Source organism: Xenopus laevis, chromosome 3L, assembly GCF_017654675.1.
Source record: "Xenopus laevis strain J_2021 chromosome 3L, Xenopus_laevis_v10.1, whole genome shotgun sequence".
Classification (NCBI taxonomy): Eukaryota; Metazoa; Chordata; class Amphibia; order Anura; family Pipidae; genus Xenopus; species Xenopus laevis.
This window is the reverse complement of record NC_054375.1, coordinates 161026622-161098710: the sequence shown is the minus strand read 5'-3', so window position 1 is coordinate 161098710 and position 72089 is coordinate 161026622. Positions and strand designations below refer to the sequence as shown.

General features: G+C 43.8%; 3 protein-coding genes across 3 annotated transcripts; all 3 read left to right on the top strand.

Moving 5' to 3' along the window:
- Nucleotides 1-16163: 16163 nt before the first annotated feature.
- On the top strand, nt 16164-20979 carry cldn7.L (claudin 7 L homeolog). The gene is given in 4 exon segments (NM_001086240.1): nt 16164-16525; nt 19572-19736; nt 19969-20053; nt 20249-20979. Coding segments are annotated over 4 exon segments (642 nt in total). The 5' UTR covers nt 16164-16302; the 3' UTR covers nt 20418-20979.
- Nucleotides 20980-23082: 2103 nt separating this feature from the next.
- LOC121401683 lies at nt 23083-24742 on the top strand. Its single transcript, XM_041587421.1, has 2 exons — nt 23083-23390; nt 23466-24742. Exons 1-2 carry the CDS (start codon nt 23344-23346, stop codon nt 24253-24255), a joined length of 837 nt encoding a protein of 278 aa, XP_041443355.1. The 5' UTR covers nt 23083-23343; the 3' UTR covers nt 24256-24742.
- Nucleotides 24743-34164: 9422 nt separating this feature from the next.
- Nucleotides 34165-43278, top strand: ctdnep1.L (CTD nuclear envelope phosphatase 1 L homeolog). The gene is made up of 8 exons (NM_001090723.1): nt 34165-34266; nt 39594-39660; nt 39860-39978; nt 40166-40237; nt 40511-40627; nt 40707-40818; nt 42857-42941; nt 43218-43278. The coding sequence occupies exons 1-8, from the start codon at nt 34165-34167 to the stop codon at nt 43276-43278; spliced, it is 735 nt and encodes a 244-aa protein (NP_001084192.1).
- The last annotated feature ends 28811 nt before the right edge of the window (nt 43279-72089 follow it).

The following is a 72089-nucleotide window of genomic DNA, read 5'->3' as shown; positions in this document are numbered from 1 at the left end:
AACTTTTACATGGGAGGACTTATACCTGGGAGCACTTATACCTGGGAGCACTTATACCTGAGAACACTTATACCTGGGAGCACATATATCTGGGAGCACTTATACATGGGAGGACTTATACCTGAGAGCACTTATACCTGAGAGTAAATATACCTGGGAGGACTTGTACCGGGGAGAAATTATACCTGGGAGGACTTATACCTGTGAGTACATATATCTGGGAGGACTTATAGCTGGGAGCACTTATACCTGAGAGTACATATACCTGGGAGGACTTGTACCTGGGAGCATATATACCTGTGAGTACATATACCTGGGAGGACTTATACCTGGGAGAACTTATACCTGGCAGCACTTATACCTGGGAGGACTTATACCTGGAAGGACTTATACCTGGGAGGATTTATACCTGGGAGCACTTATACATGGAAGGACTTATAATGGGGAGCACTTCTACCTGAGAGCACTTATACCTGGAAGGATTTCTACCTGGGAGCACTTATACCTGAGAACACTTATACCTGAGAACACTTATACCTGGGAGCACTTTTACCTGGAAGGACATATACCTGGGAGCACTTATACCTGGGAGGACTTATACCTGAGAGTACATATACCTGGGAGGACTTATACCTGGAAGGACTTGTACCTGGGAGGATTTATACCTGGGAGCACTTATACCTGTGAGTACATATACCTGGGAGCACTTATACCTGGAAGAACTTATACCTGGGAGCACTTATACCTGAGAACACTTATACCTGAAAGCATTTATATATGGAAGGACTTATAAAAGGGAGCACTTATATCTGGAAGGACTTATACATGGGAGGTATTATACCTGGGAGCACTTATACCTGGGAGCACTTATACCTGAGAACACTTATACCTGGGAGCACATATACCTGGGAGCACTTACACCGGGGAGGACTTATACCTGGAAGGACTTATACCTGGGAGCACTTATACCTGGAAGGACTTATACCTGGGAGCACTTATACCTGGGAGCACTTATACCTGGGAGCTCTTATACCTGGGAGCTCTTATACCTGGGAGCTCTTATACTTGGGAGCACTTATACCTGGGAGCCCTTATACCGGGGAGGACTTATACCTGGAAGGACTTATACCTGGGAGCACTTATACCTGGAAGGACTTATACCTGGGAGCACTTATACCTGAGAACACTTATACCTGAAAGCATTTATATATGGAAGGACTTATAAAAGGGAGCACTTATATCTGGAAGAACTTTTACATGGGAGGACTTATACCTGGGAGCACTTATACCTGGGAGCACTTATACCTGAGAACACTTATACCTGGGAGCACATATATCTGGGAGCACTTATACATGGGAGGACTTATACCTGAGAGCACTTATACCTGAGAGTAAATATACCTGGGAGGACTTGTACCGGGGAGAAATTATACCTGGGAGGACTTATACCTGTGAGTACATATATCTGGGAGGACTTATAGCTGGGAGCACTTATACCTGAGAGTACATATACCTGGGAGGACTTATACCTGGGAGAACTTATACCTGGCAGCACTTATACCTGGGAGGACTTATACCTGGAAGGACTTATACCTGGGAGGATTTATACCTGGGAGCACTTATACATGGAAGGACTTATAATGGGGAGCACTTCTACCTGAGAGCACTTATACCTGGAAGGATTTCTACCTGGGAGCACTTATACCTGAGAACACTTATACCTGAGAACACTTATACCTGGGAGCACTTTTACCTGGAAGAACATATACCTGGGAGCACTTATACCTGGGAGGACTTATACCTGAGAGTACATATACCTGGGAGGACTTATACCTGGAAGGACTTGTACCTGGGAGGATTTATACCTGGGAGCACTTATACCTGTGAGTACATATACCTGGGAGCACTTATACCTGGAAGAACTTATACCTGGGAGCACTTATACCTGAGAACACTTATACCTGAAAGCATTTATATATGGAAGGACTTATAAAAGGGAGCACTTATATCTGGAAGGACTTATACATGGGAGGTATTATACCTGGGAGCACTTATACCTGGGAGCACTTATACCTGAGAACACTTATACCTGGGAGCACATATATCTGGGAGCACTTATACCTGGGAGGACTTATACCTGAGAGCACTTATACCTGAGAGTACATATACCTGGGAGGACTTGTACCGGGGAGAACTTATACCTGGGAGAACTTATACCTGGGAGGACTTATACCTGGGAGGACTTGTACCTGGGATGACTTAAACCTGGCACTTATACATGAAAGGACTTATAACAGGGAGCACTAATACCAGGAAGGGCTTTTACATGGGAGGACTTATACCTGGAAGGACTTATACATGGGAGCACTTATACCTGAGAAAACTTGTACCTGGGAGGACTTATACCTGGGAGGACTTGTACCGGGGAAAACTTATACCTGGGAGGACTTATACCTGGGAGCACTTATACCTGGGAGGATGTATACCTGGAAGGACTTATACCTGGGAGGACTTATATCTGGAAGGACTTATACCTGGGAGGACGTATACCTGGGTGCACTTATACAAGGGAGCACTTATACCTGGGTGGATGTTTTTTGTATACCTGGGAGGACTTATACCTGGGAGGATGTATACCTGGAAGGACTTATACCTGGAAGGACTTATACCTGGGAGCACTTTTACCTGGGAGGACTTATACCTGTGAGGATGTATACCTGGGTGCACTTATACCTGGGAGGATGTATACCTGGGTGCACTTATACCTGGGAGGATTTATACATGGAAGGACTTATACCTGGAAGGACTTATACCTGCGAGCACTTATACCTGGGAGGACTTATACCTGGGAGGATGTATAACTGGGTGCACTTATACCTGGGAGGATGTATACCTGGAAGGACTTATACCTGGGAGGACTTATACTTGGGAGGACTTATACCTGGGAGCACTTATACCTGGGAGGACTTATACCTGGGAGCACTTATACCTGGAAGGACTTATACCTGGGAGGAATTATACCTGGGAGCACTTATACCTGGGAGCACTTATACCTGGAAGGACTTATACCTGGGTGCACTTATACCTGGGAGCACTTATACCTGGGTGGACTTATACCTGGTAGGACTTATACCTGGGTGCACTTATACCTGGGAGCACTTATACCTGGGAGGACTTATACCTGGGAGGATGTATACCTGGGTGCACTTATACCTGGGAGGACTTATACCTGGGAGCACTTATACCTGGGAGGACTTATACCTTGGAGGACTTATACCTGGGAGCACTTATACCTGGAAGGACTTATACCTGGGAGGAATTATACCTGGGAACACTTATACCTGGGAGCGCTTATACCTGGGAGCACTTATACCTGGGAGGACTTATACCTGGAAGGACTTATACCTGGGAGCACTTATACCTGGAAGGACTTATACCTGGGAGGAATTATACCTGGGAACACTTATACCTGGGAGCGCTTATACCTGGGAGCACTTATACCTGGGAGGACTTATACCTGGAAGGACTTATACCTGGGAGCACTTATACCTGGGAGCACTTATACCTGGGAGGATTTATACCTGGGAGGACTTATACCTGGGAGCACTTATACCTGGGTGCACTTATACCTGGGAGCACTTATACCTGGGAGGACTTATACCTGGGAGGATGTATACCTGGGTGCACTTATACCTGGGAGGACGTATACCTGGAAGCACTTATACCTGGGAGGACTTATACCTGGGAGGACTTATACCTGGGAGCACTTATACCTGGGAGGACTTATACCTGGGAGGAATTATACCTGGGAGCACTTATAGCTGGGAGCACTTATACCTGGAAGGACTTATACCTGGGAGGAATTATACCTGGGAGTACTTATATCTGGGAGCACTTATACCTGGGAGGATTTATACCTGGGAGGACTTATACCTGGAAGGACTTATACCTGGGAGCACTTATACCTGGGAGCGCTTATACCTGGGAGCACTTATACCTGGGAGCACTTATACCTGGAAGGACTTATACCTGGGAGCACTTATACCTGGGAGCACTTATACCTGGGAGCACTTATACCTGGGAGCTCTTATACCTGGGAGCTCTTATACTTGGGAGCACTTATACCTGGGAGCACTTATACCTGGGAGGACTTATACCTGGGAGGACTTATACCTGGATGTATACCTATGAATTTGCTGAGAATTCTGGGAAAACATGCTGCATTGTGGGTAAAACATGGTAACTGGGAGCAAGTTACTTGGTGCTGAGCCCAGGAGGATGATGGGAGATTATTATCACGTATATATAGCACCAACATATTCTGCAGCAATGTACAATAAATGGATATGTTACACAAATAAAAACAGCAAATAACCAATAGGAGAAGTAAAGAGGGCCCTGCCCAGAAGAGCTTACAATCTAACAGGAGATGGAAAAGGACAACTGTGGGGTCTCAAGGTGAGTGGGTAAAGGTCAGTTCATGTGTTGGTGTCAGAGAAAACCATTATTATAAGCAGAAACCCAATGCCCTAGCCCAGCAATTCCTATAATAAATTCCCTGACACATAGGGGTGACAGCTGGATCTCACAGGGTGGGAGCAAAGGTCTAAAAGGGGCATGTAAGGGGGGAGGGGTAAGTCATTGTGAGTTGGAAAGGTTATTTGCCTTTAATCTGTATTTGGATATCATCTTGTTCCTCAGTCTTACTGTACTCGCTGCTCTGCCTGCACAGGGGGTGGGGCTTATTATTATTTTATGTACTGACAGTTAGTCGCACTGGCACATGCTGATAATGACATGATTGTAGTTCAGCTATGCAACAGCCTCTACTCCCAGCAGCCTGGGACCTGCCTCTACTCCCAGCAGCCTGGGACCTGCCTCTACTCCCAGCAGCCTGGGTTGTACTTCTACTCCCAGCAGCCTGGGTTGTGCCTCTACTCCCAGCAGCCTGGGTTGTGCCTCTACTCCCAGCAGCCAGGGTTGTACTTCTACTCCCAGCAGCCTGGGTTGTACTTCTACTCCCAGCAGCCTGGGTTGTACTTCTACTCCTAGCAGCCTGGGATGTTCTGATCAATTCAACAGCTTTGGGCTCCTTTCGTACCTTTCAGTGACTTCGGTGGCTTTTGGCAATTTTGGTGAAGGGGGCGTGGCTAATGCAGGAAGTGCAGCAGGGCTGGGCCCCCCTTAAACTATGGGGCCTGGTACAGTTGTGTCCCCCTGATGGTGGCCATTATGTCTAATGATCAGGCACAAGTAGAGGTATGTGAGTGCCCCCTAGTGGCCACGGAAGGTAGAACTGAATAAGGCCCAGACATGAGCAGATTGAAGTTGCCGATAGATGAAGTTGGCAGATTATTGGGCAGTGTATGGGGCCCTCAGACGGGCTTCTCTGATCAATATCTGCCCAGCTGTCATATTTAATAATCCCATTGGAAGAAGCACTGCATCGATTTGTTTATATGGTCCTTGACCTCCCGAATTCTCCTCATTGTGATCCCTACATTGGGGCCCACGGTCACATCACCCCCATATCACCCACCTCAGTGTGACGTATTGGGAAGAGATCTGTTTGTTTGGCTCCCATACGAGGGGGTGGCCATATTTGTGCAGCAGGAGTCCATTAGAATTAGAAACTAACTGGTTAAATTGAGAAGGGACAGTCAGGTTGGCAAAACTGTCAGCTTTAGGATCTTCAAGTGACACTTACAAAAGCAGAACGATCAGTGAAAAATTATCAACATGACCTATAGGAAACTTAATGTAGATTAATATTTTGAAAATACATTTTCAAAAAGTGTCGGTATCACTTTAACATAGTAAATAAGGGTTAAAAAGACACACGTCCATCAAGTTCAACCTTAAGTCTATATATAACCTGCCTAACTGCCAGTTGATCCAGAGGAAGGTGAAAAATCCATCAGAAGTCTCTCCAATTTGCCTCAGAGGGGGAAAAATTCCTTCCTGACTCCAAAATGGGACCAGTCCCTGGATCAACTTGTACTATGAGCTCTCTCCCATATCCCTGTATTCCCTCACTTGCTAAACACCATCCAACCCCTTCTTATACCTATCTAATGTATCAGCCTGTACCACTGATTCACTTCCCAGCTCTCCCTGTAACACCCCTTTCCCTCCTCTAATCTCATTGGCTCCCTCCTGTCTGCTGGGAGGAGCTACTGGTGAATAAAGCATCCGACCCTTCCTTGTACCTATCTAATGTATCAGCCTGTACCCCTGATTCACTTCCCAGCTCTCCCTGTAACACCCCTTTCCCTCCTCTAATCTCATTGGCTCCCTCCTGTCTGCTGGGAGGAGCTACTGGTGAATAAAGCATCCGACCCTTCCTTGTACCTATCTAACGTATCAGCCTGTACCCCTGATTCACTTCCCAGCTCTCCCTGTAACACCCCTTTCCCTCCTCTAATCTCATTGGCTCCCTCCTGTCTGCTGGGAGGAGCTACTGGTGAATAAAGCATCCGACCCTCCTTGTACCTATCTAATGTATCAGCCTGTACCACTGATTCACTTCCCAGCTCTCCCTGTAACACCCCTTTCCCTCCTCTAATCTCATTGGCTCCCTCCTGTCTGCTGGGAGGAGCTACTGGTGAATAAAGCATCCGACCCTCCTTGTACCTATCTAATGTATCAGTCTGTACCCCTGATTCACTTCCCAGCTCTCCCTGTAACACCCCTTTCCCTCCTCTAATTTCATTGGCTCCCGCCTGTCTGCTGGGAGGAGCTACTGGTGAATAAAGCATCCAACCCTTCCTTGTACCTATCTAATGTATCAGCCTGTACCCCTGATTCACTTCCCAGCTCTCCCTGTAACACCCCTTTCCCTCCTCTAATCTCATTGGCTCCCTCCTGTCTGCTGGGAGGAGCTACTGGTGAATAAAGCATCCGACCCTTCCTTGTACCTATCTAATGTATCAGCCTGTACCCCTGATTCACTTCCCAGCTCTCCCTGTAACACCCCTTTCCCTCCTCTAATCTCATTGGCTCCCTCCTGTCTGCTGGGAGGAGCTACTGGTGAATAAAGCATCCCGACCCTTCCTTGTACCTATCTAATGTATCAGCCTGTACCCCTGATTCACTTCCCAGCTCTCCCTGTAACACCCCTTTCCCTCCTCTAATCTCATTGGCTCCCTCCTGTCTGCTGGGAGGAGCTACTGAAGAATAAAGCATCCGACCCTTCCTTGTACCTATCTAATGTATCAGCCTGTACAACTGATTCACTTCCCAGCTCTCCCTGTAACACCCCTTTCCCTCCTCTAATCTCATTGGCTCCCTCCTGTCTGCTGGGAGGAGCTACTGGTGAATAAAGCATCCGACCCTTCCTTATACCTATCTAATGTATCAGCCTGTACCCCTGATTCACTTCCCAGCTCTCCCTGTAACACCCCTTTCCCTCCTCTAATCTCATTGGCTCCCTCCTGTCTGCTGGGAGGAGCTACTGGTGAATAAAGCATCCGACCCTTCCTTGTACCTATCTAATGTATCAGCCTGTACCCCTGATTCACTTCCCAGCTCTCCCTGTAACACCCCTTTCCCTCCTCTAATCTCATTGGCTCCCTCCTGTCTGCTGGGAGGAGCTACTGGTGAATAAAGCATCCGACCCTTCCTTGTACCTATCTAATGTATCAGCCTGTACCCCTGATTCACTTCCCAGCTCTCCCTGTAACAACCCTTTCCCTCCTCTAATCTCATTGGCTCCCTCCTGACTGCTGGGAGGAGCTACTGGTGAATAAAGCATCCGACCCTTCCTTGTACCTATCTAATGTATCAGCCTGTACCCCTGATTCACTTCCCAGCTCTCCCTGTAACACCCCTTTCCCTCCTCTAATCTCATTGGCTCCCTCCTGTCTGCTGGGAGGAGCTACTGGTGAATAAAGCATCCGACCCTTCCTTGTACCTATCTAATGTATCAGCCTGTACCCCTGATTCACTTCCCAGCTCTCCCTGTAACACCCCTTTCCTTCCTCTAATCTCATTGGCTCCCTCCTGTCTGCTGGGAGGAGCTACTGGTGAATAAAGCATCCGACCCTTCCTTGTACCTATCTAATGTATCAGCCTGTACCACTGATTCACTTCCCAGCTCTCCCTGTAACACCCCTTTCCTTCCTCTAATCTCATTGGCTCCCTCCTGTCTGCTGGGAGGAGCTACTGGTGAATAAAGCATCCGACCCTTCCTTATACCTATCTAATGTATCAGCCTGTACCCCTGATTCACTTCCCAGCTCTCCCTGTAACACCCCTTTCCCTCCTCTAATTTCATTGGCTCCCGCCTGTCTGCTGGGAGGAGCTACTGGTGAATAAAGCATCCGACCCTTCCTTGTACCTATCTAATGTATCAGCCTGTACCACTGATTCACTTCCCAGCTCTCCCTGTAACACCCCTTTCCCTCCTCTAATCTCATTGGCTCCCTCCTGTCTGCTGGGAGGAGCTACTGGTGAATAAAGCATCCGACCCTTCCTTGTACCTATCTAATGTATCAGCCTGTACCCCTGATTCACTTACCAGCTCTCCCTGTAACACCCCTTTCCCTCCTCTAATCTCATTGGCTCCCTCCTGTCTGCTGGGAGGAGCTACTGGTGAATAAAGCATCCGACCCTTCCTTGTACCTATCTAATGTATCAGCCTGTACCCCTGATTCACTTCCCAGCTCTCCCTGTAACACCCCTTTCCCTCCTCTAATCTCATTGGCTCCCTCCTGTCTGCTGGGAGGAGCTACTGGTGAATAAAGCATCCGACCCTTCCTTGTACCTATCTAATGTATCAGCCTGTACCCCTGATTCACTACCCATCTCTCCCTGTAACACCCCTTTCCCTCCTCTAATCTCATTGGCTCCCTCCTGTCTGCTGGGAGGAGCTACTGGTGAATAAAGCATCCGACCCTTCCTTGTACCTATCTAATGTATCAGCCTGTACCACTGATTCACTTCCCAGCTCTCCCTGTAACACCCCTTTCCTTCCTCTAATCTCATTGGCTCCCTCCTGTCTGCTGGGAGGAGCTACTGGTGAATAAAGCATCCGACCCTTCCTTATACCTATCTAATGTATCAGCCTGTACCCCTGATTCACTTCCCAGCTCTCCCTGTAACACCCCTTTCCCTCCTCTAATTTCATTGGCTCCCGCCTGTCTGCTGGGAGGAGCTACTGGTGAATAAAGCATCCAACCCTTCCTTGTACCTATCTAATGTATCAGCCTGTACCCCTGATTCACTTCCCAGCTCTCCCTGTAACACCCCTTTCCCTCCTCTAATCTCATTGGCTCCCTCCTGTCTGCTGGGAGGAGCTACTGGTGAATAAAGCATCCGACCCTTCCTTGTACCTATCTAATGTATCAGCCTGTACCCCTGATTCACTTCCCAGCTCTCCCTGTAACACCCCTTTCCCTCCTCTAATCTCATTGGCTCCCTCCTGTCTGCTGGGAGGAGCTACTGGTGAATAAAGCATCCGACCCTTCCTTGTACCTATCTAATGTATCAGCCTGTACAACTGATTCACTTCCCAGCTCTCCCTGTAACACTCCTTTCCCTCCTCTAATCTCATTGGCTCCCTCCTGTCTGCTGGGATGAGCTACTGGTGAATAAAGGCATCCGACCCTTCCTTATACCTATCTAATGTATCAGGCCTGTACCCCTGATTCACTTCCCAGCTCTCCCTGTAACACCCCTTTCCCTCCTCTAATCTCATTGGCTCCCTCCTGTCTGCTGGGAGGAGCTACTGGTGAATAAAGCATCCGACCCTTCCTTATACCTATCTAATGTATTAGCCTGTACCCCTGATTCACTTCCCAGCTCTCCCTGTAACACCCCTTTCCCTCCTCTAATCTCATTGGCTCCCTCCTGACTGCTGGGAGGAGCTACTGGTGAATAAAGCATCCGACCCTTCCTTGTACCTATCTAATGTATCAGCCTGTACCCCTGATTCACTTCCCAGCTCTCCCTGTAACACCCCTTTCCCTCCTCTAATCTCATTGGCTCCCTCCTGTCTGCTGGGAGGAGCTACTGGTGAATAAAGCATCCGACCCTTCCTTATACCTATCTAATGTATCAGCCTGTACCCTGATTCACTTCCCAGCTCTCCCTGTAACACCCCTTTCCCTCCTCTAATCTCATTGGCTCCCTCCTGTCTGCTGGGAGGAGCTACTGGTGAATAAAGCATCCGACCCTTCCTTGTACCTATCTAATGTATCAGCCTGTACCCTGATTCACTTCCCAGCTCTCCCTGTAACACCCCTTTCCCTCCTCTAATCTCATTGGCTCCCTCCTGTCTGCTGGAGGAGCTACTGGTGAATAAAGCATCCGACCCTTCGTATACCTATCTAATGTATCAGCCTGTACCCCTGATTCACTTCCCAGCTCTCCCTGTAACACCCCTTTCCCTCCTCTAATCTCATTGGCTCCCTCCTGTCTGCTGGGAGGAGCTACTGGTGAATAAAGCATCCGACCCTTCCTTGTACCTATCTAATGTATCAGCCTGTACCACTGATTCACTTCCCAGCTCTCCCTGTAACACCCCTTTCCCTCCTCTAATCTCATTTGGCTCCCTCCTGTCTGCTGGGAGGAGCTACTGGTGAATAAAGCATCCGACCCTTCCTTTACCTATCTAATGTATCAGCCTGTACCCTGATCACTTCCCAGCTCTCTCCTGTAACACCCCTTTCCCTCCTCTAATCTCATTGCTCCCTCCGTCTGCTGGGAGAGCTACTGGTGAATAAAGCATCCGACCTCCTTTACCTATCATAATGTATCAGCCTACCCCGATTCACTTCCCACTCTCCCTGTAACACCCCTTTCCCTCTCTAATCTCCCCCAAACACAAGGAACACACAGACTCCATACAGATAGTGTCCTGGCAGAATGAACCCCCAAACACAAGGAACACACAGACTCCATACAGATAGTGTCCTGGCAGAAAACCCCCAAACACAAGGAACATACAGACTCCATACAGATAGTTCCTGGGCAGAAGAACCCCCAAAACACAAGGAACACACAACTCCATACAGAAGTTATGTCAGAAAACCCCCAAACACAAGGGAACACACAGACTCCATACAGATAGTGTCCTGGGCAGAATGAACCCCAAACACAAGGGAACACACAACTCCATACAGATAGTGTCCTGGGCAGAATGAACCCCCAAACACAAGGGAAACACAGACTCCATACAGATAGTGTCCTGGCAGAATGAACCCCAAACACAAGGAAACAACAGACTCCATACAGAATACCTGCAGAATGAACCCCAAACACAAGAACACAGACTCCATACAGATAGTCCTGGGAAAATAACCCCAAACACAAGGAACACACAGACCCCAACAGATAGTGTCTGGCAAGAACCCCAACACAAGGGAACAACAGACTCCAACAATAGGCCGGAGAAGAACCCCAATAGCAGGAACACAACCCACAATATTCCTGGGAAAGAACCCCAACACAAGGACCACAGACTCCAACAGATAGTCGCAGAATGAACCCCAAACACAAGGGGAACACACAGACTCCATACAGATAGTGTCCTGGCAGAATGAACCCCAAACACAAGGGAACACACAGACTCCATACAGATTAGTCCTGGGCAGAATGAACCCCAAACACAAGGGAACACACAGACTCCATACAGATAGTGTCCTGGCAGAATGAACCCCCAAACACAAGGGAACACACAGACTCCATACAGATAGTGTCCTGGGCAGAATGAACCCCAAACACAAGGGAACACACAGACTCCATACAGATAGTGTCCTGGCAGAATGAACCCCAAACACAAGGGAACACACAGACTCCATACAGATAGTGTCCTGGGCAGAATGAACCCCCAAACACAAGGGAACACACAGACTCCATACAGATAGTGTCCTGGGCAGAATGAACCCCAAACACAAGGGAACACACAGACTCCATACAGATAGTGTCCTGGCAGAATGAACCCCCAAACAAAGGGAACAACACAGACTCCATACAGATAAGTGTCCTGGGCAGAATGAACCCCCAAACACAAGGGAACACACAGACTCCATACAGATAGTGTCCTGGGCAGAATGAACCCCCAAACACAAGGGAACACACAGACTCCATACAGATAGTGTCCTGGCAGAATGAACCCCCAAACACAAGGAACACACAGACTCCATACAGATAGTGTCCTGGCAGAATGAACCCCAAACCAAGGGAACACACAGACTCCATACAGATAGTGTCCTGGCAGAATGAACCCCCAAACACAAGGGAACACACAGACTCCATACAATAGTGTCCTGGCAGAATGAACCCCCAAACACAAGGAACACACAGACTCATACAGATAGTGTCCTGGCAGAATGAACCCCCAAACACAAGGGAACACACAGACTCCATACAGATAGTGTCCTGGGCAGAATGAACCCCAAACACAAGGGAACACACAGACTCCATACAGATAGTGTCCTGGCAGAATGAACCCCAAACACAAGGAACACACAGACTCCATACAGAAGTGTCCTGGGCAGAATGAACCCCCAAACACAAGGAACACACAGACTCCATACAGATAGTGTCCTGGCAGAATGAACCCCCAAACACAAGGAAACACAGACTCCATACAGATAGTGTCCTGGCAGAATGAACCCCAAACACAAGGAACACACAACTCCATACAGATAGTGTCCTGGGCAGAATGAACCCCAAACACAAGGAACACACAGACTCCATACAGATAGTGTCCTGAGAATGAACCCCAAACACAAGGGAACACACAGACTCCATACAGATAGTGTCCTGGCAGAATGAACCCCAAACACAAGGGAACACACAGACTCCATACAGATAGTGTCCTGGGCAGAATGAACCCCCAAACACAAGGGAACACACAGACTCCATACAGATAGTTCCTGGGCAGAATGAACCCCCAAACACAAGGAACACACAACTCCATACAGATAGTGTCCTGGGCAGAATGAACCCCCAAACACAAGGGAACACACAGACTCCATACAGATAGTGTCCTGGGCAGAATGAACCCCACCAAACAAAAAATGGTGAACCCAAACGGCAACAGACTCCATACAGATAGTGTCCTGGGCAGAATGAACCCCCAAACACAAGGGAACACACAGACTCCATACAGATAGTGTCCTGGGCAGAATGAACCCCCAAACACAAGGGAACACACAGACTCCATACAGATAGTGTCCTGGGCAGAATGAACCCCCAAACACAAGGGAACACACAGACTCCATACAGATAGTGTCCTGGGCAGAATGAACCCCCAAACACAAGGGAACACACAGACTCCATACAGATAGTGTCCTGGGCAGAATGAACCCCCAAACACAAGGGAACACACAGACTCCATACAGATAGTGTCCTGGGCAGAATGAACCCCCAAACACAAGGGAACACACAGACTCCATACAGATAGTGTCCTGGGCAGAATAACCCCCAAACACAAGGAACATACAGACTCCATACAGATAGTGTCCTGGCAGAATGAACCCCAAACACAAGGGAACACACAGACTCCATACAGATAGTGTCCTGGGCAGAATGAACCCCCAAACACAAGGGAACACACAGACTCCATACAGATAGTGTCCTGGGCAGAATGAACCCCCAAACACAAGGGAACATACAGACTCCATACAGATAGTGTCCTGGGCAGAATGAACCCCCCAAACACAAGGGAACACACAGACTCCATACAGATAGTGTCCTGGGCAGAATGAACCCCCAAACACAAGGAACACACAGACTCCATACAGATAGTGTCCTGGCAGAATGAACCCCCAAACACAAGGGAACACACAGACTCCATACAGATAGTGTCCTGGCAGAATGAACCCCAAACACAAGGGAACACACAGACTCCATACAGATAGTGTCCTGGGCAGAATGAACCCCCAAACACAAGGGAACACACAGACTCCATACAGATAGTGTCCTGGGCAGAATGAACCCCCAAACACAAGGGAACATACAGACTCCATACAGATAGTGTCCTGGCAGAATGAACCCCCAAACACAAGGGAACACACAGACTCCATACAGATAGTGTCCTGGGCAGAATGAACCCCCAAACACAAGGGAACACACAGACTCCATACAGAAGTGTCCTGGGCAGAATGAACCCCCAAACCAAGGAACACACAGACTCCATACAGATAGTGTCCTGGGCAGAATGAACCCCCAAACACAAGGGAACACACAGACTCCATACAGATAGTGTCCTGGGCAGAATGAACCCCCAAACACAAGGGAACACACAGACTCCATACAGATAGTGTCCTGGCAGAATGAACCCCAAACACAAGGGAACACACAGACTCCATACAGATAGTGTCCTGGGCAGAATACCCCAAACACAAGGAACACACAGACTCCATACAGATAGTGTCCTGGGCAGAATGAACCCCCAAACACAAGGGAACATACAGACTCCATACAGATAGTGTCCTGGGCAGAATGAACCCCCAAACACAAGGGAACACACAGACTCCATACAGATAGTGTCCTGGGCAGAATGAACCCCCAAACACAAGGGAACACACAGACTCCATACAGATAGTGTCCTGGGCAGAATGAACCCCCAAACACAAGGGAACACACAGACTCCATACAGATAGTGTCCTGGGCAGAATGAACCCCCAAACACAAGGGAACACACAGACTCCATACAGATAATGTCCTGGGCAGAATGAACCCCCAAACACAAGGGAACACACAAACATTAGTAACAGCCCTGCTGCCCATCTCTCCTGTGCTTCTGCCCATTTCCAAGATGGCTCCTTCAGCCTCACCAGCACCTCAGTATAATTCCCAGCCCCCCTGCTGTAAATGTCATCATTTATTCCAGAGAGAGAGGGCGAGTGTCTCACACAGGGGCCCCAATAATGACAAGAATGAGCCCCATTGTGTAGTGTGTGTGTATATTGTGTGTGTGGCACTACAGGAGTTGTGAGACTGTGACCAATAGAATCCTCTCTACACTTACTCCTCCCCACAACTCATCAGCCAATCAGCACACAGTCTGGGGATAGTGAGACTCTGACACTGCTGGGAATTTACTATAATACACATACAGCCTGCAGGGGGCAGCATTAGTAAGTTCTCTATCACATTCCCATCAGTCCCTGTCCCAGTGAGCTTACAATCTAAGGTCCCTATCACATTCCCATCAGTCCCTGCCCCAGTGAGCTTACAATCTAAGGTCCCTATCACATTCCCATCAGTCCCTGTCCCAGTGAGCTTACAATCTAAGGTTCCTATCACATTCCCATCAATCCCTGTCCCAGTGAGCTTACAATCTAAGGTCCCTATCACATTCCCATCAGTCCCTGCCCCAGTGAGCTTACAATCTAAGGTCCCTATCACATTCCCATCAGTCCCTGCCCCAGTGAGCTTACAATCTAAGGTTCCTATCACATTCCCATCAGTCCCTGTCCCAGTGAGCTTACAATCTAAGGTTCCTATCACATTCCCATCAGTCCCTGTCCCAGTGATCTTACAATCTAAGGTCCCTATCACATTCCCATCAGTCCCTGTCCCAGTGAGCTTACAATCTAAGGTCCCTATCACATTCCCATCAGTCCCTGTCCCAGTGAGCTTACAATCTAAGGTCCCTATCACCTTCCCATCAGTCCCTGTCCCAGTGAGCTTACAATCTAAGGTCCCTATCACATTCCCATCAGCCCCTGCCCCAGTGAGCTTACAATCTAAGGTCCCTATCACATTCCCATCAGTTTGTGTCCCAGTGAGCTTACAATCTAAGGTCCCTATCACATAAAGTCATGGACATAAGCACAGTGATATGATGTTGATGCAGTTACACAGTGAGTAGAATATATGTTCCTATAAAGTTACACAGTGAGTAGAATATATGTTCCTATAAAGTTACACAGTGAGTAGATAGAAGGTCAGGGAAGGCTAATGAGATAAAGTTACACTAGGGGTAGATGTATTATATATAAGAGGGGTATATAATTATTATTATGACATAGAGAGAGAGAGGGGGGCTGTGACGTCAGCGGTTTCAGTTGAGTCACTGTTTCACTGTTTCACTCTCGGTGTCTCAGGTGCCGGAGGCGGTGACGTCACGGCGGGTGGGAGGGGCAGGGGGCGTGTCGGTGCTGATATAGGAGCTGCAGGAGTCGCACCTGGCTCAGGTATCGGTGAGAGAGCGAGAGGAGCGGATCGGGCTGTTTTTTGGTGTCGCTGGTAGAAAGTGGTGGATCGCTGAGCAGTTGGGCCCCTGTGTGTCGCTAGAGATCCCCGAGCTTCTTGTCCAGGGGCCACACACTCGTTCTTGCCCCAGTCATGGCCAACTCCGGGCTGCAGCTCCTCGGCTTCGTGCTGGCGATGTTGGGTTGGATCGCACTGATCGCAGCGACTATTATGCCCCAGTGGAAGATGTCCTCGTACGCCGGGGACCAGATCATCACCGCCGTGGCCATTTATCAGGGACTGTGGATGAGTTGCGCCACTCAGAGCACCGGGCAAATCCAGTGCAAAGTCTATGACTCCATATTACAGCTGGACGGTAAGTGCCCCACCCTGAGCCCCAAACCGGTCCGACTGCTTCTCCCTGGACTCTCCCCCTCTGGGGTAATTACACTTCCCTACCTGCCCCACCCTCTCTCTTTACATATCGGCTCTTTTATTGCCCCAGGCAGGGACGTATCTCCCCCTCATGTCTCCCCTCCCACTAGCGCCCGTTATTATTCTCATTATCTGCACTGGTGTCTCTTATCTGCTGCTGATTATACTGGCCTGATACTGGCCTGATACTGGGGTCACTGGGTTATCTGACTGCACCGCTTTATACATATAAACTACATCCTACTCCTTACATGATCTTGTTATTATATACTTGATTATATTCTATACATTGTATTATATTATTATTATTAAATACTTGATTATATTCTATACATTGTATTATATTATTATTATATACTTGATTATATTCTATACATTGTATTATATTATTATTATATACTTGATTATATTCTATACATTGTATTATATTATTATTATATACTTGATTATATTCTATACATTGTATTAGGGTTATATTATACACTTGACCTTAGAGTGTATACATGTTATATTGTATAGGTAGATTATATACTGTAGGAGACCTGTTCATGGGGTGTAGGGGTGCTGGTCCCCCTCATTACCTTTTGAGGGAGTCATAAACAAATTCAGGGTACAATGGGGTTACATTTCATATACTGCTGGGGGTTATTTATTGTGAATATTTGATGGTTGGGAGAGTTGGTCTCAGTCCCTGTGGAAGGGGTGTTGGCTGGGCGGGGGGGGGTAACTAGGAAATCTGCAGAGCCCCTCCCCCTGTTTACCTTTCTCAATCCCTGCCCCCTCCCCTGGTTTCTGTGAAACTCACCTGTCCTGCCTGTTGCCATCGAATTGTTTCCCCTCCCCCTTCTCTCCCCACTCACCTTTCCCTTCCTTCCCGACAGCCTCATCTCCCCCTCGTTTAATACATGGCAGCTAGTGGTTTCCAAACTGTCAGGCCGAGGGTCTGGAGCTGTCGGGACTCACTGGCAGTTGGAGTGAGATTGAAGGTCAATGAGTGGGGGTTGTCCTTGGAATTCTGGGGGCTGATTAAGTGATGGGGGGGGCTTAAACAGTGACCCCATGTCTTGGCTCCCAAACCCTCGTCTCTGACTCCATATTGACCCTCATTAGCCCCATGAGTACAAGCCCAGGAGCCACAAACGAGTGTAGAAGTTGCCCAATATTCACCTCTATGATCTAGGGATTCTGCTCCCACCAGGGAACCACCGGGACAGTTGGGGCTAAATCTGTATTTCTGGTCCAAGTCCGACCCCCCCCCCCAGAGCCCATTCCTTTCTCTCCATTCCTAGAACAAGATTGGGCCCCCCGCAGGGCTGAGAATCTAATGGCACCAGCCTAGGGCCACTTCATGTGTCTTTTCTCCATCTTTGCTCCAGGATTGGGGGGGGGGTGCTATAAAGTCAGTTGTCCCAGGTGTGTGCCCAGGACTGGGGGGGGGGGGGTTATCATTTATTTATATAGCGCTGTCAAGATACGCAGTGCTTTACTGCAGTTATAGCAAACAGGGAATAAATGGTGGATAACAAACAAGGATTACAGATACAATAGGGTTAGAAGGACCTAGAGATTAGAGTTTACAAACTAAAAGGTTAGGGTACAATTGAGATATTAGGATTATATAAACATTTTGTCATTTTTGATACAGCAATGATTAAGGTACATCGAATTATGTTTGAGTTAGTAAATGAAATAGACACAAGAGCTTACAGTCTAAATGAGGTCGGGGCACCTGCCTGGCACTGCCTAATTCTTCAGCTGATTCTCTGGCTCATGTACAGACACCTGCTGCCTCTCTCCCAACGGCTCCTTCTTTCAACTACTTACAGCCCTCCACTCACAGTCATTCATGGCTTGGCAGCTGTTCAATCCAGTGCAGCCTGCGGCAACTAACTAGCTGAGGAGTCAGGTTGCAGCTACTGAATGTTTCACTAGAAGGATGTAGTCGTGTCACTGACTTGACTTTCCCATGGATCTGGGCTGATGGGTGGGGCTAGGCCTGATGGGAATGTGATGGGGACCTTAGAGTGTAAGCTCATTGGAACAGGGACTGATGGGAATGTGATAGACCTTCAATTATAAGCTCACTGGGGCAGGGACTGATGGGAATGTGATAGGGACCTTAGATTGTAAGCTCACTGGGGCAGGGACTGATGGGAATGTGATAGAGACCCTTGATTGTAAGCTCACTGGGACAGGGACTGATGGGAATGTGATAGAGCTTCAATTATAAGCTCACTGGGACAGGGACTGATGGGAATGTGATAGGGACCTTAGATTGTAAGCTCACTGGGGCAGGGACTGATGGGAATGTGATAGACCTTCAATTATAAGCTCACTGGGGCAGGGACTGATGGGAATGTGGTAGAGACCCTTGATTGTAAGCTCACTGGGACAGGGACTGATGGGAATGTGATAGACCTTTGATTGTAAGCTCACTGGGGCAGGGACTGAGCAGCACTGCAGGATATGTTGGTGGCATATAACAGATCAGCTGTGTGTGAGGCGCTGTATCTACTATTTTGGGATTTGTGAAAGATTCTGCTAAATACTGATCCCAGTCGGCATATGCAAATTAGGGACGGGCAGGAGAGCTAAATGTAAAAAAAAACCAGGTACCAGGTGTGACGAAACGTTGCGTGATTTTAATAATTCTGATCGGCGAGACGTGTGTGCTACTGTTTGTAGAACGGTGTGATTGGCAGCTGTGGGTGTCAGCTCTGTGGACAAGATCATGCAGGTCCCGGGGCGGAGGCTGTAGAGTCCCGTGTAAGAATGTGCTCCGGGTACTTTCTGCACTTACCGAGGCCTGATTGTGACACCGTAGGTTCTGACCTATGAACGGGGGAATTGTCCCTAGTTCTGCTGCTTTGGGGTTCCAGGGAGTGTTGGGTTATGACAATAGTAACGGGGCTCCTATACGGGGGATAGAGCTGTTGAATTCCTTGGTGAAGAACTTCTGCCTCACACTCCTTTCTCTCTCCCTCCAGCATCTCTGCAGGCCACCCGGGCCCTCATGGTGGTCTCCATCATCCTGGGCATATTTGGAATTGCCGTATCTACCATGGGCATGAAATGCACAACCTGTGGGGGAGATGATAAGGTGAAAAAGTCTCGCATTGCAATGACTGGTGGATTTGTCTTTCTCCTTGGGGGTAAGTACAGACCCACCCTTGTCTCTTCTTTATTGGCCCTTGGTAGGCTGGATGTTAAGAAATCCTGGCATGGAATATAGTCTCTAGAGCAGTGGTCCCCAACCAGTACATGTTGCTCATCAATCCCTTGGATGTTGGGGTTGGGGACCCCTGGTCTAGAGATTAACAGAACCTCTTTAGGATGTGGAGCCTGACCCCCATCATTGATGGACTCTTCTTCCTTCTTTTCTAGGTCTTGCAGCTCTCATTGCCTGCTCCTGGTATGGCAATCAGATTATTCGGGATTTCTACAACCCTCTTCTGCCAATCAATACCAAGTAGGTGCCCCGGCTTATGCCCATTGTCTTGATATGCACCATTGCCTACTTCTATATGTCCCCTCTAGTAATAATTGTCCCCACTTTTACCCAGTGCTAGTACCCTTGCCTAACTCCACCCCAGGTGAGTGGAGCACCCCCAGTCCATCAGCCAGATTCCTTTGTATTTCTAACAAGGTTTCTCTTCTCCATCAGGTATGAGTTTGGTGCTGGTGTGTTCCTTGGCTGGGCCGGTTCCTTCCTGGTTCTTATAGGAGGAGGCCTGTTGTCGTGCTCATGTTCCCGCAAGAATAACTACCAGAAGGGGTACCCCAAGTCTGGAGCGAAGTCTAAAGTTCCATCTTCTGGAAGGGACTATGTCTGATCATGCAAACCTTGTTACACACCTTATTCAAGCAGCACACATCCAGGTCACAGCCCTCCACTTGCATCCCAGCATTCAGCACTTAATGGAGAAGAAGAACTCCGATTGGACAGAGCTTGCTATGTTGTACCCCACCCCGAGGTGGCCATGTTTGGACCCTTCCTGTATAATGTGCCTGGCGGGGTGAAGTGGAGGGACACTGGGGTGCTGCGTCCAACTCCATTTGTGTGACTGAAGAATGAACTGACATTTTTTGTGCTTGTTAAACCTCTTTATTATAATAATGCAGCTGATTGGCTGTGCTGGGCAAATATGTGATATGGGGGGGGGGCTTTTATCGTTAATGAAGTTTGTAAAGGGCATTATTGCGGAATTTTAACTCAAATGCCCAATTCCCCAGATTAACAAAAAGCAAGTGTGCCTGACTCTGAGTCGGCTTGCTCATCGGGTTGTAGGGTGCCCTAGAACCCCACTATGTATCTTGTCTAGATTTATACGCTTTGTAACTTGTAGCAGATTTGTTTCGTTTTTGTAAATAAAACACAATTTTTTTTCAATGGAAGATTCCGTTCCTTGTCCTTCTGTAGTGACTCTCATGGGCCCCTCTTGACTCTCCTTCCCATACAAGTTCTTAGTGGTTCCTACAGGCTCGGATACATTTCCACCAAGCAGCGAGAGATTACTGCTCACTGGTCTGGAACAGCCAATGAGTTCACGAAATGTACCTAGTTCCCTGGACTCTGTCCTACAGTCGTGGGGTCTGCCTCTTCTCCACTTCTGACTTGCTGGATCGGGATAGCTCATGTAGATGTGGGGGTGGTGGTTCTTTGGAAGTGGGGGGTCTGTGTATATTCAGTAGGCAACAGATGGTGATGGGAAGAAATTAATGGAAAGAACTGAAGGCTTGAGTCCATCCTGGGCAGAATTTGTGGTTCTCCTCTGAGGCCCAAGCATTGTTGGGTGTTACCTAAAAGGAAAAAAAAAATCTAAGTCCGGAAATGCCTTCCTTTATTCTCTGAATGAAACGTAGGAAAATGGGTAGCACTCGATAGTGTAAATCTTATTTATTCCATAAAGTGGTTTTGCACATCCAAGGGTCCTTGCAAGTGTCTGCACTCTGAGGGTCTGAGATGTCCACCTGACTTGTTTCACTTGCCCATCATACTTTCCATTGAAGCTTGGATGCCGATGGTATTTGCAGGTAACTACCCAGTGAGGGGTAGCAGGGGCCCCAAGGTCTGGGAAAGTCTCTGTTGGTGAAGTGTAGTGATTCAAGATAGACTGGTAGAAAGAACACTACTTTTCCTTCAACCTTAGGGAAGTCCCAATGAGAATCAGCCCATCCAGGCTTTGAGAGTGGGGACAAGGTTACAACTTATTTTACAAGGTTTCTCACTCCAAGGGTTTTACTCAAGATGGAACCTTGGCTTCCATATTTCTGGCAGTACCTCCAAGGTCTTGGCTAATCTTGGTCCAAGGTACAGTAGGTGTACTTTCACGTGCAAGTTTGTGAGCCAGACAGAAAATATTAGCGATGTAGGTAACGAGCATGTACAGTTCACTTGCCTACCCTTTGGCCTTTCCACGTCTATTTGAAGGTTCTTGAGACAAGTCTAGCTATTCTGACAGATTATATCTGACTACTGTCTGGACAATATTCTGTTAGTTTCACCAAAACTAAGACAAAGCCGTTGGCAGGCTACAGCAGTTTGTTGTTCATCCCCAATGCGAAAGCCTGGTGTTTTTGGGGCACAATTTGACACAAGGGAAGGATTAGTTATTCTTACCCCATGAAAACACTTGTGTAGTCCTACACTGATATCAACTTATTTGTCTGTTGGAAAAGATGAAATTAAGTCTGACCTGTGGGTAAACATAGAAAGTGGTTTTGGAAAACGGTAACACAGATAATAAAAGGGAAAACAGACATTTTCCTTTGGAGCCCAGGGTTCTACTACTCAACCAGGTGGAAGATATATCCCCGATCCGTGCCCAACGCACATTAATAACTGTACTTTGTATGTACGCAAAGAAAGTAATTGCCATACATTGGAAATCCAGGTTGGGACCAACTGTAAAAAGTTGGGAACAGTTCATTAAGAAATATATATACCCTTGTATATATGAGAAGAGGCTGCCCAGAAAAGTTTCCCTAAGTCACCCATGGTCAGCATTCACCAACGGGTTAACTTCCCCCTGCAGGCCAGCGGACAGGACCTCCCACTATCAATTTAAAAGTTCCACCTCTTCCCTTACCCCCTAGTCTTTTTTGTCCTGTCCGGGCCAGGGAGAGGATAGCCTGTTGGATGAAGAAACAGGACTACTACAAGATTCAGTAAGGGCCTAATATTAGCTCCCCAGAGAAGGGGTCAGCAGGGGCTTACTTACATGCCCGTGTCTCTCCTCCCGTCTGCGGGTCAGGGGGATGCGGAGGAAGCATGGCCGTGTTGGGCGATGTTTGGGGCTGATCCTCCGGCTGGGCTGGTCAGGTGAAGTCTGAAGACGGAGTGCGCCATTAACTGCACGCCGCTTACTATAGAATGAGGAGATCGCCGTGGACCGGAAGTGACGCGGCGCGGCGGAAGTGACGCGGCGGCCATTTTGGATGAGGGCAAGAGCGCAAAAAATTTCAAAATGGGAAAAAGAAGGTATGGAGGCGGTTTTTTGGCGCTAAAACTCCAGCGTCCTAGCCTGGAGAAGGCTGATTTCATTGGTGGGGCAGTCAGTGAAAGGAAAACATTGATTTATGCAGGAGTCTGACCTGCCCTATTTAAAGCAATACACACTTCCTGTGGGTGCCATTTTGCCATCAGTTAAGCTGAGCATTTATGCACACAGGTACGTGGGGGGTATCAGCTGAGTTTTCTTGTATTCTAAGACCAGTGGCTGATTACTTTTTTATCTATTCTCTTAACCAGTTTTTCCAATGGAACCTGGTATGACGGGGAAAGCCTCTCACCCTAAAGGGAAAAGGTGATGTATGAGGTCAGAGAGAATATGGCAGAGATGAAGGGCTCAGTTTCTAACATTGTTGTTATTTTCATGCAGCCTTCCTGCCACAGATGTAAGAAAAGACAAGTCTCCAGAGAAAACGATTTCTGCAGAGAAACAACAGGAACCTGGGTCCTCTGTTTCACAAGAAAATCAATGGGAATCCTTAGCCTCGGTGATAAAACAGGCAGTTATTCAGGGATTCCAGGAGGTGTCAGGCACTAAGAAAAGACCAAGACACCAGCATGGAAGACAGGGGGAGTCTTTTTCAGATGTATCTGAGGGAGATCTGTCATTTGACTCGGACGTCCTCTCTCAGGCAGGATCAGAGGAGGGCGAGATTGATTCGGAAGAGGAATCAACATTTGATTTAGCGGTGATTGACCCGTTAATAAGAGCAGTCAGACAGACTCTAACTTTTCCAACAGAAATGACAAAGTTGTCATCAGCGGATAAACTCTTTCCATCATCAAAAAAGAAATCCGCATGCTTTCCTGTACATTCGTCTATCAAGGAGATAATTGCGTCAGAATGGAAGAAGACTGAGAAAAGGGCTCAGACAACAGGGAAATTCAACAAGAAGTATCCTTTTGACGAACAGGATTCAAAAACCTGGGATTCACCACCTAAAGTGGATGCGGCTGTGGTGAGGCTGGCTAAGAAGACAACACTTCCAGTAGATGATGCGGCAGTCTTCAGGGAGCCAATGGAGAAGAAGATAGAGTTCAATCTAAGGAAAGCTTTTGGGTCCGCAGGGGCAGCCTGTAAACCAGCTGTTGCTCTGACTTCAGTGTCTAGAGCTTTGGAAGGTGTGGTTGTCAGAACTTGGAGAAGCGATATCTTCTAATGTAAAGAGACCAAAGCTTTTAGAGATGTTGACAGATTGTAAAATGGCAACAGAATTCATATCCGAAGCTTCGATAGACCTAGTGCATTTCTCGGCAAGATCTATGGCACTGTCGGTGGCAGCCAGAAGGGCTTTATGGCTGAAGACGTGGGCAGCGGATACAGTTTCTAAAACTAATCTGTGTCAATTGCCTTTTGAAGGTGAGATGTTATTTGGAGAGAAGCTCGACGCAATTATTAAAAAGGTCTCAGGTGGAAAAAGCGTGTTCTGCCACAAGAGAGTCAGGCAAAAAGACCACGCTTTGAGACGAACTACAACAAACCGAAGGATAAGTCATTCAGGACGTCTAAACAGTACAAGCCTGGTAGAGAGTATTCCAGGCAATCTTCTTGGAGATCAGGACGTCCAAGTTCCAGAGGGGCAGCGAAAAAAACCGGGATTTTTTTTCCTCAGCCCCATCTACTTCCGGTCGACAATGAAGGTGGCAGGGCCCAGAACATGGTGGGTGGCAGGTTAGCCGATTTCTCTCATGTTCTGGGCACAACCATTTCGAGACACATGGGTACGAAACGTGGTGGGAATCAGGGTTTTTTCTAGAATTCAAGACCGGTACCCAGAAGAGATTTTTTCATAAGGTCTGTGGTCAAGGAGACAGAGTCAAGCAAAGAGATAGCCCAGGGAGTACTTGAAGCACGTTGTTCGAGTCAAGGGCAATAGAGTTGGTCTCTCCTCAAGAAAGACACACAGGTTTTTATTCGAAAACTTTTTTTAGTAAAAAAGGCATCAGGCGCATTAAGACCGGTGCTGGATATGAGAAAACTGAACAGATTCCTGCAAGTGAGAAAATTCAGGATGGAATCCTTAATGTCAATCATGCAAGTCATTTTCAAGAGGAGATTGGCTGACGAGCATAGATTTAAAAGATGCGTATTTTTTCATGTTCCAGATCGCACAGATGCACAGAAAGTATCTAAGATTCGCAATAGACGATGTGCATGTTCAATTCAAGTGTCTTCCGTTTGGTCTAGCCCAATCCCCGAGGGTTTACAAAGATATTGGTTACTCTCATAGCGGAATTAAGAAAGGAGGCTTGCGGTGTATCACTACCTAGACGACATTCCTGGTGGTAGCAAGATCAAAGGCAGAAGCAGAGATTCAGACTGCCAGAGTAAAGGAATTTTTGCTAGATCACGGTTGGATAGTAAACCATGGGAACAAGAGCAGTTTAATTCCCGCTCAGACCCTACAATATTTAGGGGCTTTGTTTCAAACAGACAGAAATTTAGTCAGTCTTCCCTTGGAGCGTCAAGTAAAGGTGGTCGACTTGATAAAGGATTTCAGGAAAAGAAAGACAGTGTCCGTGCATCATTGTCTGAAAGTGCTGGGATCCATGTCGGCAACTATACAGATAGTGAGATGGGCAAGATGGCACTTAAGACCCTTACAGATGTTTCTTCTAAGAAATGTAAGGCAGCCTCATCTACATTTACAGAGGAGGCTGTTCGTACCACAGGAGGTAAAGAAGACCCTGTTATGGTGGTGCAGACGGAAGAATCTGGCAAGAGGAATGCCGTTGGAAGAACCAGAGTGGGTGATATTAACCACAGATGCGTCAAGCATGGGATGGGGAGCCCACATAGGCGAAGAAGTGGTTCAGGGCACTTGGAAAGGAGAAAATGTGCCGTCAAATCTACTGGAGTTGAGAGCGATAAGAGAAGCCCTCACATATTTTTCACACCTACTGAAAGGAAGACAAGTAAAGGTTATGTCGGACAATACCACAGCAGTAGCTTATTTAGCAAAGCAGGGGGCACCAGAAGCGTGTCCTTGCTAAAGGAAGTAGAACCACTATTTCAGTGGGCAGAAGGTTGGCTAGAAGGGTTGACCGCGGTCCACCTTCCAGGGAAGGAAAATTGGAAGGCCGACTTCCTCAGTCGGACAATGTTGGACCCAGGGGAATGGAGCCTGCACGATTGGATTTTCGAAGACATAGTGAGAAAGTGGGGGCGTCCAGAGATAGATGTGATGGCATCCCCACAAAACCGGAAGTGTCACCGGTTCTTTTCAAGGTTTCCCTGCAAAGAGGCAGAGGCGGTGGACGGCCTGAGTCAAAGTTGGTCACAAGGCAAAATTTATGTGTTTCACCATGCCCGTTAATTTGGAGAGTCTTGAAAAAAATAAGGAAAGACAGAGCAGAAGCCATTGCGGTAATCCCTTTCTGGCCCAGAAGGCCATGGTTTCCTCTTCTTCAAAAGCTGGCCATAGAGAAGCCCATGCAGATTCAGAGCTTTCCAGGTTGGCTGACGCAGAGATCAATCCAGATCCAAAGGCACAATCATCTAGCCTTGATGGCTTGGCGGTTGAGAGGGGAAAGTTAACACAGTTGTTTCAGAAGGAAGAAGTCATAGACTTTCTGTTGAAGTCAAGGAAACCAAGCACTTCCCAGCAATACTATAGAGTATGGGAGAAGTTTGTGGAATTTGCTACAGAGAGAAAAGAAGACCCTTTGTCTCCATCAGCTCCAATGCTGGTAGAATTTTTGTTTTCGGGGTATAAGAAGAGGTTGCATTGTAGCACACTGAGGGGTCAGGTGTCTGCAATTTCGGCATTAACAGGGAAGAATTGGGCAGAGAGACCGCTGGTGAAAAGATTCTTTAATGCCCTAGTAAGGGTAAGACCAACGAAAAGAAGTTGTCTGCCCCATGGGATCTTCCCTTCGTCCTGAAGACCTTGTCTGAGTCTCCATTTGAACCATTGGAGAAGGCCTCCGTTTGGAATATGACGCTAAAAGTGATTCTTTTAGTGGCTGTTACATCAGCCTGTAGAGTGGGAGAGTTGGCAGCTCTGTCAGTTTCGGAGCCACATACAGTGATATTTGAAGATCGAGTTGTGTTGAAACCAGCATTCGGGTTCCTTCCAAAGGTCATGTCCAAGTTCCATATGGACTTAGAGGTTATTCTGCCTGCTTTCTTTCCAGACCCAAGATCTGCAGAGGAAAAGATGTGGCACACCCTGGATTTAGTAAGGGCTGTGAAGATTTATATGGAAAGAACAAAAGCATGGAGGAGATCAGAGCATTTGTTCATAATACTAACGGGTATAGGAAAGGTCAAGCCCCAACGAAGAGAACTATTAGTTCCTGGATCGTGGCGGCCATAGCAAAGGCATACAACGTGGCAGGAAGAGGAGTACCTAAAGGGTTGAAGGCTCATTCTACCAGGGCATTGGCAAGTTCCTGGGCGGCGCAAGCCAGGGAGTCGCCAGAGAGTATCTGCAAGTCGGCAAGATGGTCGTCTTTAAATACATTTGTTAAACATTACAAATTGGATGTATTGTCTTCCCAGGAAGCTAAATTTGGGAGGAAAGTTTTACAGTCTGTAATGTCTTCCACAAATTAAAAGTTCTGTTTAAATGCATTTTTGTCCCGCCCTCTGTTTTTAGCTTGGGTATGTCCCGTTGGTGAATGCTGACCATGGGTGACTTAGGAAAACAGGAAATTGTTTCATACATACCGTAATTTCTGTTTCCTGGTCACTTCCATGGCAGCATTCACCGGGAGTTTCCCACCCTTCATAGGGGACAGCTTTAATACTGAGACTAGGGGTAAGGGAAGAGGTGGAACTTTTAAATTGATAGTGGGAGGTCCTGTCCGCTGGCCTGCAGGGGGAAGTTAACCCGTTGGTGAATGCTGCCATGGAAGTGACCAGGAAACAGAAATTACGGTATGTATGAAACAATTTCCTGTTTTAATGAGATCTGGGACTTCTGGATTGAAGTGGACCCTGATGTGAGCTCTCCTAACTGTATAAAACCATACATAACATAATACGACATGGATCAAAGGGAGCCCGCTCTCAGCCCCCCCATTAAAAAATAAAACAAGGTAGTGAGGGGAAAACACATCTGGACAGAACTATGTCACCTTAGAGGTACACAACACCCAGTGCTTTGGAGGAGGGTGGGAAGAGGTAAAGGGGTACTCAGAGTCATGTTTTCACTCTCTCCATTTAGATTCTATTTCCTTTATGTTTTTACTCCGCATCTAGAAACAAAGATTGTTAGCAAGACAAATGGTTACTATTTCAAGTTTATTGAATATGCAGAAATCTCCCAAATAAGACATTTTCTTACTACTTGTATGCAATGCAATTTGTACAATTGAGATGCTAAATAAAAATTGTTAAAACCCAAACCCTAGAAAGTCTCCCAGGTTCTACCTCTTGCCGAGCCTCCTTGGATTGTAATCACAACAGACACTTCGAGATCCCTGTGTAACTCATTAAAGGGCTGCTATGTTCTAGAATGGCCTATTTCTCACCTCTTTACAACTACTCTTTAGTCAGTGTTCCAGAAGATTCCTCAGCAGCTCTGGCATGTTGCTTCTGTGTGGGCCAAACTTGCACAACCAGTAGCATCACCCGTGTGGAATGTAGGGCACCAGCACTTGTGCCAACACCTTGTGCAGTCTCATGTCACTTCTCAATCCCAGCAGGAAGCTCACCTGGGTGCCAGCACCTCTTCAACATTCCCAGTATATCTCATTAAATAGCGGCTCTATTATACAATGTCCTACTTCCCACCACTTTGCAATTGATCCTCATCATTCTATATGGGTTTTGGTTTCTGTGCCTACCCTTTACCTACTAACTGCTTCATAGCAACCAATCAGATCTGTTTGTGATGAGGGATCATTTCTTTAATCATTCATCTATTTCTGACCCCCCCTCCTCGCTAGCAGAAGGCTAATTTGCATATGGAGGAAGGTGCAGCTCTTTCATTAGGTTTAATTGTGCCCTGAAGCTACACATGATAAGGACAAAGGCTCATCAGGGTACATAACTCTATCATGGGGGGAAGTGAGGGGACATTATTATAGGGACTGTACCTCGGGGGAGGGAAGTGAGGGGACATTATTATAGGGAGTGTAGCTGGGGGGAGGGAAGTGAGGGGACATTATTATAGGGACTGTACTTCGGAGGGAGGGCAGTGGGGGGGCATTATTATAGGGACTGTACCTGGGGGGAGGGAAGTGAGGGGACATTATTATAGGGACTGTACCTCGGGGGAGGGAAGTGAGGGGACATTGTTATAGGGACTGTACCTCGGAGGGAGGGCAGTGGGGGGGCATTATTATAGGGACTGTACCTGGGGGGAGGGAAGTGAGGGGACATTATTATAGGGACTGTACCTCGGGGGAGGGAAGTGAGGGGACATTATTATAGGGACTGTACCTCGGGGGAGGGAAGTGGGGGGACATTATTATAGGGACTGTACCTCGGTGGAGGGAAGTGAGGGGACATTATTATAGGGAGTGTAGCTGGGGGGAGGGAAGTGAGGGGACATTATTATAGGGACTGTACCTCGGAGGGAGGGCAGTGGGGGGGCATTATTATAAGGACTGTACCTGGGGGGAGGGAAGTGAGGGGACATTATTATAGGGACTGTAGCTGGGGGGGAGGGAAGTGAGGGGACATTATTATAGGGACTGTACCTCGGGGGAGGGACGTGAGGGGACATTATTGTAGGGACTGTACCTCGGGGGAGGGAAGTGGGGGAACATTATTATAGGGACTGTACCTGGGGGGAGGGAAGTGGGGGGACATTATTATAGGGACTGTACCTCGGGAAGGGAAGTGGGGGAAATTATTATAGGGACTGTACCTCGGGGGGAGGGAAGTGAGGGGACATTATTATAGGGGCTGTACCTCGGGGGAGGGAAGTGGGGGGACATTATTATAGGGACTGTACCTCGGGGGAGGGAAGTGAGGGGACATTATTATAGGGACTGTACCTCGGGGAGGGAAGTGAGGGAACATTATTATAGGGACTGTACCTCGGGGGAGGGAAGTCAGGGACATTATTATAGGGACTGTACCTCGGGGGAGGGAAGTGAGGGGACATTATTATAGGGACTGTACCTCGGGGAGGGAAGTGAGGGGACATTATTATAGGGACTGTACCTGGGGGAGGGAAGTGAGGGGACATTATTATAGGGACTGTAGCTGGGGGAGGGAAGTGAGGGACATTATTATAGGGACTGTACCTCGGGGGAGGGCAGTGGGGGACATTATTATAGGGACTGTACCTGGGGGGAGGGAAGTGAGGGGACATTATTATAGGGACTGTACCTCAGGGGAGGGAAGTGAGGGGACATTATTATAGGGAGTGTACCTCGGGGAGGGAAGTGAGGGAACATTATTATAGGGATGTACCTCGGGGAGGGAAGTGAGGGAATTATTATAGGGACTGTACTCGGGGGAGGGAAGTGAGGGGACATTATTATAGGGCTGTACCTCGGGGGAGGGAAGTGAGGGGACATTATTATAGGGCTGTACCTCGGGGGAGGGAAGTGGGGGACATTATATAGGGAGGATGGGGGAGAATAGGGGACTTATTAGGGAGAGTGGGGGAGGGAATAGGGACATTATAAGGGATGACTGGGGAGGGAGTGGGGGGATATTATGGGACTTATGGGGAGGGATGGGGGATATATGGGACTTACTGGGAGGGAAGTGAGGGGACATTATTATAGGGATTACTGGGAGGGAAGTGGGGAATATTATGGGACTTACTGGGGGAGGGGGAGGGATATATGGGACTTACTGGGGGAGGGAAGTGAGGGGACATTATTATAGGGCTGTACCTCGGGGAGGGAAGTGAGGGGACATTATTATAGGACTGTACCTGGGGGAGGGAAGTGGGGGACATTATTATAGGGCTGTACCTCGGGGAGGGAAGTGAGGGGACATTATTATAGGGTGTACCTGGGGGGGGAAGTGAGGGGACATTATTATAGGGGCTGTACCTGGGGAGGGAAGTGAGGGACATTATTATAGGGAGTGTACCTGGGGAGGGAAGTGAGGGGACATTATTATAGGGGCTGTACTGGGGGAGGGAAGTGAGGGGACTTGAAGGGACTTACTGGGGGAGGGAAGTGAGGGGACATTATTATAGGGTGTACTGGGGGAGGGAAGTGGGGGACATTATTATAGGGTGTACCTCGGGGAGGGAAGTGGGGGGAATTATTATGGGGCGTATGGGGGGGAATAGGGGACTTATATGGGATGGTACCTGGGGGGAGGAAGTGAGGGGACATTATTATAGGGATGTACCTGGGGGAGGAAGTGGGGGAATATTATAGGGGTGTACTCGGGGAGGGAGTGGGGGACATTATTATAGGGGTGTACCTGGGGGAGGAAGTGAGGGACATTATTATAGGACTGTACCTCGGGGAGGGAAGTGGGGGACATTATTATAGGGCTGTACCTCGGGGGAGGGAAGTGAAGGGGACTATATAGGGATGTACCTGGGGGGGGGAAGTGAGGGGACATTATTATAGGGCTGTACTCGGGGAGGGAAGTGAGGGACTATTATAGGGCTGTACTGGGGGAGGAAGTGGGGGACATTATTATAGGGATGAGTGGGGAGGAATGGGGAATATAAGGGCTGTATCGGGAGAAGTGGGGGAGGGAAGTGAGGGGACATTATTATAGGGACTGTACCTGGGGGAGGGAAGTGAGGGGACATTATTATAGGGAGCTGTAGCTGGGGGAGGGAAGTGGGGGGGACATTATTATAGGGAGTGTACCTCGGGGGAGGGAAGTGGGGGGACATTATTATAGGGGCTGTACCTCGGGGGAGGGAAGTGAGGGGACATTATTATAGGGACTGTACCTCGGGGGAGGGAAGTGAGGGGACATTATTATAGGGACTGTACCTCGGGGGAGGGAAGTGGGGGGACATTATTATAGGGGCTGTACCTCGGGGGAGGGAAGTGAGGGGACATTATTATAGGGACTGTACCTGGGGGGAGGGAAGTGAGGGGACATTATTATAGGGGCTGTACCTCGGGGGAGGGAAGTGAGGGGACATTGTTATAGGGACTGTACCTGGGGGGAGGGAAGTGAGGGGACATTATTATAGGGAGTGTACCTCGGGGGAGGGAAGTGAGGGGACATTATTATAGGGACTGTACCTCGGGGGAGGGAAGTGAAGGGACATTATTATAGGGACTGTACCTGGGGGAGGGAAGTGGGGGGGACATTATTATAGGGACTGTACCTCGGGGAGGGAAGTGAGGGGACATTATTATAGGGACTGTACCTCGGGGAGGGAAGTGAGGGGACATTATTATACGGACTGTACCTTGGGGGAGGGAAGTGAGGGGACATTATTATAGGGACTGTACCTCGGGGGAGGGAAGTGAGGGGACATTATTATACGGACTGTACCTCGGGGGAGGGAAGTGAGGGGACATTATTATAGGGAGTGTACCTCAGGGGAGGGAAGTGAGGGGACATTATTATAGGGAGTGTACCTCGGGGGAGGGAAGTGAGGGGACATTATTATAGGGACTGTACCTCGGGGGAGGGAAGTGAGGGGACATTATTATAGGGACTGTACCTCGGGGGAGGGAAGTGAGGGGACATTATTATAGGGACTGTACCTCGGGGGATGCAAGTGTGGGGGGGGACATTATTATAGGGAGTGTAGCTGGAGGGAAGGGTTATTATAAGTAAAGACGGTGTGGGGGATGGGGAGAGTCCCTGGTGAGTTGTTATGAGGAAAGAGTCTGTGTGGAATGTGGGAGGAGTCAGTAGAATTGCTGGGCAGGAAGGAATGTGGAGTGGGCGCTCAGTTACAGGACACACAGTCATTATGAGAGGGAGAGTGGGAGGAGACGCAGTTTAACCCCTTATAGAGAGTATGTGGAACTATAATTGCTGAGAGGCTCGGCGCTACCTGCAAATACTCCGCCCACTCAAATCACCTTTCTTCATGTTCAATGACGTAACCCGGAGCATTCCCACCCCCTCAGTAGCCAATCCGATGTTTTCCCGCGCTGCAATACTATTTTTTCCTCTCACGCGGTGCAGTGACGTCACCAGGCGGAATTATCCGGAAGTGCAGCTGGTGAATAACGGCGGGACCCAGGGAGTTGTGTTTATTAGTGTCAGTTTATTCATGAATAAGAGTCGTGCGGCTGCTGTACCCGTGTTAGCGCCCCCTGCACTTTAGTCTCCACATCCCCCTCAGTACTGTGGCCCCTGGTGGGTAAGGGAGGGCCAGTGCTATGGTGGTGCCCAGACTGATGTCTATCTCTCACTGTGTGACGCAGGGGCCCTGTACCCCACTTTCACTTGTCCCTCAAACTCTGTACTGGCCCTTGGGCTCACATTTCACTGGCTCACATGATGGAGGTGAAAGAGTAAGACCCGCCCCTTTGCAATCTGTGTGGGACAGGAAGTGCTCACTAACTCAGTGGGCCAATGACAAGATTACTATGTGAGACACAGAGCCGGTGGGGCGTGGCTATACCGTGTATGGGACACATTGCATTGGGCAGAGAGAACTCACAGGGCACAATTGCTTCTCACTCACAGTCCTGCCCGAGAGCTCAGGGCACAGCTGAAGCCTCTTCCCCCTCAGGCAGCGGCTGTGGTACAGTCCAGTGAGAATGGCAGTACGAGCCACCAATCAGCGCACAAGCCAACTAGTCTGTCCCGCCCACACAGTTGCTGAGGGTATAGTCAGGGACGCTACACGCCTGCTGGTTGTTATCATGTACTACAGCATACAGTTCAGCCTGACTGCGCATGAGCAAATGTAAGAGCGGAAACCTAGGGGAACTACAGCGTGTGACGCGGCGTTTGTAGAATATCGAGTGCGCAGGCGCAGTTGGCTATGTTCCTGGAGGTAGCGATGCACGCGCGCATGCGCTTTGTGACTTACACGGTGCGGAAGTGACGCGGAGTTCCGCTATGGCGGCTGTCAGAGAGCCCTGCAGCGCCTCCCAGAGCAGAATGGGAGTGTAACCGGCGCCTCAAGCTCAAATTCCTCTCAGCGACTAACGGAGGCTCCTCCTCTGTCCCCCACTGCCCTGCCCGCCCCCAGCGCCCTATTCCCGGGATGATGCGGACTCCAGGGCTCCTCGGCCTCAGGGGCTTCGTGGCCTTCGCTGCCAAACTCTGGAGCTTCGTCCTCTACCTTCTCCGCCGGCAGTTCCGCACCGTGAGTCTCTCCTGCCTCTCTCTATATCGTCTTCTCTTTCTCTCTATGTCTATATATATATATCTATTCCTCTGTATATATAGTCTTCCTTGTGTCTCTATATATATCTCTCTATATACTCCTCTATATACTCGTCTAAATATAGTCTTCCTTCCTTATGTCTCTATATATACCTCTATATATACCCCTCAATATATAGTCTTCTATTCCTTCCTCTCTATGTGTATATATCTCTCTATAATACACAAAAGCCATGAATATCTTGTAAATTATAGCCTTATAAACGGTGAGTAGTGACGTCATCAGTTATAAACGGTGAGTTCTGATGTCATTTCTGTCACATGACTCACTAAAATTTGTGTATTATAATTAATAAAGTAGCCCCAGTTGTAAAATATGAGGATATTATAAGTTACCTCGCAGTTCCATGACCTGTATAACTCGGCCTCGTACTTTTATATGGTCATGAAACTCCTCGGTAACTTATAATATCCTTATATTTACAAGAGGGGGTACTTTATTCACTATATATATATATATATATGAATAAAGTACCTCCTCTTGTAAAATATAAGGATATTATAAGTTACCGAGGAGTTTCATGACCATATAAAAGTACGAGGCCGAGTTATACAGGTCATGGAACTGCGAGGTAACTTATAATATCCTCATATTTTACAACAGGGGGAACTTTATTTATTATAATACACACGTTTCAGTGAGTCGTGACAGAAATACTAAAAACAAGAGAAAGCAGTAAAACCCCACACTAGCTTACTGTAATGAATTGAGATGTAATGATATCAGTGCTCAGTGCTATTAATAATCACATGCTCAGTTCTCTATCAATTTAGCACCAACATACAATTCATGGTATTTCAATCCATTGTGTTATATACAGATAATTAAAATGATTAAAGTGCTTAAGTGCTATAAATGAGGTGCTGTGACTTTAAATAAAATGTATCTACTCACAACTGATGAATAATCTAAAAGTTCCTGGTTCTTATAGGAATTAAATAAGGTGCTAGTGCTGTAGTTATAAGTTTAAAGTGAGTTCATGGTATCAAACAATTAGAAATAAAGCGTCAGCAATTCATAAATAAAAGTTAGAAATGAGAGAATAGTCTAGAGGTGGAGTTGTCCTGTAGATACTGACTGTGTTGTTCTGAGCCCTGGGACATCACACGTGGGAGGAGGCAGAACACTGAGGACTGGGGGCTCGTTACTTGTAAGGAGAGAACTTTGTTATAGAACCAACAAATCCTCAGTGACTTACAGATAAAAGAGAATAAATGCTGCGCTAATAGCGCTACAATCCCATTACATTTCTCTGGATCAGAGATTTAATTAAAATTTATAAAGGTAAGATTTCAATAATGAGTTTTTTTTTTTAAAAAAAAGGGTTTGAAGGCTCCCCGACATACGTTTCGCTTACGCTTTATCAAGGCAAATGGGCTTTCCATCCGTCGCATGGATTTTTAACGCTTCAGTGTCTGACATCATAGAGATCTCAAAAATTATTTTAGAAAAGAAAAAGAAACCCCACCAATTGTTATGATTCTAAAATTGGCCAGAAATACTGCAACGTGATTTATTACACTTGTTTACTGACAACAATTCATAGAGAATTGTAATAGAATTAATAAAGTGCTAGTGCTGCTATAAATTCATCCATAATTAGAAAAATTCATGGATTTAAGTAAAGTGCTGTGCAATAAATTAGAATATTAGACCCCAAAGAAAAAAATCAATTAAAAATATATATAAAAAAATGACCAACTTTAGTTAGTGGGTTAGCAATTGAAGTCACAATCCATAAATTTAGATTAAGGAAATAGAAAAAATAGATGGTGGAGTTGTCCCATAAACTAACTGCCTGATTTTTTCTAAAGCCTGGGACACCACAAAGATAAGGCAGGACAGGGTAACCGGGGCTGTGGCCTTGGTATTTAACTTGCCCTAAGTGTTATTAAGAGGCTAGGTATCCCTAAAAAGCCACAAACCGTCGGTCCCTTAGAAAGGAAGGAAGATTGTAAGAGGTTGTATAGAATAAAGAAGGATTAGACCCCGAGCTCTCTTGCCCCCACTTCCGTTGAAAAACCCAGCCCAAATATTTCCTATAGATCGATTTAGCAAAAATTCAATTTGACCACAAGTGGTCAAATTGAATTTTTGCTAAATCGATCTATAGGAAATATTTGGGCTGGGTTCCTGAGACAAACTGGAGTGTCAGCTGTGAGTATCAGACTGACAGATGTGCAGCAATGAGGCTCCACAGTGTGAGAATCTCACGAGATCTCTATGATGTCAGACACTGAAGCGTTAAAAATCCATGCGACGGATGAAAAGCCCATTTGCCTTGATAAAGCGTAAGCGAAACGCACGTCGGGAGCCTTCAAACCCTTTTTTTTTTTAAAAAAAAAACAACTCATTATTGAAATCTTACCTTTATAAATTTTAATTAAATCTCTGATCCAGAGAAATGTAATGGGATTGTAGCGCTATTAGCGCAGCATTTATTCTCTTTTATCTGTAAGTCACTGAGGATTTGTTGGTTCTATAACAAAGTTCTCTCCTTACAAGTAACGAGCCCCCAGTCCTCAGTGTTCTGCCTCCTCCCACGTGTGATGTCCCAGGGCTCAGAACAACACAGTCAGTATCTACAGGACAACTCCACCTCTAGACTATTCTCTCATTTCTAACTTTTATTTATGAATTGCTGACGCTTTATTTCTAATTGTTTGATACCATGAACTCACTTTAAACTTATAACTACAGCACTAGCACCTTATTTAATTCCTATAAGAACCAGGAACTTTTAGATTATTCATCAGTTGTGAGTAGATACATTTTATTTAAAGTCACAGCACCTCATTTATAGCACTTAAGCACTTTAATCATTTTAATTATCTGTATATAACACAATGGATTGAAATACCATGAATTGTATGTTGGTGCTAAATTGATAGAGAACTGAGCATGTGATTATTAATAGCACTGAGCACTGATATCATTACATCTCAATTCATTACAGTAATGTATTGTGTCCTATTCTGCTTTATATCCCTATACACAGCCTGAAATTGGGTAATACTAGTGAGTGAACATTAATTACAAGTCAACTATATTTTTGTTTGTGATCATGTGACAGAAATGACATCAGAACTCACCGTTTATAACTGATGACATCAGAACTCATTGTTTATAAGGATACAATTTACAGGATATTCATGGCTTTTGTGTAATATATTTATATATATCTATATATCTATATCTATATCTATCTATCTCCTCCCTGTATCCATACATACCTTCCCCTCTATATACAGCTATGGGACCAGTTATCCAGAATGCTCCAGACCTGGGGTTTTCCGCATAACCTTGTCTATTAGAAAACCATATAAACATGAAATAAAGCCAATAAGGATTAATTATATCTTAGTTGGGATCAAGTACAAGCTACTGTTTTTATTATTTCAGAGAAAAAGGAAATCATTTTATCAATTTTGATTAATTGGGTAAAATGGAGTCTATTGGAGATTCTGAGCTTTCTGGATAACAGGTTTCCAGGTAACAGATACCATACCTGTATATTGTATACATAGTAACACAGTAATATAGTAACACAGTAATATAGTAACACAGTAACATAGTAACACAGTAACATAGTAACACAGTAATATAGTAACACAGTAATATAGTAACACAGTAACATAGTAACACAGTAACATAGTAACACAGTAACATAGTAACACAGTAACATAGTAACACAGTAACATAGTAACACAGTAACATAGTAACACAGTACATAGTAAAACTTAACAGTAACACAGTAACATAGTAACACAGTAACATAGTAACACAGTAACATAGTACACAGTAACATAGTAACACCAGTAACATAGTAACACAGTAACATAGTACACAGACCAGTAACACAGTAACAGAGTAACACAGTAACAGAGTAACACAGTAACAGAGTAACACAGTAACAGAGTAACACAGTAACAGAGTAACACAGTAACAGAGTAACACAGTAACAGAGTAACACAGTAACAGAGTAACACAGTAACAGAGTAACACAGTAACAGAGTAACACAGTAACAGAGTAACACAGTAACAGAGTAACACAGTAACACAGTAACACAGTAACACAGTAACACAGTAACACAGTAACACAGTAACACAGTAACACAGTAACACAGTAACACAGAAGTAACACAGAAGTAACACAGAAGTAACACAGAAGTAACACAGAAGTAACACAGAAGTAACACAGAAGTAACACAGAAGTAACACAGAAGTAACATAGAAACACAGCTTGAAAATTGACACGTCATCATGTTTAACTTTTTATTACTTTTCTATGTACCTGTTACTCATAGCCCATATATAATGATATACAAGTATCAGACTCCTTACCACAGATCCATTATCCAGAAAGCTCTGAAAAACCATCTCTCATAGACTCCAGTTTATGCAAATAATCCAAATGTTTAAAACTGATTTCCTTTTTCTGTGTAATAATAAAACAGTCGCTTGTACTTGATCCCAACTAAGATATAATTAATCCTTATTGGAAGCAAAACCAGCCTATTGGCTTTTTCATGTTTATATGATTTTCTAGTAGACTTAAGGTATGAAGATCCACATTATGGAAAGATCCATTATCCGGAAACCCCCAGGTCCTGAGCATTGTGCATAAAAGGTCCCTCTATACCCCATATATCTCCCCACCTCCTATTTATTCCCGTGCAGTGTTTGGGCACATGAATGTCAGTTAGTGGAGTTGCCCGTTGCTGACCCTGGGCAAGTTGTAGTCACGTTTGGCTTCTCCATGTGATAAATCGCCCTCAGCTGGAACACTCACTGCCAATCATAACTTTTCATTTAAAGGGCAAGTCAAGCCCAAAATACAACTGTGCTTAATAAGAGAGAGCAGAATTCTAAGCAACTTTCCAATATTTATTTATATATATATATATATATATATATACATAAACACTTTCACTGCTTTTAAGTTATTGGTAAAATCAATTGCTATTGAAAGTAGCATTCACTTAACTCCTGCTTGTTACTGTTTAATGTTGCAAAAGTCTTGGTTCCCCAACAGCAAAGCCAGGTCTGTTAATCGACTGCTTTGTCTTGTATCAACAGTCTGAACCGGCAGTGCAGAGGATAGAAACAAACAGACACTGCTTTCAAGAAAATGTTCTTATTGGATGTATATTGCAAAGATGTTTAGAATTGTGTGTTCTTTTATTAGGCAAACCATAATGTTTTGTGTTGATGTTTAATTAGTGTGTATTGTCTGACTCTTGCAGATTATTCAGTACCAGACTGTGAGATACGATGTCCTGCCTCTCTCTCCTGCCTCCCGCAACCGCCTCAGTAAGTTACTGTTCCTCCCTCTGACTGCCACTGGCCCCTCCCTGCCACTGGCCCCTCCCTGCCACTGGCCCCTCCCTGCCACTGGCCCCTCCCTGTCACTGGCCCCGCCCTTCCATAGGCTGGTTCACATTATTTGGCGCCATGCTGGGCTTCCCGCTCTGTGCTGTCCCTCCTCTCTCAGGTCTCCTCTGTTCCGCAGGTCAGGTGAAACGGAAAGTTCTAGTTCTAGATTTAGATGAGACCCTGATCCATTCTCATCATGATGGGGTGCTGCGCCCCACAGTCCGACCTGGGACCCCTCCTGACTTTATTCTTAAGGTAATTGTAGTGTCTACATCTTGTTTCTCTTCTGTTTTATGTCTCCCTCTATTTCCTCTGCTCTCTCTCCCTCCTACTCCCTCTCCCTCCCCCTCCCTCTCTTCTGACCCCACGAGCTTTCCATATAGACCCCAATTCCCTGTGCAGTCAGTGTGGCCCCTCTCATGATTGTGTCTCGGCCCTGCAGGTTGTTATAGACAAACACCCAGTGAGATTCTTTGTACATAAACGGCCGCACGTAGATTTCTTCCTGGAGGTGGTGAGTATGTATATTGGCAATGGAGCAGTAATGGGGGACAGTGGGGAGATAGGAAAGGGGTGCAAGAAATTGATGATAGGGATATTATAAGGAGGAGGGTCACTGGGCCCCAGTAGAATGAATATATATATATATATACACATACACACACACACACACATGTTTTGGTAGTGGGATGTATTGACCAGCGTGTGGGGCAAAGAAAGGAGCGGTGTAATTGTAATGATTATTATACATATATATAAATATATATATACATGTATCCTTCCTCAGGTGAGTCAGTGGTATGAGCTGGTGGTATTCACAGCCAGTATGGAGATCTATGGCTCTGCTGTGGCAGACAAGTTAGATAACAACAAGGGAGTCCTCAGGAGAAGATTCTACAGACAGGTGAGTCAGCTGCACTCTATACACCATGTATTTATTTTGGGGCTCACTCCATGTCCACTCATATTGTTCTCTCCTGTAGCACTGTACCCTGGAACTGGGCAGTTACATTAAGGACCTGTCTGTGGTGCACAGCGACCTCTCTAGTGTCGTCATTCTGGACAACTCTCCGGGGGCCTACAGGAGTCACCCAGGTACCGGTCTCCTCCTCCCTCCATATCCACTCCAACAACTTCCTCCTCCCTCCATATCCACTCCAACACTTCTTCCCTCTCCCTCCATATCCACTCCAACAACTTCCTCCTCCCTCCATATCCACTCCAACACTTCTTCCCTCTCCCTCCATATCCACTCCAACAACTTCCTCCTCCCTCCATATCCACTCCAACAACTTCCTCCTCCCTCCATATCCACTCCAACACTTCTTCCCTCTCCCTCCATATCCACTCCAACAACTTCCTCCTCCCTCCATATCCACTCCAACACTTCTTCCCTCTCCCTCCATATCCACTCCAACACTTCTTCCCTCTCCCTCCATATCCACTCCAACAACTTCCTCCTCCCTCCATATCCACTCCAACACTTCTTCCTCCCTCCATATCCACTCCAACAACTTCCTCCCTCCATATCTACTCCAACACTTCTTCCTCCCTCCATATCCACTCTAACACTTCTTCCTCCCTCCATATCCACTCCAACACTTCTTCCCTCTCCCTCCATATCCACTCCAACAACTTCCTCCTCCCTCCATATCCACTCCAACACTTCTTCCTCCCTCCAAATCCACTCCAACACTTCTTCCTCCCTCCATATCCACTCCAACAACTTCCTCCCTCCATATCTACTCCAACACTTCTTCCTCCCTCCATATCCACTCTAACACTTCTTCCTCCCTCCATATCCACTCCAACACTACTTCTTCCTCCCTCCATATCCACTCCAACACTACTTCTTCCTCCCTCCATATCCACTCCAACACTACTTCTTCCTCCCTCCATATCCACTCCAACACTACTTCTTCCTCCCTCCATATCCACTCCAACACTTCTTCTTCTTCTTCTTCCTCCCTCCTACTCCTTAGCACCCCTCTTCTGTTGAATGGTTTCTCCCTTGTTACCTACTGGTACTCCCTCTTACAGGTGTACAGTATATTAGTAGTGTAGCCTGCCAGATGCTATCTTTTATTATAGTTATAATTAATATTCAGTTCTACTTTCCCCTTTATCTGCAGCAGCCATATCTCTCTTAATGTCATTGCTCAGGTCCACAGACCACTCATGTATTATAAGGGATAATGTACCCCCTACTGTAAATGATAAGGATATTAGAAGTCACTGAGGGGTTGTTCTGTGACCATATAAAGGCACAAGGCTGCAGGCTGAGTTATACAGGGAACTCTGAGTATCACTCATGTATTATAAGGGATAATGTACCCCCGACTGTAAATGATAAGGATATGAGAAGTCACTGAGTGACCATATAAAGGCACAAGGCTGCAGGCTGAGTTATACAGGGAACTCTGAGTATCACTCGTGTATTATAAGGGATAATGTACCCCCTACTGTAAATGATAAGGATATTAGAAGTCACTGAGGGGTTGTTCTGTGACCATATAAAGGCACAAGGCTGCAGGCTGAGTTATACAGGGAACTCTGAGTATCCCTCATGTATTATAAGGGATAATGTACCCCCTACTGTAATTGATAAGGATATTAGAAGTCACTGAGGGGTTGTTCTGTGACCATATAAAGGCACAAGGCTGCAGGCTGAGTTATACAGGGAACTCTGAGTATCCCTCATGTATTATAAGGGATAATGTACCCCCTACTGTAATTGATAAGGATATTAGAAGTCACTGAGGGGTTGTTCTGTGACCATATAAAGGCACAAGGCTGCAGGCTGAGTTATACAGGGAACTCTGAGTATCACTCATGTATTATAAGGGATAATGTACCCCCTACTGTAAATGATAAGGATATGAGAAGTCACTGAGTGACCATATAAAGGCACAAGGTTATACAGGGAACTCTGAGTATCAGTTATTAGACACTAGTAGTAATTATAGACATAGTGGTAGAGAGAAGCTATAGCAGGGGGTAGGTATGAGGTGCCCCCTGATGGGCAGGGAATGAGTGAACAGACCAGATGTACCAGCAGGGGGTGGGTAAGATGTGCCCTAGACAGATGCACTCAGTGTAGCACATATACTAAGTCTACTATTTTACCCCACAGATAACGCAATTCCCATAAAGTCGTGGTTCAGTGACCCCAGCGACACGGCCCTTTTGAATCTGCTGCCGATGTTGGACGCTCTAAGGTAATGACTGGTGGGGGTCCTCTGGGGTTTATGTTGCACTTGTCCTTGGGCAGAAGTCTCCATTAATACCCTCCATTAATACCCTCCATTAATACTCCTGCACCTCCATTTATTCATTATACATGAGAGTGCATGCAGCACAGAGCAAGTTGTGGTACAATCCGGCAGGTATGGAAAGTCCTGCATTTGGTCTGATGATTGGCTCAAGGCTGGCATGTGACTGGTACAGATGTGTGTTTGGGTGAAGTACAGTCACTCACTCTCGTCTCCCTGCAGGTTCACAGCGGATGTCCGGTCAGTTCTTAGCCGAAATCTTCACCAGCACCGACTGTGGTGACAGTGACCCCCGCTCACCCCTCTCCTGAATGTGCCCTGCCCCCCTCTGCGCATATACAGACAGAGACTGTACCCCTCACTGAGGAAGGAGGATACAGAGCTCCCTCTTTCTACCTCTTGGACACTTTATGGGGAGGGTGATGAACTCTAAAATGCCCCTTCCACCCCTTTTTTCAGGGGTTGGGGGTGTGTGGGGGGAAGGAGGGCTGGTTTTTAATTGTAGACTTTCTTGTATAAAGAGAATTATTTCAAGTTATATAGAGCCATTTTCCTCTTTTGTTGCGTTTTGGGCAAAGCCGCCAGTCCCATTGGTGTTTCCTGTATCGCTAATCTGCATGGAGAATGATGTCACCAAGACTTGCTCCCACTATACATTCCGCTGGCACAGAGGGTGTGAGGAGAATCATCTGGCTCATTTCCTTCAGATTGAGCCTTTTGGCCTTGGAATTGTACATAGCCCTCCCACCACCCAGCACGATTCTTGGGGATCTTCTTCTACAGCAACATTCCTCATTGCAACTTGGGGTTCAGGTTCCAAGAGATCTGTTCCTGTGCCAGTGAGTGCTACACAGAGTGTAAATGTCTATTTAGGTATCTGAATGTGGAGCCTAACAAAGCAGTAGGAGTCCAAAAGCCATTATTGTTTTGTTTGGCCACCATTTACTTTAGGGTGCACTCTGACCAAAACTCAACTTTTTTTGTGTGTCTTGGGGAGCAGCAGATCTCAGATGTCTTTTTCATTTCCATTGAAAGCTGTACAGGCAGATAGCCACCCCCTGGTTATAGAAGCACTGCCAGGTAAGAGGCTGCTCTCAACTGAGGGGTCCTGGTAAGAGGCCACTCTTGTGCATCAAGTCCTGCCTGCAGTTCCCTCAGGTTGGTGCTTGCCCTGGCTGCAGCTAGAGGGGGAACACAAGGCTAAATGCTAAATATTGGGCCAATTTCACCTGCAGCCCAGATCTGAACACTGCAATCTGGCCTGGTGCAGCTTTTATTTCTGGATAGGGGCCTGCAGGAGGAAACTTAGCAATTTGATTGATGGACTAGGCCTAATATAGTGGCACCCCAGTGAGTTGGGGTTTTCCTTGTCCTTTCATTACAAATGTTCACTGTTTTATGGTACTGTGTAAATGTCATTGCTATTGACTGTGCCTTACTGTTCTCTGGTTCTGATATAAAGTGAGTATGAAAATAAAATGATTATTGTGAAGAAAAGAGGGGGAAAGAAAGAAAACCAACAACATGAAAGGATGGAGGAAGAAAGCTGGCAAGAAGAAGTTGAAGAGAAGAAAGGATGGAGGAATAAATTGAAGAGAAGATGGAGAACGAAAACCAACAACATGAAAGAATGGAGGAATAAGTTGAAGAAAGAATGGGGAAGAAAGAAAACCAACAACATGAAAAGATGGAGGAATAAGTTGAAGAGAAGAAAGGACGGGGAAAGAAAGAAGACCCAACAGCATCAAAGGATGGAGGGAGGAAGAAAGCTAACGAGAAGATGAAGAGAAGAAAACCAACAGCATGAAAGGATGGAGGAAGAAGTTGAAGAGAAGAAAGGATTTGGGAAGAGAGAAAACCAACATGAAAGGATGGCAGAAGAAAGCTGAAGAGAAGAAAGGATGGATGTAGAAATAAAGAAAACAAACAACATGAAGGGATGGAAGAGCATTTCAGGAGAAAAGGTGTAGAAAGGATGGAGAAACCAGGTCTCCAGAGAAATGTCTGTCGATTTGTGTTCTATAAAGCAAGGGATTGTCTTTAAATAGATGAAAAATATGTTGTAAGTTGGGTATAAGATCAATACCCTTAGTGTATGGATATTTTATACATGGCATTTAGGGAGTTGTGAAAGATTTGTTCTGATTACATTTTGTAGACCAATATTTAGGGACGGTTTGGTTGTACAAATGAAATACAAGGCTTTTGCCTAGCCCCCAGTGAAAGGTAATGTGGGAGGAGCCTGACTCAAAGACAGTTGAGCAGGTCAAAAGGATCAGTGATATTGGAGCAGCTGCTATTGGGTGTCCATAAAAGTGCTGGAGATGGGGGGAAAAGTTGGTGAGCCAATATAACCCAACCAATTAGGTGGTCTGATAAAATGTAAGTGAATTGTTTAGTTGTGAACATTGTTTTCCTGGATACCCTGAGCTGTTAATCTGCCAAAATGAGCTCAAAGATCCCTCCTTGCATGGCTTTAACATCACACTAAAGATATTAGTAATGTCCTTAAAATTTAGTTTGTCTATTCTGAACCACGAAAGGTCCAGTTTTGCCCAAGATTTCAGTGTTTCCCATTAGTAATGGGTTGGAGATGTGGAATGATGGAAAGTTAGTTCCAAAGTTAAGTAATTATGTTATGGTCATAAGGATATTCATAAGCCCAATTGTATAGCAGAAATGGTATCTTGTCAGAGGAGTTCAGCTTATGGTACTAACACAATGAAATGAGGCAACAGCATGGTCTTGTTTTGGGTCAGCTGTAGGAGTCTGGTCTTGTTCTTCTATTGATGTTGGGTCAGCTGTAGGAGCCTGGTGTTGTTCCTCTATTGATACTGGGTCAGCTTTAGGAGTCTAGTCTTGTTCCTCTATTGATATTGGGTTAGCTTTAGGAGCCTGGTCTCGTTCCTCTATTGATACTGGGTCAGCTGTAGGAGCCTGGTATTGTTCTTTTATTGATACTGGGTCAGCAGTAGGAACCTGGTCTTGTTCCTCTGTTGATATTGGGTCAGCGGTAGGAACCTGGTCTTGTTCCTCTATTGGTATTGGGTCAGCGGTAGGAACCTGGTCTTGTTCCTCTGATATTGGGTCAGCGGTAGGAACCTGGTCTTGTTCCTCTATTGTTATTGGGTCAGCGGTAGGAACCTCATCTAGTGAATGTGTACAGTGCCTGTAGGATTATCAGGAAATGAGTTCCAAGGGCCAATCTCCATAATATGAAAATTTAAAGCTTTATGAATAGATGGCAGCATCCCTTATTTGTGCTATTTTTGGATGGTTGTGGGCCAAATTCTGTTTGATTCATGTTGGTCATGTCTGGAAGGAACACATTTAAAAGTTGTGCAAGTATTGTTATTGGATGAATGTTGATTATAGATATTGGTCGGTAATTAGAGCAACTGAGATGGTCTTTGAGGTTTTGGTATGAAGGGCAATTGTGTCTTCCATGAGTCTGTGCTATGGGTCTCCCAAGATCTGATTGAAGTAAACACATTGTTTGGGCCTGGGATCAATATGCAGCCTAGTTTTTTACAATATAGTCCTGTGAATGCACCAGTGCCCGGGTACTTTGGCTGGTTTAAGGGTTTTGGTTAATCTGGCCACGTTCTTAGTAGATCTTTGTGCATCACTTCTGCTTGTGAGGCTGAAAACTTCTTCCTGGAGATGATGGAAAGGCGTCAGATGTATAGTGTGTGGGAATGGCCTGCTCCTGGTTATGTCTCCTATTTTAGATTTTAGTGGGAAATAATGGGTTGTTTGATCTTGTTTCCTTGCTATTGTATATCTATGGGTATAAAGTCTTTGTATGGCCCTTTGCAATTGTCTTTCTGACCTTTTGGAAATGAGAAGATCCCCATCCATAGTTCTCTCATTGTCGCTTGAAGGAAAGGATATGGGAGAAGTTGATCTTGAGTTGTTCTTTTTCCTGGTGAGTCTTTTAATTTCCTTTCAGATTTCTTGTGTGCTGCACAGAGACTAATGGGAGAGGAAAACAAACATTTTTTTAGTTAAAAAAAACATTTCTACAGCCACTTTGACCAGTTTCCTGGGGTGGGTGATGTTCTGAGCTCACATTTCGAGGTAACACACATTCACCCAGCAATAGTTGGATCTTCTTGATTTGCACTGGTGCTCCGTCACTGGCAACCACAGGATTAACTTCAATGTATTAAATTGGCAAATCAAGAAACAGCAATTTAATATATTGATGTTCTGAGCTGTTTAGGCCACTGACTCAAAAGTTGCCCCTGATTAATCTGCTCTGACACGGACATCTAACCTCCTCCAAAGTTCCCTTACAAGCTAAGTTGTCTAATTCTGGCCAGTGTCATTCTGTGGCTACTAAATCAAATAAAGTTCTTGTATAAAAAAGGGCATTAACTCAAGGGATGAAACATAATTGTGTCTCTTTATAGGTCCCTGGTGAGGCCTCATCTGGAGTATGGGGGCAGTTTTGGACTCCAGTCCTTAAGAGGGATATAAATGAGCTGGAGAGAGTGCAGAGACTAAGTGCAACTAAACTGGTTAGAGGGAGGGAAGAGTTAAATTATGAGGGGAGACTGACAAGGTTGGGGTTGTTTTCTCTGGGGGAAAAAAGGCGCTTGTGAGGGGACATGATTAGACTTTACAAGTACATTAGAGGACATTATAGACAAATAGCAGGGGACCTTTTTACCCATAAAGAGAATCACGTACCAGAGGCCTCCCCTTCAGACTAGAGGAAAAGAAGTTTCATTTAAAGGAACAGAGTAGGGGCTTCATCACAGTGAGGACAGTGAGGTTGGGGAATGCACTGCCGGGTGATGATTCAGTTAATGACTATAAGAGGGACTTGGATGATTTCTTGGACAGACATAATACAAAGGCTATTGTGATACTAAACTCTATAGTTAGTATAGATATGGGTATATATCATTTATGTGACAGTAGGGAGGGGTGTATGTATGGATGCTGGGTTTTCATTTGGAGGGGTTGGACTTGATGGACTTTGTCTTTTTTCAGCCCAACTTCACTATGTAACTATGTAACTTCGTAAGGTGAGTCTCAGCCCTGTGTGTTGTGTGATACAATTTTAAAGGAAAGGTACTCATTATAACTTGCACTCACGCGTTTATTACAAATAGGGCCCAGATTGTGGTCTTGGTTGTGGCCTGATAGACCAGAGAGCTGCAATTTTAGAAGCCTTTAACTGGACTTGGAGATGTTGTGTAGAGAAGTGTTGAATGTAAAGAAAGGAGAACAGAGGATGGAGATCTGCTCTCCAGAATACTTTATAATACAAAATCTTTATTCATGCACACGCTGCATGGTGTGGCTTAACGCGTTTCGTGCGCAACTGCCCTTAATCATAAAGAAACATTGGAAAGAGTGACAATAGAAAAGGCCTAGAGCGACCTCTGTTGGTGGATGTCTGGTATGTAGGAAACAAACGTACTACTTATACCATTCTACCGCCAACAATTAAGGTGCATATTATAAAGGTTATTTTTAAAAACCTGTAAAGATTGTTAAATCCAAAACAATCGTGAAAAAAGGCCACCAAAAATATATATACAGCAAATCTATTAGATTATACAAAGTGAGAGATGTCACATCTACTATTTAACCACATGGATTGTGTGTACTCAAGGTAAGTATCAAACCTCACGAGTATTTAATAGGTGTCATCTCCCCCTCTAAACGGGGGTACGTACCTTTCCAATAACCTTAACCCCTAGGTCTAAGGAACCCCGATTTCTGCATACACTTATAATCTTTGCTTCCGATAGGGGATCTACTGTCACATTTTTCTATAGCATTTAAATGCTCCCAAATGCTGTCTTTAAAGGGGAACTCCAGCTTCCAAACCAAAATTTGATAAAGTGGCCACATAACAAAGAAACCCCATCACATTTACCTGTTTCTTCAAAAAGTCTGAATAAATGGCATTTTCTCTGCTGAAATCCAGCTGTGTAACATTTCTTCTCTTTCTGCATCATTTGAAATCCTGGCAGGGAAGGAGGGACTAAACATTGATGTTACACATTGTACTTACAGACAGACTGCAGGAACTACATCACCCACAATGCATTGCACTGGCACGTTCCTTATTGAAATCACATGTGCAGGGAATTGGGGGGTTTGGAAGATACAGGCTGAGGACAGATGGCTGATGATACAAAGTAACAGTAGTCAGACAGCTCAGCAAAGTAGTCGGACAGATCAGCAGGGGGCTGGGCTTAGGGAACTGTTTCAAACCATTAAATATCATGGATAGTCTGCATATTTTTTAATTGATGTATATTGCAAAGTTGCTTGAAATTATGTTTACTTTTCAAAAAGCTCAAGTTATGTTTTTTGTGGAGTTCCCCTTTAAGAGGGCAGACAGTACAAACATATTGTTTGTGGCGTGACCTGCAGGAATGGTCTTGTTTATTTTCTGGAATGCAGCAGTTATTATACACACAGTTCTTCTATGTTTTGCCTGTGACATTCCATCCAATAGCAGAACTTTTATTTGCCACATTTATACATCTCTTTGGTACATAACCAATTACCGGATACCAAACTGTCATTTCTCCCCCAATGTAGAGGATCTTCTAGATATTCATTTCAAAGGATTCTTGGATACAATTTCTTTTAATAAAGAATCATTAAAAAGGATTGGAAGATGTTTTTGTATTATTTTAGAAATATCATTGTACGCCGTACTAAAATAAATTGGGGTGTCTTTATTTACACCTGAGACTGTTCCTATGTACTTGCCTTAAGATAAGCCAATTCAATGATGTCAACAAGATAACCCTGTCCGTTTAAGTTGGTCATAAATTTCTATTGTAGAACAATTTCGTCTATAATGTAAAAACTTATCGAGGATCACAACTGTCAGCCCTCAAAATATATATATATTTAATATATGCTTTGGTTTCAGTTCTGCCTGTAGAAGTTTCAATAAAAATTCAATATTATTGGAATTTTGATTTGAAGTAAAAGTCAAATTTAGGGAGTTGGTGTTTAAATATTCCAAAAAGGTTCTTCATTTATCTGATGATCTGCACTAAACAAAAATAACATCATCTATGTATTGACCATAGCATGTGATACAGTCGCTACAAGGGTTAATTAAAGCCGTGGCTACCCATATAAAGGTTGGCGTAAGACGGTGAAAAGGCAGCTCCCATTTCTGCCGCACGTCTTTGGAGATAATATGGCGAAATCAAAAGAATTATAGTCAAAAGGAATTCAGAGCCAAAATCAAGAAGAAGAAGTGATGTGAATAAAATCCTGAATTGTGTAGCATATAATTCATAGTCTCTAAACCCTTTGAATGTGAGAGAGAAGAGTATAGGGATTAGACATCTATGGTAACCCAGCTCTATTCACTGGAACACAGTCCTTTAACATTGATCACAAATCACCTGTGTCCTTCAAATAAAATCTTAAAGGGATACTGTCATGGGAAAAAAAATGTTTTTTTTCAAAATGAATCAGTTAACAGTGATGCTCCAGCAGAATTCTGCACTGAAATCCATTTCTCAAAAGAGCAAACAGATTTTTTTATATTCAATTTTGAAATCTGACACGGGGCTAGACATATTGTCAATTTCCCAGCTGCCCCAAGTCATGTGACTTGTGCTCTGATAAACTTCAGTCACTCTTTACTGCTGTACTGCAAGTTGGACTGATATCACCCCCCTCCCTTTTTCCCCCCAGCAGCCAAACAAAGGAACAATGGGAAGGTAACCAGATAGCAGCTCCCTAACACAAGATAACAGCTGCCTGGTAGATCTAAGAACAACACTCAATAGTAAAATCCAGGTCCCACTGAGACACATTCAGTTACATTGAGAAGGAAAAACAGCAGCCTGCCAGAAAGCATTTCTCTCCTAAAGTGCAGGCACAAGTCACGCGACTTGGGGCAGCTGGGAAATTGACAAAATGTCTAGCCCCATGTCAGATTTCCAAATTGAATATAAAAAAATCTGTTTGCTCTTTTGAGAAATGGATTTCAGTGCAGAATTCTGCTGGAGTAGCACTATTAACTGTTTTGAAAAAAACATGTTTTCCGATGACAGGATCCCTTTAAACTCATAACAATCAACAATGGTACGACCTTCACTTAAGGAGCCAATAGTAAACACTATTGGTCTACTCTGGGGAGTAGTAAAGATTTGTGGATTTTCAGTAAATGGTGGAATATGGGGATAATTACAAATTTCCGAATTAAGAAAGGAATATTCTTACATCCACTACCCCCAGCAAGCTCTGACTGAAATTTTATTGTAGGATTATCTGTCAATTTAGGGGCAGATTTATCAAAGGTTGAGGTGAATTTTCTAATGAAAAAAATTAAAATTTCACTTTTTTGTGTACTTCGACTAGGAAATAGACCAAATTCAATTTGAATTTGAAAAAAATTAGAAGATTAGAATTAGATTAGAATTTATCATGTACCGTCTCTTTAAAAATTCAACTTCGACCATTCGCCATCTAAAACCTGCCAAATTGCTGTTTTAGCCTATGGGGGACCTCCTAGAACCCATTTGGAGTCAATTGCAAAATCTTTTTTGAGAAAAACTTTGAATCGAATTCGATCGAATTTGCTGTTACTTTGATTAGTATGATTCGAATTCGGCCGAATACGGACCTATTCGATCGAAAATTGACCTATTTGACCAAAAAAAACCTTTGACTTAATTTTGGTTGGTCTTTTTGAATTCAAATTTCGACCCTAGATAAATATGCCCCTTAGTGTAGCCGTATCAGACAGTTGACGTATAGTTTCAGAAATCTAATCGGTGGTGTTGAGGACGACAGCAGATCCACCTTTATCAGCTTGACGTATAGTCATGTGTAATTGTTTAAGTGCCACCTTATCCGTTTCACAAAAATTGGAGAAACGTCTAGAGATTTTACTCTTGGATAATTTCCATAGATTCTGTGAAGAAGCACAAGAGGAACATTGCAAAGTAAAATTGAGGTGATCCTGACTGGAGACTGTCGGCCTTGAGGGACAGGGGTCAGTCTCAGTGGGGTGTCCATGGCATCTCCAGAAGCAGATGAGGAATATCATTTGCCTTTGTAATAAACAGGATTCAAACTGGGAGGCTGTGGTGCCCCGAGGAGGGCATGTCTATGTTATTCTAGATGCAGGTAAGTGCAGAATGGTTCTAAGTGGATACGGAGCTGGAACATAAGGAGGTAGGTCTTCAGCAGGAATGGAACTAGTGGGGTTGGAGCTGGAACATAACATGGTGGTTCTGGGGGCAGACATGGAAGTAGGTTGATGTAGAGCTGGCAGATAACATGGGTTTGGGACATTAGAAGGGGCAGGAATGGTGTGGGGTTGTAGATAATTATTACAGAATAATTTCCCCCTATTAATGGATAATGAGGGAAGAGGGAGAGGTGGCTTAGTGGGTTTGTTCCAAGTAATTGCCATGGTGATGTGCCTCCCACCTCTGTTTAAGACTGAATGGAGCAGTCTGGGATGTGGCTTATCTAGTTATTTCCCACCTTTTGTAGGGAGAGATTTAGTCTCCTCCCACTTGTATGGGTCCCTATCACCATAACAACTCTAAAGTCACGTCTCTAGAGGGCAGGGAAACTGAAATCTCACTAGAGTGAGGAAATACTCTTCCAAGTACCCGTAGCATTACTCCATCTCATGCTAGAACCAACACAAAGAAAGGGGATAGAGCTATTGGCTGTAGGCTGTGAGTACAGAATGACTGGCATAATAACAGCTCGCTTGCCCTTTAACAATAATCCTTCATGGGAATAGCTGGTCAAGGTAGCTTCTTCATTCCCTGAGAGCTTCTGTGGGTCATGTTGAAATGGAGAGAGCTGACCCAATGGCTGGTAAGAATGTAACATAGCTTTGTTGTGGCCATGGTTCTGCTCCATGTCAGCCATTACTTGGGAGATATGTCTGTTGTCTGGTCAGAAGGTTCTGCACCCCAAAACTCACCTGTATAGCTCTGGTTAGACTCTTGAGGAGATGAGAAGCCAGGCTCTTTGGGGTACGTGCCACCAATGGGCAGGAGACAGTTTGCTGGTTGGTAGATGTGGGACATTCAGGTCCATGCGTGACCAGCTGGACGTTCTGGGGGGCAATGATCAATATAAAATGGGGTGCAATTAGCATTGAGTCTATTGAGTGAGGTGAAAGGGTTACTATGGGTTACTTTACTGTTGCAGCATTTTCTTCCCAGGCCACAAGCTTCTACTGAGATTTAGGTGGCACACACTTCCATGCACCCCCAATGTCCTTCCATTACGGCAAATACTTAATTGTCACCAGCAGGGTAACCACAACGTTTCAAGCCTTACTCAGCTCTATATCAAACAAAGTCCTTTTATCTAACACAGCACCCCCTAGTGACACTTAATAAGTAACACAGGATACAATTGCTCCATGTATAATATACACACTACATTTATGTTATAATTTATCCACACAAATACTATAAAAGACAACAATAAAACACATCAATTATCTAAAAGTAGGAGAAATATCATATTCCATGTTTAACCCATTAGGAGTCCAATTTCGGAATTCCCCATTCCTCCTTATACAGCCATTTTTTTTACTCACAACCCCTTTGCATCTTAGTTACTGTTACTAGGGGATGCTGTGTTAGATAAAAGGAGTTCTCTTGATATAGAGCCGAGACAGGCTTGAAATGTTATTATTACTGTTTCTGTTGCCCTGCTGCTAAAAATAAAGGCTTTCATGAAGGTTTGGTGTGTGGCCCATTATGGATTCCTTCCCAGGCCACAAGCACCATTTCTCCAGTATGTTTCTCAATGTCTCCATCCATACAGAACCCTGTGGCAACATCTGGCCTTAGCTCAGTTTCACTTGCTCCGAGGAGCTCTTTCATGGAGTCCTGTTTATCTGCTCCAAGGGACTCTTTCATAGTGTCCCGTCTATCTGCTCCAAGGGGCTCCTTCATGGTGTCCCATCTATCTGCTCCAAGGGGCTCCTTCATGGTGTCCTGTCTATCTGCTTCTAGGGGCTCCTTCATGATGTCCAGTCTATCTGCTCCAAGGGGCTCCTTCATGGTGTCCAATTATCTGATCCAAGGGGCTCCTTTATGGTGTCCAATCTATTTGATCCAAGGGGCTCCTTCATGATGTCCAGTCTATCTGCTCCAAGGGGCTCCTTCATGGTGTCATGAAGGTTTGGTGTGTGGCCCATTATGGATTCCTTCCCAGGCCACAAGCACCATTTCTCCAGTATGTTTCTCAATGTCTCCATCCATACAGAACCCTGTGGCAACATCTGTTAGGCCTTAGCTCAGTTTCACTTGCTCCGAGGAGCTCTTTCATGGAGTCCTGTTTATCTGCTCCAAGGGACTCTTTCATAGTGTCCCGTCTATCTGCTCCAAGGGGCTCCTTCATGGTGTCCCATCTATCTGCTCCAAGGGGCTCCTTCATGGTGTCCTGTCTATCTGCTTCTAGGGGCTCCTTCATGATGTCCAGTCTATCTGCTCCAAGGGGCTCCTTCATGGTGTCCAATTATCTGATCCAAGGGGCTCCTTTATGGTGTCCAATCTATTTGATCCAAGGGGCTCCTTCATGATGTCCAGTCTATCTGCTCCAAGGGGCTCCTTCATGGTGTCATGAAGGTTTGGTGTGTGGCCCATTATGGATTCCTTCCCAGGCCACAAGCACCATTTCTCCAGTATGTTTCTCAATGTCTCCATCCATACAGAACCCTGTGGCAACATCTGTTAGGCCTTAGCTCAGTTTCACTTGCTCCGAGGAGCTCTTTCATGGAGTCCTGTTTATCTGCTCCAAGGGACTCTTTCATAGTGTCCCGTCTATCTGCTCCAAGGGGCTCCTTCATGGTGTCCCATCTATCTGCTCCAAGGGGCTCCTTCATGGTGTCCTGTCTATCTGCTTCTAGGGGCTCCTTCATGATGTCAAGTCTATCTGCTCCAAGGGGCTCCTTCATGGTGTCCAATTATCTGATCCAAGGGGCTCCTTTATGGTGTCCAATCTATTTGATCCAAGGGGCTCCTTCATGATGTCCAGTCTATCTGCTCCAAGGGGCTCCTTCATGGTGTCCAATCTATCTGCTCCAAGGGGCTCCTTCATGGTGTCCAATCTATCTGCTCCAAGGGGCTCCTTCATGGTGTCCAGTCTATATCTGCAGCTGCACTTCAGGGCTATTAAAAGTATACACTGTATGCTAAAAGTGGGCATTCCTGCCTCCCCCACATCTTATTTCCAAGCCATGTGGATGAATAGAAAGTGTCCCCTCCCTTTGCTGCTATAACCCCCCTGCTCTTTGTATTAGTGAGTTTGGACATCACAGTCGAGGTTCAGTTGGTTAAAGTCAGGGCTCTGTGTAGTCAGGTTCTTCCCATCTCAGCAAACCCCTTCTGTATGGACCTGTCTCTGTGCATGGGGACATTATTGTGTTATAACAATGTTCTTTGTAGCCTTAATGCGTCTTTGGGACCAGGTGTCTAAACCATTGAAACTGTCTCAGCTCATTATTCCCCCCCCCCCGACGGTCTTTAGCACTAGCATTATACATTCAGGCAGGGAGGGTTCCTCTTGAATCCTCCGCAAACCCAATCTCATTCATCAGGCTACCAGATAGTAATGACATTGTTCCTGGAGGCTTAGCAGTGAGGGTTCCACCTGAGGCTGTGGTGTTGTTGGCAGGGGTGCCCACTGGGTTCTCTGGGCCATGCCATGAATGTCGTGGGGGGGCAGTTCTCTACTAAGCATTGAGCCTTTTTCTCAGATCCCTTCCCATGGCTCATACCAATATGCACAGTCTGGTCTTTCAGATGCTTTCAGGGAGCAGACTGAATCCAGTTAAAAGGGGTATCACCTTCTTACAAGATTTAAGGGTGGGCTGGGAATGATTTGCCCAGTAGCTTTTTTTATTTTAGTTCTATTTTTTTCTGAACTGTAACTTTGGAAAGTTAGGTCAAAGAACTGACTCTCAGTGGGGAGAAAGTTTCAGAGTTGTGGGCATTGCCTTTTGTCAAATGTTGACTGATAGGAGATAAGGAGAAGGGGGTCCATGTGAGTGTGGCAGACACCCATCATACTTAGCATTGGCCATAAAGATTCATGGACATTCATTGGAGTGAACACGAGCCAGGTACGGGGAGCATCACAACTCAGTCACATTTTCACCACCATGCTGCACGTAGCATCCGTCCCCCTCCGGATCAATCCATAGAATTAGAGCAAAAAACGGAGCATTCGGGGTGATATGTTAAAATCTTCAAATTTTAATCATCCAGGTTAAAAGGAATAACAGCGTGTCAAGTTCACATCAGATCATCCGCTTTACGCGTTTCATGGCATCTCGCCACTTCATCAGAAGCGTACGTACATTCATTGGAGTGGGATATCAGAGTGAGACTTTGGAGTTGGACATTCATTGGAGTGCAACATCAGAGTGTGGGGCATTATAATGGGACTTTGGAAGTAAGACATTCATTGGGTTGGACATCAGAGTAGAAGTGAATAAAACACAAAGAAGCAGTTTATGTAAGGGTTTTAGAAACCTTTTATGTTGCTTTGTAGGACAGTTTGAATGATGGGATTGAGGAAAGCTGAATAGAAAGCTGGAGCTGAGGGATAATATTGGTCTTTCCCTCTGATGGAGACTTTTCCTGAGAGTCCTTGGTGCAATGGGAAAGACTGGTAATGTCCATATGGGCATGAGACAGTGGGAGGAGACAGGGACAGTGGGAGGCGATGGAGGAAGTGGAAGACATGGGACAGTAGGAGGAGATGGGACAGTGGGAGGAAGCAAGGAACAAGAGGAGGAGTGGGGACCGTGGGTGGAGGAAGGAGGAGATGGGGACAGTGGGTGGAGATGGGGACAGTGGTATAAGAAGAAGGACAGTGGGAGGAGATGGGGACAAGAGGAGTAGACAGGGACTGTGGGAGGAGACTAGGGAAAAGAGGAGGAGATGGGACAGTCGGAGCAGACAAGGGACAAGAGGAGGAGACTAGGGACAGTGGGATGAGACCGGGACAGTGGGAGGAGACATGGGACAAGAGGAGGAGATGAGGGACAAGAGGAGGAGACTGGGACTGTGGGAGGAGATGGGGAAAGTGGGAGGAGAATTGGCACAAGAGGAGGAGACAGGGGCGAATGCATAATGAGGAATCATGTTTATAAGAGCAATGGATATAGAGAAATCTGACCAAAATGTCTCTTTGGTAACATGTTTACTTTCCCTTTGGTTCATTTATGCCCATTGTATGTTGTGCAGGTTCTGATCCAGTGGGCATGGGATGGTGACATGAGGCTGTTGCTCTATACAGATATTTATTATGTCCCCTTAGGTTTTAGGTGCAGCTAATGGATTCTATGGGAATGAACTTGATCTGATGTTCTGCCAACACTGTGTTTAATAAGATACAGGAGATTAAATGTAAATGAGAGGGTGGCACCACCATGAGGGGCACCTTGATACATGTATAGTAATTACCTGTGACCCAACATTTGTCCCATGTGAGAAAGACAAAATAGTGACGGGAATATATTGTGATTAAATCACTAGTGGCCACTATTTTATATCCTACTGATGTCCCCAGAAGTATTTCAATATTTGCACATAATCCCCAAGGCTTCCTGCTCCTATGGAGAGATATTGTCTACAAGTACCTCCAGGTTCATCATGAGACACAAACATGTACATCTGTGGATTGTTGGCACCTAAGCTGACACTTCTATTGACAGCCTGACCAACATCAGCCAAGCCTAATACATGTCAGTGTGCGAGAGGCAGAATTGACACAAACACAAGGGACACAAAGTTAAGGACCCAGCCAGTCCAATTCCAACCCAATGGGACAAATGGCCAAACAACACCCGGGAGCTTAGGACAAATGTGACCCTGGCTAAACAGGTGCCCAATGAGAGGGAAGTTCATTGGGTCTGGATTTCACTTTGGATTTTGGATCCCATTAGAAAGAATCTGGGCATCAGTGACAGTACCAGATAATTTGGCTTCAGTTTATGAGCAGCCACATGTGGTCACGGACAAGTTCTCTAAAGAGTTGTGTCTGGGTAGAACATGGGCCCATTTGTCAACTTCAAGGTTTCACCATTAGGTGTAGTCCCCAACAAAAACGAGCCGGGTGCCTTTAAGCTGATGAACGATACTAACGGGCAGATTTATCAAAGGTCGGGGAATCGAATTTGGACTATTCCCTAGTCGAAGTCCACAAAAAATAGCTTGAAATTCACCTCAACCTTTGATAAATCTGCCCCCAAGGGACAGATTTTTGAAGGGTCGATTTTTGAATTCATGAGAGTTTCTAAAAACTCCCATCAACTCCCATAAACTCAAAATTCTGAAAAAATGACCAATCGAAATTTATTTTAAAAAAAATAGAATTTTTTAAAAAATGGGTGAATAGGATTGAACTGGAAATTTGAATCGAATTCAATTTGAGGTTTTTCACTCAAAAAAATGAAATCAAAAGTCCACCAAATGACTCCACATTGATTGTAGGAGGTCCCCAAATGCTAAAACACCAATTCGGCAGGTTTTAGTTGGCGAATAGTCAAATTTGAATTCTTAAAGGGACAGTGTAGGGGCAGACTTATCAAAGTGAAAATTAGAATTGAAAAAATCAGAATTTCTAGCTAATTTTTGTGTACTTCAACTAGGGAATAGTCCAAATTTGATTAAAATTTGAAAATAATTTGAAATGTTTAATTTTGAAATTTATCATGTATTGTCTCTTTAAAAATTCGACTTCCACAATTCGCCATGTAAAACCTGCCAAATTGCTGTTTTAGCCTACGAGGGACCTCCTAGAATCTATTTGGAGTCATTTGGTGGACTTTGAACAATCAAAGCTTTTTTTTGGGAAAACTTCTAAATGAATTCGATCAAATGTGCTATTCCTTTGGTTTATATGATTTGAATTCTATCGAAAACTGACCTATTCGCCCAAAAACTTTGAATTGATTTCGGTTGGTCTTTTTGCATTTGAATTTTGAAGTTTTTGCAATTCGAAATTCGACCTTTGATAAATATGCCCTTATATGATAAATTTTAAAATTCAATTTTTTTTAATTCAAATCGAATGTGGACTACTCCCTAGTTGAATTACACTAAAATAAACTCGAAATTCGAATTTAAAAAATCAAATTTTCAATTCAACCCTTGATAAATGTTCCCTTAATCGCTATTCCTTTGATTCATATGATTTGAATTTGGCCAAATACGGATCTACTCGACTGAAAACCGACCTATTTGACCCAAAAAAAAATGTTGACTTCACTTTGGTCGGTGTTTTTGAATTCAAATTTAACATTTTTTCAATTTGAAATTGGACCTTTGATAAATGTGCCCCTGGATATTATCAGAACATTTATCAATTGAACTCCTGTCATGTGACAAGGGCACTGCCCTTAGCAACCAATCAGAGCTTTGCTGATCTCGAGTACGAGGATTCGCTAAAGGAAAAGGATTTAATTTGTCTGTAACGTCTGACGGAGACGAATAAATCTGACAAGTTCAACATAAAGTAACAGGACAAAGTCGAATAAAAAGTCGAATAAAAAGTCGAATAAAAAGTCGAATAAAAAGTAGAATAAAAAGTAGAATAAAAAGTAGAATAAAAAGGATCTTCACCAGAGGCTCCATAGTCACAACATTATTCGTTCCCCTCAACATTTCATTCAAAAAGGTTTTATTATTTTCAAATAAAAGAAACAGGATTTTAAGAAAAGATCAAAGCTCTAGAATGAGGCACAAGAATAAAAAGGATCTGAATGTTTAATGGAACATCTGTGGCCCCACAATGTAACGCTGAGAGTTGAAGTTGAACATTAATCTCAGGCTCAAGGGCTGAATATATTTAGGAGGAACAATAGAATCGGCTTCATTGTCTGTAACATAAATATTATCATCAAACACAGGAATCAGCAGAGAAACAAGAAATAAGTAGAGAAATAATGATCATCACAATTACAGCTTCTACATGTGCAGGGAAATAAGTAAAATAATAAATAATAATAATAATAACTGATAATAATAATAATAATATAATAATAATAATAATAATAATAATAATAATAATATAATAATAATATAATAATAATAATATAATAATATAATATATATAATAATAAAAATAATAATAATAATAAAAGAACTAAGCGACATCTAGTGGTGTTTATCAGTAAGAGCAGCCTCATTACATGTCAGTAGAACTGGAGACAACAGACTATCCGGCCCATTTATATTACACACTGGAGATAGAGAACAAAGAGAAGGGACCACTACTCCTGACCAGGTGCTTTGTCCACCAGTGTCCCCACTGCGAATATCCAATGAACTCGAAACAGGCAGACGGCACTTCTGGAAAGGGTTTTATTGGGGTTCCTGCTGTAGAACCTTACGCGTTTCGGGAGTAAATCCCTTAATCATAGGTAACAATACATTCTCAACAGCTGGGTTTTATACAAAGTGAAACAGTGACCCCTAGTGGGCTCTCAATAAAATCACTTCTTTATTTAAATGTATCTAAAAAAACAAAACGTCGACATAGTGATACTGTTCAAAATGTTTAAAAGCCAAACAAACTGCAGGTGTTGGTATCTCATAGAGGATGGTCATATACAATATCTTGCAATTCTCTGATAGAGGTTATAGATATTTATTCATTTGTTTGTTTATATTCATTTTGAGGAGTAGATAGGGGAGTTGGGTAAATCGTTACTCAAGTTGGCACACAGCGTATTACTGTTCTAAGTAGGTTCCTAATCTCTTCTAGGGACCCTATCAGAGAATTGCAAGATATTGTATATGACCATCCTCTATGAGATACCAACACCTGCAGTTTGTTTGGCTTTTAAACATTTTGAACAGTATCACTATGTCGACGTTTTGTTTTTTTAGATACATTTAAATAAAGAAGTGATTTCATTGAGAGCCCACTAGGGGTCACTGTTTCACTTTGTATAAAACCCAGCTGTTGAGAATGTATTGTTACCTATGATTAAGGGATTTACTCCCGAAACGCGTAAGGTTCTACAGCAGGAACCCCAATAAAACCCTTTCCAGAAGTGCCGTCTGCCTGTTTCGAGTTCATTGTATGTTACACACTGGCCCAATGGGCATTTGCCCAAATTCACAGCCAGTGTCGAGCTGCTTCCCAGCACATTATATAAACCTATTGCCTACAATGGCCATCAGCAAACAACTCATTAGCCACATGGGCAACAAAGCAACTCCCAGAGCATCATGGGATTCTGACGGCAACCCACACGCCTTTGTGGCTAATTGATAAATGGGCCGTGACTGCTGGTCCTGCAGTAAAGTACACATGTGGGATCTGTTAACCGGAAACCAGTTATCCACAAAGCTCTGAATTGCCAGAAGCCAATTGGTTAATTGGTCTTAATTATTTATTTATTTATTTATTATAGTTTTTTTGTTAAACAATCGTTTTTATTAGTTTTCGTACAGTAAAGCAAGGGGGGGTAACATTTCCTTCCATTCACTATAGGTTAAATATTCACAGTGTAACAAGTTACATGAAGTCCAATCGTCCATGACAGTTAGTCCTTTGGCATCAGCCCCTGGCTGTCACGTTTGATCAAACTTATCAGGGGATCCCCTTGTTACGTCACTTTGATCACGGGGAGCCCATTGTTACGTCACTTTGATCACGGGGAGCCCATTGTTACGTCACTTTGATCACGGGGAGCCCATTGTTACGTCACTTTGATCACGGGGAGCCCATTGTTACGTCACTTTGATCACGGGGAGCCCATTGTTACATCACTTTGATCACGGGGAGCCCATTGTTAACCTGCTTTAGCTCTGGGCCACCTCTATATAACACACTTATTTGTATATGAGACAAACAGCAGAGGGAGGTTGTGTTGAGAGAATGTTGTGACCTCTCTCCGTTGTATTTGCCACGTCACGTGGAGGAAGTCCCATATGACAGTTGCTGTTTTCTCTTCTGCTAAATCCATACAGTCTAGTAGGTGTGAGTTGTATAAGAATTGGACTGTATCAGTCTGGGGAGAAATGTTCCAGCTTCTCACTCATCTCTTCCCATTGCTCCTCTCCCAAATCCCCCAATGTGGCCCAACATTTCAGGTTTGTGCGGGGGATGGGAGCTGCCGGGAGACACACCAGGAGCAGCCAGTAGATTTGAGATACAAGTTTCTGAGCTTGTAAGTCTCATTAGTGGATCGTCAATACTAGAGAGTGGGTAGGAAATTGGTTGGAGAAGACTTCTTGTATTTGATGTGTTCAGTGTCACATTGACTGAAGCTTTTCTCGGAGATTCGTGTAGGAGATACAAGTTTCTTCCACCAACACATCTGCAAGTTTTTTATTGCCTCCTAGTGGCCATTGTTGGACGTTAGGAAGGTCTAGAAAGTGAATGAGGTCAGAGTTCTTCCAAGTGGTCAATTTGGGGAGAGGAGAGGGGGGATCTGCTCCTGTAATGAGAAGTGATGTGGTCCAGACCCTGTGGGTTGTTGTTATTACTGCCAAGTCTTTGGGGATGTCTTCGTCTATAGGGAGCATTCGGCGAGGCTTCTAGGGAGCCAAGGAACGAGGCCTGTGATGTTTGTTAGGGTTTCCAGCATTTGGCAGTAGCCACCAATGGGTGTATGTTGCCTGTGCCGCCACCTAATAAGCCCTGAGGTTCAGTAGAGCCAGACCACCGGAGTCTATGGGGCATAAAGTATCTCTTTGGCTATTCCGAGTGCCTTGTTGTTCCAAATGAATGATGTTACCGTCCGTTCAATACTGTGTTTGGTGCACTGGGGAATTACAGAACTGCTACAGAAATTTGGGGAGAAAAACCCCACAGCGTGTCCCTCTCCTCTGCTTTGGCCTGGAGTCTAAAGTTGGCCATAGACGCAAAGATCTGATCATACGAATCAATGTACCATCGGACTTTTCCCGATCTCCCGACCTTCCACTGACCATTCAGATGAAATAAAGTAGTAAAAGAAGAGATGAGCCAATGTTCTGCCCCTGACAGTAATCGTACGATACTTATGTCTGACAACACTGGTGACAGTCTCCCACTGATATCGTACGATCAGCGATACACGCAGAGATATTATCAGCAGCCGACAGAAATCTTTTAACCTGTCCCATCGACCAAACGACCCATCTCCATGGGATGAAAAATATCGAGACTCTCCACACACGGTCTGAAAACCACACAAGTAGGATCTTTGTGTCTATGGTCAGATTAAGCCTCACTGAGTCACCACTATTTGACCACATGTTGGCCGGGAGGGGCTCAGATTATGTTTCAGGCAATATTTTATATAATCCCCAGGGCCAAGTCTATTCTAGAAAATGATTTGTGAGGTTTAGAATGGCAGGAAAACTCTACCGTGTGGGTGTTTCAGCCCAAATATCTAAAGGGGCAAAGCTTGGGCCCATCTAGCCAACGTTGAGGATGAGCTGCTACCAGAGAGGTCCTGTCTATCAGCGGATTCATTACCATATTTAAGTCTCCCAGTGTTGACATAGGGCCAAGCGGAACCTCAACAATTGTTTTCATCACCAATTCAAGTGTCCTCAGTGTGACAGAGGGAGGAACATAGAGAGCGCAGAGAGTTGTGTTATATACTCGGCACTGCTATATCACAAACTGGCCCTGAGGGTCTACTTCTACACATTTATATGGGGTGTCTTTTCTCACCAATACGGACACTCCTCGTGCGAATGTTGAAAACGGGGCGTGATAACTATGCGCGACTGAGTGCTTCTTGAGCGCCAGGACTTTCTGACCCATTAAATGGGTTTCTAGGAGACATAGGGGGTTATTTAGTAAACTCTGAATGCAAAAATCACAACAAAAATTGTGATTTTTTTTTTTATAAAATCGCACTTTTAAAAAAAAATCATGAATTTTTCAGAATTTAATAAACCCCGGGGATGAAAAAGTCCGAATGTGAAAATCCGGCATCTCAGACCAGTCGAGGTTGTATATAAGTCAATGGGAGAAGTCCTGATGATTTTTTGATGTGCGCTGGATTTTTGGCAATACCCTGAAGTTTTCAGAGTTTTCCGGTGAATAATTCTAAAAAATCGTGAAAATCGGATGAAAAATCATAAAAAATGGTGCAAATCAGACTTTTCACAATTTTTTTGGGCTTTTTTCTTGCAAACCAAATTTTCGGGAAAGTGTATTAATAAATAAGCCCAAAAAACCCATGCGGATTTAATCAGAGTTTTTTTCAGAAAATATTGAGAAAGATTAGTATAGTATGGTGGGCGCGCTTCTCTTTAGATACGTGAATATTGCTGCTCTCTTATACTTGGACTTCATCCCCTCACATTCCAGACATGATAGAAATATTATTACTCTCCATATTAAATGCACTTATTACATGATATTTTTAAAACCCGAGGGGGTTGGGGGAGGGGAAGATAGTACAGATAGAGGGGCATATTGATCAAGGGTCGAATTTCGAATTGAAAAAATTCGAAATTAGAATTCAAAAAGACCAACCAAAATTAAGTCAAAGTTTTTTGGTCGAATAGGTCCGTATTTGGCCGAATTTGAATCGTACGAATCAAACGAATAGCGCATTTGATCAAATTCGATTCAAAGTTTTACCTGAAAAAAACTTATTTCAAAGTCCACCAATTGAATCCAAATAGGTTCTAGGAGGTCCCCCATAGGCTAAAACAGCAATTTTTAGATGGCAAATGGTCAAATTCTAATTTTTAAAGAGACAGTACATGATAAATTTTGATGTTTGAATTTTTGATTTTTTTCAAATTCAAATCTAATTTGGACTATTCCCTAGTCGAAGTACACAAGAAATAGCCCAAAATTAGAATTTTTTGCATTGGAAAATTCACCTCGACCTTTGATAAATCTGCCCCTTTGAGTAGAATAAACAAAATTAACACAACATTTGAATTCCTGCCGTGTCCCAAACAAGGGTGGGCCTGTACCTGTAACAATGAACGTGGCAGACATTTTGCCCCAATGAGGGTGTTCTCAGGGTCAGTGAAAGTACATGAATAGAGCGCTATCTGGACAGTCTCCGCCCCTTCCTGGTTATTAATTGGGGAATGTGGGACCAGTGGCGCTTTGTCTGCTGCAAGTCTGCATTGGGGGGGTTCTCTTCCGGCATTGGCCTTCCCCACCATTAATCAGGGAGTTGTTTGGTGGCTGTGCAGGGAGGGGGCTCCTGGTTTGCACCCTTTGTTACGGTGTGTGTGGGGAAGGTGTTAGGAGAGTACAGATAAAGTCACGTGTACCCCACTCTCACTGATTGTGCGCCATTAATGTCAACTTCACCTTTTGTGCAGGTTCCACTTGCAGGTTACTAACAGTTCATGGGTAGGGATGGGCCAATTTCACCCGTTTCGTTGACGCTGACGCCCATTAAAGTCTATGGGTGTCAAAAAAAGACTTTAATGGGCCCAACCCTACCCATGATCTGTTAGTAACCATACAAGTCTATGGGCGTCATTTCCGCAGCGAAACAAAGTGAAAAAATTTGCCAATCCCTAATCATGACTCATATGGAGGAGGAGGTGAGTTAGATCTTCTTATTCCTCTCTGATCCCGCCGTTGGCCTCCTCAGCCCTAGTAAAGAACTGGCTGCTTGGCCCATGTTGGAGACGCGCTGGGTTCATCATGGTGTAGACTAGTTGTTCCTCCCGGAGTTGCTTTCTGCTTGGCCCATGTTGGAGACGCACTGGGTTCATCATGACGTAGATTAGTTGTTCCTCCCGGAGTCGCTTTCTGCTTGGCCCATGTTGGAGACGCGCTGGGTTCATCATGGCGTAAATTAGTTGTTCCTCCCGGAGTCGCTTTCTGCTTGGCCCATGTTGGAGACGCGCTGGGTTCATCATGACGTAGACTAGTTGTTTCTCCCGGAGTCGCTTTCTGCTTGGCCCATGTTGGAGACGCGCTGGGTTCATCATGGCGTAAATTAGTTGTTCCTCCCGGAGTCGCTTTCTGCTTGGCCCATGTTGGAGACGCACTGGGTTCATCATGACGTAGATTAGTTGTTCCTCCCGGAGTCGCTTTCTGCTTGGCCCATGTTGGAGACGCGCTGGGTTCATCATGGCGTAAATTAGTTGTTCCTCCCGGAGTCGCTTTCTGCTTAGCCCATGTTGGAGACGCGCTGGGTTCATCATGACGTAGACTAGTTGTTTCTCCCGGAGTCGCTTTCTGCTTGGCCCATGTTGGAGACGCGCTGGGTTCATCATGGCGTAAATTAGTTGTTCCTCCCGGAGTCGCTTTCTGCTTAGCCCATGTTGGAGACGCGCTGGGTTCATCATGACGTAGACTAGTTGTTTCTCCCGGAGTCGCTTTCTGCTTGGCCCATGTTGGAGACGCACTGGGTTCATCATGGCGTAAATTAGTTGTTCCTCCCGGAGTCGCTTCTTTACTGCAGTAAGGGGGCCCTTTGCCTCTGTAGAGCAGCAGAGAAGTTGGGGTATAATGAAACTGTCGTATTCTTGATTATGATGAGGCCTTTTTACCTTGCTGCCAGCAGTGCTGCGTCTCTGTCTCTGAAGTTCAGGAGTTTCGCCAGCAGTCGTCTCGGGAGAAGGTATTTGGCCCAAATTGCTGTGTCAGTAGTTGTTCCACATACTTCTCTGGTGCATCTCCTCCTCCTCCTTGTGTGGCAGGTCTATGATTCACACATTATTTTGTCTCGACACCATGGGGCAGATTTATCAAAGGTCAAGGTGAATTTTCGATGAAAAAAAATTCAATTTCAAGCTTTTTTTTGTACTTTTTTTGTCCAAATTCGATAGAAATTTGAAAAAAATTCAAAAATTCAAATATCAAAATTTATCATGTACTGTCTCTTTAAAAATTTGACGTCGACTATTCGCCATCTAAAACCTGCCGAATTGCTGTTTTAGCCTATGGGGGACCACTTAGAACCTATTTCAAGTGAATTGGTGGACTTTGAAAAAACAATGTTTTTTCTGGGAAAAACGTTGAGTCCAATTGGATCAAATGCGATATTCCTTCGATTCGTACGATTCAAATATGGCTGAATACGGACCTATTCGATAGAAAACTGACCTATTTGACCAAAAAAAACTTCGACTTAATTATGGTCGGTCTTTTTGAATTCAAATTTGGAAGTTTGTTTGAATTCGAAATTCGACCCTTGATAAATGTGCCCTCAAGTTGAAGCAATCACTCAAATATACACAGTTACTTTATTTTCAGACTCCAAAAAGTTCCTTCTTATTTAATTTAATTTGATGCAAATTTCTGGAAACAACAGTCATTTTTATTCTTGTTTCATTTCTGTTCACTGGCTGTATCTATATCCTTGTATGTAAGTGTATATATAGATATATTAGATGACAGTATTTGTTATATATATATATATATATATATATATATATATAGATATATAGATATATATATAGATATAGATATATAGATATATATATAGATATATATATAGATATATATATATATATATATATATATATAGATGTGAAAGGGCTGCGGCACACACTTACTGGAGTAGAGACCCAGGTGCTAGTCAGAAATTTTTTTTGTATATGTATGTAGAAAGCTGACGCACACTGGGATTTCTCAAAAATAGATCATATTTTATTGGATCGACGTTTCGGTCCTCACATGGACCTTTATCAAGATGTATATATATATATATATATATATATATATATATATATATAGCTTTGTGTTGCGTCTTGATTCTGCTTGTTTTATGGTAAAATTTCAATAAAATATTGGGAAGACGTTATTGCGTCTCTGGCTGTTTCCACGTGTGATTGGCTCTTCTCTAACGGCCTCGCTCTTATTTCTACCTGGTTCCTCATAGTCCTGGTTTCATCTTCTACTTGATCTTCTACTTGATCTTCTATTTGATCTTCTACTTCATCTTCCACTTCATCTTCCACTTCATCTTCTACTTGATCTTCTACTTGATCTTCTATTTGATCTTCTACTTCATCTTCCACTTCATCTTCCACTTCATCTTCTACTTGATCTTCTACTTGATCTTCCACTTCATCTTCCACTTCATCTTCCACTTCATCTTCTACTTGATCTTCTACTTCATCTTCTACTTCATCTTCTACTTGATCTTCTACTTGATCTTCTACTTGATCTTCCACTTCATCTTTCACTTCATCTTCCACTTCATCTTTCACTTCATCTTCCACTTCATCTTCTACTTCATCTTCTACTTCATCTTCTACTGCTCCAAGTCCACCTTCAACCTCCCTCACTGTGTCTCAGACATGTTGCAGATGTTGACGCAGGAGTGACCACCTTTATGGCGCCCATATGTCGCTTGTAATCAGCGTTTGCTTCAGTCATTTCTAAGACGTTACTGGATTCCATCATTTATAACCTGTTGCTGGAGGAGGCCAGGGCTGTGGATTCATATTGTGAGAAGCTATTGATGGAGTCTATTAGAAGTCTCGTGGCGAGTTCTCTCCTCGCTTCACCCCATATCTTTGGTGCAGGAGGCGATCGCTTGTTACGTTTCAGGCAGTTCTGTGCCGACGTAATGTACTGGATAGTGATAAGGGAACGGGAGCCTTCTTCTGACTCATTCCAGCTTTCAAATGGGGGTCACTGACCCCATCAAAATAACAAATGCTCCATAAGGCTACAAATATATTGTTATTACTACTTTTTATTCCTCATTTTTCTATTCAGGCCTCTCCAATTCATATTCTAGTCTCTTATTCACATCAGTGCATGGTTACTATGCTCAGTTAGACCCTAGCAACTAGATGGCTGAAAATACAAACTGGAGAACTGCTGAATAAAAAGCTTAAAAACTCAAAAGCCACAAATAGTAACATACTAACAGTTAACTCAATGTGAACAATACCAGGGTACATTCTCTACTTGGATTAAGGTTCTTAGTGGAATCCCTCACAGCTCTATAAAGTACAGAGAAGAGCAACTAAGCTGATAAAGGGAATGGAAGGGATCAGATATGGGGAAAGGCAAGTTGTGATTGGTTACACTGGAGAAGAGACAGTTAAGGGGGATATGATCACTATATATAAATATATAAGGGGATATGACCACTATATATAAATATATAAGGGGATATGATCACTATATATAAATATATAAGGGGGATATGATCTCTATATATAAATATATAAGGGGATATGATCACTATATATAAATATATAAGGGGGATATGATCACTTTATATAAATATATAAGGGGATATGATCACTATATATAAATATATAAGGGGGATATGATCACTATATATAAATATATAAGGGGGATATGATCACTATATATAAATATATAAGAGGATATGATCACTATATATAAATATATAAGGGGATATGATCACTATATATAAATATATAAGGGGATATGATCACTATATATAAATATATAAGGGGGATATGATCACTATATATAAATATATAAGGGGATATGATCACTATATATAAATATATAAGAGGATATGATCACTATATATAAATATATAAGGGGATATGATCACTATATATAAATATATAAGGGGATATGATCACTATATATAAATATATAAGGGGGATATGATCACTATATATAAATATATAAGGGGATATGATCACTATATATAAATATATAAGGGGATATGATCACTATATATAAATATATAAGGGGATATGATCACTATATAAATATATAAGGGGATATGATCACTATATATAAATATATAAGGGGATATGATCACTATATATAAATATATAAGGGGGATATGATCACTATATATAAATATATAAGGGGGATATGATCACTATATATAAATATATAAGGGGATATGATCACTATATATAAATATATAAGGGGATATGATCACTATATAAATATATAAGGGGATATGATCACTATATATAAATATATAAGGGGATATGATCACTATATATAAATATATAAGGGGATATGATCACTATATATAAATATATAAGGGGGATATGATCACTATATATAAATATATAAGGGGATATGATCACTATATATAAATATATAAGGGGATATGATCACTATATATAAATATATAAGGGGATATGATCACTATATATAAATATATAAGGGGGATATGATCATTATATATAAATATATAAGGGGATATGATCACTATATATAAATATATAAGGGGATATGATCACTATATATAAATATATAAGGGGATATGATCACTATATATAAATATATAAGGGGATATGATCACTATATATAAATATATAAGGGGATATGATCACTATATATAAATATATAAGAGGATATGATCACTATATATAAATATATAAGGGATATGATCACTATATATAAATATATAAGGGGATATGATCACTATATATAAATATATAAAGGGATATGATCACTATAATAGTAATATATAATATAAGGGGATATGATCACTATATATAAATATATAAGGGGATATGAATCACTATATAATAAATATATAAGGGGATATGATCACTATATATAAATATATAAGGGGAATGATCACTATATATAAATATATAAGGGGGATATGATCACTATATATAAATATATAAGGGGATATGATCACTATATATAAATATATAAGGGGATATGATCACTATATATAAATATATAAGGGGGATATGATCACTATATATAAATATATAAGGGGATATGATCACTATATATAAATATATAAGGGGATATGATCACTATATATAAATATATAAGGGGATATGATCACTATATATAAATATATAAGGGGATATGATCACTATATATAAATATATAAGGGGATATGATCACTATATATAAATATATAAGGGGATATGATCACTTATATATAAATATATAAGGGGATATGATTCACTATATATAAATATATAAGGGATATGATCACTATATATAAATATATAAGGGGAATGATCACTATATATAAATATATAAGGGGTATGATCACTATATATAAATATATAAGGGGATATGATCACTATATATAAATATATAAGGGGATATGATCACTATATATAAATATATAAGGGGATATGATCACTATATATAAATATATAAGGGGGATATGATCACTATATATAAATATATAAGGGGATATGATCACTATATATATAAATATATAAGGGGATATGATCACTATATATAAATATATAAGGGGATATGATCACTATATATAAATATATAAGGGATATGATCACTATATATAAATATATAAGGGGGATATGATCACTATATATAAATATATAAGGGGATATGATCACTATATATAAATATATAAGGGGATATGATCACTATATATAAATATATAAGGGGATATGATCACTATATATAAATATATAAGGGGATATGATCACTGTATATAAATATATAAGGGGGATATGATCACTATATATAAAATATATAAGGGGATATGATCACTATATATAAATATATAAGGGGATATGATCACTATATATAAATATATAAGGGGATATGATCACTATATATAAATATATAAGGGGATATGATCACTATATATAAATATATAAGGGGATATGATCACTATATATATAAATATATATAAGGGGATATGATCACTATATATAAATATATAAGGGGATATGATCACTATATATAAATATATAAGGGGATATGATCACTATATAAATATATAAGGGGATATGATCACTATATATAAATATATAAGGGGATATGATCACTATATATAAATATATAAGGGGATATGATCACTATTAATATATAGGATACATTAATATATAAGGGGATATGATCACTATATATAAATATATAAGGGGATATGATCACTATATATAAATATATAAGGGGATAATGATCACTATATATAAATATATAAGGGGATATGATCACTATATATAAATATATAAGGGGATATGATCACTATATATAAATATATAAGGGGATATGATCACTATATATAAATATATAAGGGGATATGATCACTATATATAAATAATAAGGGGATATGATCACTATATATAAATATATAAAGGGGATATGATCACTAATATAAATATATAAGGGGATATGATCCTATATAAGATATCATAAGGGATATGATCACTATTATAATATATAAGGGGATATGATCACTATATATAAATATATAAG

Coding starts and splice junctions, on each gene's coding strand:
- ctdnep1.L (NM_001090723.1), top strand. CDS start 34,165: ATGATGCGGACTCCAGGGCTCCTCGGCCTCAGGGGCTTCGTGGCCTTC. Junction 39,979..40,165: donor CTCCTGACTTTATTCTTAAG/GTAATTGTAGTG, acceptor TCGGCCCTGCAG/GTTGTTATAGACAAACACCC. Junction 42,942..43,217: donor CCGATGTTGGACGCTCTAAG/GTAATGACTGGT, acceptor GTCTCCCTGCAG/GTTCACAGCGGATGTCCGGT.
- LOC121401683 (XM_041587421.1), top strand. CDS start 23,344: ATGGAACCTGGTATGACGGGGAAAGCCTCTCACCCTAAAGGGAAAAG. Junction 23,391..23,465: donor TCTCACCCTAAAGGGAAAAG/GTGATGTATGAG, acceptor ATTTTCATGCAG/CCTTCCTGCCACAGATGTAA.